The sequence below is a fragment of the Mustelus asterias genome, chromosome 4 (genome assembly GCF_964213995.1).
Source record: "Mustelus asterias chromosome 4, sMusAst1.hap1.1, whole genome shotgun sequence".
Lineage (NCBI taxonomy): Eukaryota > Metazoa > Chordata > Chondrichthyes > Carcharhiniformes > Triakidae > Mustelus > Mustelus asterias.
In genome coordinates this window covers 3,505,752-3,568,762 of record NC_135804.1, presented here as the reverse complement: position 1 = coordinate 3,568,762, position 63,011 = coordinate 3,505,752, and the positions used below count along the sequence as shown (strand labels likewise).

At 46.9% G+C, this 63,011-nt stretch overlaps 1 protein-coding gene across 2 annotated transcripts; it reads left to right on the top strand.

Moving 5' to 3' along the window:
• Positions 1-4,821: 4,821 nt before the first annotated feature.
• Positions 4,822-48,316, top strand: ca7 (carbonic anhydrase VII). 2 transcript variants are annotated; one of them, XM_078212086.1, is made up of 8 exons: positions 4,822-4,983; positions 6,242-6,439; positions 12,778-12,822; positions 17,582-17,700; positions 20,331-20,426; positions 24,950-25,012; positions 30,675-30,830; positions 48,191-48,316. In XM_078212086.1, the coding sequence occupies exons 1-8, from the start codon at positions 4,944-4,946 to the stop codon at positions 48,314-48,316; spliced, it is 843 nt and encodes a 280-aa protein (XP_078068212.1). In that variant the 5' UTR covers positions 4,822-4,943. The 2 variants fall into 2 exon arrangements, with proteins under 2 accessions (XP_078068212.1, XP_078068213.1); XM_078212087.1 differs by lacking the exon at positions 12,778-12,822.
• Positions 48,317-63,011: the final 14,695 nt, after the last annotated feature.

Here is a 63,011-nt window from a genome sequence, read left to right as displayed (position 1 = left end):
ATCCCTACCCCCCTCTCTCTCCCCCCATTCCCTTCTCTCTCCCCTTCACATTCAAGGATGGTTCATCTGACATCAGTCATTGGGAAAATACTAGAATCTATTATGAAGTTTTAGCAATAGGCTAAAGACAGTGATAAGACAGAGTCAAAATGGATTTACAAAACCAAAATCATGCCTGACTAAGTTACTAATTTTTTTTGAGGGTGTTAGTAGTGAAGGTAGGTGAAGGGGAGCCAGTAGTTTTAGTAAACTTTGATTTCCAAAAGGCATTCAACACGGTGTCTCATGAAAGTTTATTGTGCAAAATAAGGGTTCATTGATATGAGGGTAATATATCAGCATGCATCAGATTGGTTAATGAACAGGGAGCAGAGAGTAGAAATGAATGGGGTATTTTCAAGTTGAAGATTGCCACTAGTGGAGGATGTGCGGGTTAGGTTGATTAGCTATGCTAAATTGCCCCTTAGTGTCAGGGGGATTAGCTAGGGTAAATCGTGGCATTACGGTGAAAGGCCTGGGTGGGATTGTTGTCAGTGCAGGCTCGATGGGCTGAAGGGCCAGGCCTAAATTCTTGGAAGTGCAGGGTCGGATTAGGACAAGTCAGCATGGATTTAGTAAGGGGAGGTCGTGCCTGACAAACCTGTTAGAGTTCTTTGAAGAGATAACAAATAGGTTAGACCAAGGAGAGCCAATGGATGTTATCTATCTTGACTTCCAAAAGGCCTTTGACAAGGTGCCTCACGGGAGACTGCTGAGTAAAATAAGGGCCCATGGTATTCGAGGCAAGGTACTAACATGGATTGACGATTGGCTGTCAGACAGAAGGCAGAGAGTTGGGATAAAAGGTTCTTTCTCAGAATGGCAACCGGTGACAAGTGGTGTCCCGCAGGGTTCAGTGTTGGGGCCACAGCTGTTCTCTTTATATATTAACGATCTAGACGACGGGACTGGGGGCATTCTGGCGAAGTTTGCCGATGATACAAAGATAGGTGGAGGGGCAGGTAGTATTGAGGAGGTGGGGAGGCTGCAGAAAGATTTAGACAGTTTAGGAGAGTGGTCCAAGAAGTGGCTGATGAAATTCAACGTGGGCAAGTGCGAGGTCGTGCACTTTGGAAAAAAGAATAGAGGCATGGACTATTTTCTAAACGGTGACAAAATTCATAATGCTAAAGTGCAAAGGGACTTGGGAGTCCTAGTCCAGGATTCTCTAAAGGTAAACTTGCAGGTTGAGTCCGTAATTAAGAAAGCAAATGTAATGTTGTCATTTATCTCAAGAGGCTTGGAATACAAAAGCAGGGATGTACTTCTGAGGCTTTATAAAGCACTGGTTAGGCCCCATTTGGAGTACTGTGAGCAATTTTGGGCCCCACACCTCAGGAAGGACATACTGGCACTGGAGCGGGTCCAGCGGAGATTCACACGGATGATCCCAGGAATGGTAGGCCTGACATACGATGAACATCTGAGGATCGTGGGATTATATTCATTGGAGTTTAGGAGGTTGAGGGGAGATCTGATAGAGACTTACAAGATAATGAACGGCTTAGATAGGATGGACGTAGGGAAGTTGTTTCCATTAGCAGGGGAGACTAGGACGCGGGGGCACAGCCTTAGAATAAAAGGGAGTCACTTTAGAACAGAGATGAGGAGAAATTTCTTCAGCCAGAGAGTGGTAGGTCTGTGGAATTCATTGCCACAGAGGGCTGTGGAGGCCGAGACGTTGAGCGTCTTCAAGACAGAAATTGATAAATTCTTGATTTCTCGAGGAATTAAGGGCTATGGGGAGAGAGCGGGTAAATGGAGTTGAAATCAACCATGATTGAATGGTGGAGTGGACTCGATGGGCCGAATGGCCTTACTTCCGCTCCTATGTCTTATGGTCTTATGGTCTTATTTTGTATTGTAGGGATTCTATGATTAGTGCTGGGGCCTCAACATTTTACAGTCTACATTAATGATTTTGGCGGAGAGACTGAGACTAACGTAACCAATTTTGCTAATGCTACAAAACAAGTTTTGGGAGTGACACGGAGAGGTTGCAGGGGCAGTTGGAGAATAATGTCAGGAAGTGTGAGGCCATTCACTCTGGTTGTAAGAATAGAAAAGCAGAAAATTGTTTGAGGCATGACACAGGTAAATGTTGATGTTCGGAGGGGCCTGGGTGTACCCTTACAGAGATCACAAGTTAGCATTGAGGTCCAGAAAGCAATTAGGAAGGCAAACCTCGATAGCCTTTTATTGCAAAGGGATTGGAGTACAGGAATAAAGAAGTCTCGCTACAATCGTATAGGATTTTAGTGAGACCACACCGAAAGTTTATTTATTAGTCACAAGTAAGGCTTACACTAACACTGCAATGAAGTTACTGTGAAATTCCCCTAGTCGCCACAGTTCAGCGCCTGTTCAGGTCAATGCACCTAACAAGCACGTCTTTCAGAATGTGGGAGGAAACCAGAGCACCCGGAGGAAACCCATGCCGACACAGGGAGAACGTGCAAACTCCACACAGACAGTGACCCAAGCTGGGAATCGAACCCAGGTCCCTGGCACTGTGAAGCAGCAGTGCTAACCACTGTGCCACCGTGCCGTGTGTGCAGTTTTGGTCTTCATTTCTAAGGAAGGAGATACTTGCATTGGAGGCAGTATGGGGAAAGGTCACTAGATTGGTCCCTGGGTTGGGAGGGTTGTCTTGATTAATTGTGTTTACACTCTCTGGAATTTAGAATGAGAGGTGATTTCATTGAAACAACAAGAAGGGGTTTGACAGGGTAGAGCCTGAGAGGTACCCTAAGAATCTAAAATAGGAGGGCGCAGAGTCAGGATATGGGGACGGTCATTTAGGACTGAAATTTGGAGACTTCTTCAGTCAGAAGGTTGTGAATATTTAGAATTCTCTACCTCAGAGGGTTGTGGATGGTCAGTCATTGTTTACATTTAAGGCTGGGAAGTTTTGATCTCCAAGGGAAACGGGGATCGGGCAAGAGAATGGAGAGATGCCCAAGATCAGCCATGATAGAGCCAGAATGGCAAAGCTGTGGGGTGGGGGGCAGTGGGCATGTGGTCTACCCAGCTCCTATTTCTTACTCTCTGCTTGAAGTTTCATCTGTCACCTGCCGCCCATTCTACCTGTCCTGGAGGTCACAATACTTCCCAAGCTTTTTATTATCTGAAACATCTGGAAATTGTGCTCAGCTGTACATCCAAGGCTGGCTTATTAGTATGGATGAAGAAAAGCAGGGGCGCTAGCAGCCAGCTGTGGTGAAGCCCAGTGTAAAATATCCTGCAGTCTGTCAAACTCTCCTTCTGAAATAACTCCCCTTCTGAAATAACTCCTCAGAGACTGGTGCCCTTCACCAGATTCCCTTTATTTACAAACTTACTTCCACTCCTAAGAATTCTTCAGGTACACAGTCAGAATCTGGAGTGTCAGCAGCCCTGACACTCCTCAATATCCACACAGGTGAGACTCCCTGATTGGGCAGGCAATCGTTACCACTCTTTTAGACCAACTAAATAAACTAAATCAAATGAACGGAGGGAAAAATTAAAAGGGGCAGCGCCCAGAAGGAGAGGAACTGCCCGGAACACAAGACAAAGTGGAAAGGAAACTTAAAACATTGAATCAAAATGTGATTATAGGGGTCGATAATGCACCCCAGTCCCCGCGGTGCCCAGCGGGCATAGAAGGTGTCAACAGTGCCCTCGGACACCGCATGCTCCCTCTCCAGGGTCACCTGGCCGTGAATATAGCCGCAGTAAGGGGCAGACAGTCAGGTCCAACGACACCCTCGGTCGCCCGCTGCCTGGACTTGTAGATGGCAAGTTTTTCCAGGCCCAAGAGCAGGTTCATGAGGAGGTCCTCTGCCTCCCCACCCCGCCCTCACCCCATCCCCAGGGCAGACAATCATTACCTCAATCAAGGATCTCATACTCCAAGAGGCCAATCTCACAAGCCTCCTCGAGGTCCTTACACCTTCACCATGATGACTCTGCTGTCTCTCCGCCCATTCCGTATCCGAGCTGCCATTGTCCCCTTTTCTTCCCAACAAACCTTTCATTAAAAAACGGATAAACTTCCTTCAGAGTCGGAGGTGAAGGGGTTAAGGAGCGGAGCAATTCTCTCTTGCTCTCCAATAACTGCAGTTTCTGCGTGTTCTGCTTACTAAACATGAAACCAGAGGCTGTTCCCATTCAATACCCGCGCTTAAAAAATACATGTGGAATAAATTGTGTCTAATTTACACAAAAATGTGCCGAAATTTACAGACAGACAGCAAGCTGGTGACTGGGAGCAGGGGATGGACCCTGAGTTTCTATTTCTACACATATACACATTTCTGACTTTCTACACATATATATAAAGATTTTTAAAATTAAGTGATTTTTAGCATTTGTTTTCTCAGGAAAGTAGCTATTCAGATGGTGCGTGGAGAGGATGTTAAGCAGTCACACGTGATTGTGTTCAGAAATATTGAAACATATTTTTGCTAATTTTAGCCCTGGCTGTTGAGATGGAGCTGATTGCTAACGACACCTTGTAAGAGAATGGGTTTGGAGATTGTGTCCCTGTGTCTATTCCCCCCCCCCCCCCCCCCAGCCTGGCTAACGCTGCTTCATTCTCGGAGCAAGTTTCCCCAATTGCGGGCAGGACTGTCCTGGGGGAGGATGTGTCCCAATCCCGAGCCGGCAGCCCCCGTCGCTCCTCCCCGGGACACGGGCTGATTGACAGCGGCGGAGAGCGGGGCCAAACAGCATCGGGAAGAGGCGCTGATGAGCTGTGCAAGCTGCAGACTAGCTTCACCTTCACAGGGAAAGGGCTGCGCTCCTCACGCTCTGCCTGCCTCCTCCCCTCCCTCTCCTCTCAAATCAATGACCGGGCAGGTGAGAGGCACAGACACCTTGGACAGGACCCTCTCACCCAAACCCACCAACACCAGCTGACAATGAGTGGACAGAACTGCTGGGGTTACGGACATGAGGATGGTGAGCAGTTGTTTTTAAAAAAAATTATTTTCATTCGAATCTCTCAACTCTTGTGAAATAGCACCTTGCCGCAGTGGCTAAATGGAAGTGACACAGTTAATGTATCTGGATACATTCTGCATAGCAGATTGATCAAATCTCTTGCTACATTGTCCTTTACTTAAATACAGCAAACTGAACACCTGAAATTGAAGGACTGGGATTGTAGTATTGGAAGTTTGATTGTGTTTAATTGTATTTGGGTCTGATGAACGATCCCCTGTTTCTCAGGTACATTCGAACCTTGCTGTGTGTGGGCTTGGCTGCAGTTAGTCTGAAAGGTACCAGCTGGTTATAAAAATAAATAAGCAGAAAGGGTTTGTGCTGGCAGAATGGTCAGTAACCAGAAGGGGACACATTTTAAAATCATTAGCAAAGCCAGCCAGAGGGGAGATCAGATTTTTAATGCGAGCTGGAAGGTGCTGCTAACAAGGGCAGTGGAAGAAGCAGATTCAGCCGGAACTTTCAAAAGGCAATTGGAGAAATATTCGAAACGAACATTTCAAGGAAAGATGTAATGCACTGAGACTAATTGGACACGGCTAATCAGTGCTCAGAACTGGGTGCCACTGGACTGCGGCACAGGTTTCCCCCCTGCCATGGTCAAATTGGGATATAAAACAGAAAATGCTGGAAAATCTCAGCAGTGAGAGAATAGAGCCAACGTTTCGAGTATGGGTGACCCTTCGTCAGAGCTAAGGACAAAGAAAATAGGACAAGATTTTTACTGTCAGGGTGATGGGGGGGGGGCGGGGGGGGGATGTAATTAACCAAGATGTCATTGACAAAAAGGGAATGTAAATGGTGGTGATAAAGGCTGAGAATGGTGCTAATAGCATCCATTAAGAGTCACTTAGAGACCCTCCCCACCTGACCTGCAGTATTTTATTTTTATCTATGGTCAAATTGGGCTCTGAATGTAATTCACAGAAAAGGCCACGGGGGAAGGAAATAAACTTGGAAAAGAAAATATTTCAGGGCTTAAGGAGAAAGAGCAAGATCAATTGGATAAAAGCAAAATACTGTGGATGCTGGAATCCGGAAAAAAAACCCAGAAAATGCCGGAAAATCTCAGCCAGTCCGATTTGAGAGCACCTGCAGAGAAAGTCAGGATAGCTCCTTGTCAGTGCTAATTGGGCAGTGTGTTCCAAGAGCCAGCACAGGCATGGAGGGTTGAATGGCTCCCTTCCATCTCTCTGAATTCTGTTTTCTCTTCCAGGTCCCTTGAACTGGCACAAGCAATTCCCATTCGCAGAGGGAGATCGGCAATCACCAATCGACATTGTGCCTGCTCAGGCAGTCTACGATGCCAACCTTGTGCCAATCTCCATATCCTACAGTGCCTGTACCTCACTGTCCATCTGCAACAATGGCCATTCGGTCATGGTGGAGTTCGAGGACTGCGATGATAAGACAGGTGAGCAACGGTGTGAGGCCGAGGGCAGGGGGGGGGGGGGGGGCGAGGACAGGAGGGGGCTGAGGCGAGGGCATCAGAATGTTCCTACATTAAAGAAGAAGCTTGCAGCATCCATAACCTCGGGACATCCTAAAGACCTTTACAGCCAATTAAATGTTTTTCCAGCCTGGTCGCTGTCTTAATGTAGGAAAAGCAGCAGCCAATTTGCACACAGCAAGATCCCACAAGCAATGTGCTAATAACCAGAGAATCTGTTCTTTCACTGAAATATTGGCCTGCAGAAACTCTTCTGCTCTTTTTTAAAAACTGTGTCACTGTACCTTTTACACCAAGCAGATGAGATTAATCTTGCTGTATTTCTGCAGTGGGTATTGTGTGTAGACTGATAATAAGGTTGATGAAATACAGTAGGGAACTGGATGACCTATATTTAACTAGTTTGATTTCTGCTCCTGTTTCTCTTTGGTTGTGACGGCATCACAGACTAACATCCCTATTCCACGAATGTTTGTGGCTGTAACCTGTGTGTGTGCCAACAAACTTCCTGTAAATACTGACAAATGTGGAACTCCTGCAAAGGGGGGAGGGGTGTGGGCCACTTCCAGAGACCCCCAGACAAACATCTAGTTGATGCCATTGCCTAAAGACCGACCTAACTTGCGTCTCGACAGTAACTGTCATAACTTCAGGACACCCCAGCACAATATTTTAAAATTGTAATGCAAGGAAATGAGGCAGCCAAGTTCCCACGAACATGATGGTGACCAGATTACTTTATTTGGTGATGACGGTTGAGGCATTAATTTGGACCAGAACACTGGGGTAAAATCCCCCATCCTGCATGGGGTCTTTTAGAGAAGGTAGACAGGGCATTTGGTGTAATCATAGAAATAGAAACCCTACAGAACAGAAAGAGTCCATTCGGCACATCGAGTCTGCACCGACCACAATCCCACCCAGGCCCTACCCTCATATCCCACCCTACTAATCCCTCTAACCTACGCATCTCAGGACACTTAAGGGGCAATTTTAGCATGGCCAATCAACCTAACCCGCACATCTTTGGACTGTGGGAGGAAACCGGAGCACCCGGAGGAAACCCACGCAGACACGAGGAGAATGTGCAAACTCCACACAGACAGTGACCCAAGCCGGGAATCGAACCCAGGTCCCTGGAGCTGTGAAGCAGCAGTGCTCACCACTGTGCTACCGTGCGGATGGCTCCTCTGATAATCAGTGAGTACTTCACTGGGAATGTCAGCCTGGATTATGTTCTCAAACCTGATGGTAACGAATGGTGCAGTGGCAGCATTAACGTTTCATTGACTAATGGGTGAGTAAGCCAACAAACACCAAAGGTCCCTTGGACCTTCAGTTTGAAGTTGAAACAATTCAGATGGTTGTTCAGTATTTGGATCTGTTGGTGAGTCAGAGGTTTTAAATCCCAACCTAGAGACTTGAGCACAAAATCCAAGCTGATGCGCCCAATGCCAGTACTGAGAGAATGCTGCACTGTCTGAGGTGAATGTGTTGGCTTTGCATTGTTAAATCAAGCCTCTATGGTGGACATTAAATGCTTCACAGTGCCCCTGGAAGTGTCAGAGCCATTGTTTATCACTCAACCAAGTCACCTTGAAAAAAATATTAGTTCATCTCATTGCTGTAAGAAGGACGTAAGAAATAGGAGCAGGAGTTGACCCCTGAGCCTGCTCCGCCACTCAATACGATCATGGCTGCCCTAACTCCATTTCCTCGCTCGCTCCCCATATCCCTTAATTCCCCGAGAGATCAAAAATCTCTGTCTCGGCTTGAATTTATTCAACAATGGAGCATCTACAATGCTCTGGGGTAGAGAATTTCAAAGATTCACAACCCTTTGAGTGAAGAAATGTTCCCTCCTCTCAGTCCTAAATGGCCAGCTCCTAGTCCTGAGACTGTGTCCCTGTGTCCTAGATTCCCTGACCAAGGGAAACAATCTCTCCTACTCCACCCTATGTCTGGGATACAAGAATAATTAAGTCTTGTTACATTTTCACGAGCTTTAGTGAGATCACACCAGAAATACTGTGTGCAATTTTGGTCTCCATATTTAAGCCCCTATCAAGCCCCTTCAGAATCTTACATATTTCAACAAGATCCCCTCTCATTCTTATTAACTTCAGAGACCATGGGCCCAATTTCTTCAGCCTCTCATAATAGGCCTTCTCGTGAACCTTCATTATACTGCCTGCAATGTCTAAATATATTCTTAAATATGGAGACCAAAATTGCACACAGTATTTCTGGTGTGATCTCACGAAAGCTCGTGAAAATGTAACAAGACTTAATTATTCTTGTATCCCAGACATCTCGAATCAAAGGCGAATGTGACATTTGCCTTCCTAATTGTTTGCTGTACCTGCAAGCTCACTTTGCGTTCCTTGGACATGGTAGTTTGCTGTTAGTTTGTGGGAGCTTACTGTGCCCAAACTGGCTGCTGCATTACAACAGTGACAACACTTCAAAAAGTGCTCCTTAGATTGTGGAAAAAAAATACAAGATTGATCAGCAAGTGACTAGATGCTGTCAAAAAGCAACAACGCTTCTATCAAGCTAAACGCAAATTACTACGAGCGCTGGAAGTCTGAAATAAAAACAGAAAATGCTGGAAATATTCAGCTGGTCAGTGAAGTGAGGTAAACGGGATGATGAGAATCCTGTGCTTCGAGCATGGAAACAGGCCCTTTGGCCCAACTTGTCCATGCCACCCAGTTTTTACCACTTAGCTAGTCTCAATTGCCCGCATTTGGCCCATATCTCTCTATATCCATCTTATCCATGTAACTGTCTAAATGCTTTTTAAAAGACAAAATTGTACCCGTCTCTACTATTACCTTTGGCAACTTGTTCCAGACACTCACCACCCTCTGTGTGAAACAACTGCCCCTCTGGACACTTTTGTATCTCTCCCCTCTCACCTTAAACTTATGCCCTCTAGTTTTAGACTCCCCTACCTTTGGGAAAATATGTTGACTATCTAGCTGATCTATGCCCCTCATTATTTTATAGACCTCTATAAGATCACCACTAAGCCTCCTACGCTACTGGGAAAAAAAGTCACAATCTATCCAGCCTCTCCTTATAACTCAGACCATCAAACCCTGTAGCATCCTAGTAAATCTTTTCTGCACTCTTTCTAGTTTAATAATATCCTTTCTATAATAGGGTGACCAAAACTGTACACAATATTTCAAGTGTGGCCTTACCAATGTCTTGTGCAACTTCAACAAGACAATCCTGTATTCAATATTCTGACCAATGAAACCAAGCATGCTGAATGCCTTCTGTCCACCTGTGACTACACTTTCAAGGAGCTCTGAACATGTATCCCTGGATCTCTTTGTTCTATAACTCTACCCAACGCCCTACCATTAATTGAGTAAGTCCTGCCCAGATTCGATCGACCAAATTGCATCATCTCACATTTATCTAAATTAAACTGCACCTGCCATTCATTGGCCCACTGGCCCAATTGATCAAGATCCTGTTGCAATCCGAGATAACCTTCTTCACTGTCCATTATGCCACCAATCCTGGTGTCATCTGCAAACCTTTCCCACTTTGTTCCCGTACTTCCTGCAAAATGCAGAAGGCCAGACAAATGTGTAGAAATTCTGATTTTCTGCGTATTTTTAAAAAAATCATTCTTGGGAAGTGGGTGCTGATGACTAGAGCAGAGTTTGTTTCCCTCAGTGGTAAGCTTTGCTCCGTTCTATAGCAAATTTGTTGCTATCTTGCCTCGAGGGGCAGTTGAAATTTAGCCCCAGTATTGCGGGACAGGTCTGCAGATTAATGTTCCAGGTTGTACTGCAGTTCTGATTACAGCTGTCTCCTCTCTGTGCCTCTCTGCATGCCCTTGGCCAATGCAGTTTCCCTTTCCTGAATCCACCCACCCTGCCACTTTCCCTCTTTGACTGGAGGAGGCCATTCATCCCCTGGAGTCTGTTTGATCATTTAGTTAGATCATAGCTGAACTGTTTCCTAATTCCATCTATCCACCTTAGCTCCATAATCTCTTAATACCTTTGCCTGGCAAAGATATATTAATCTCTGTTTGAAAATTTTCCATTGACACCCCACCCCCAGCCTCAGCAGTCTGAAACTTCTTCATTTCCATTCACCTTTGTGTAAAGAAATGCTTCCTAACATCACCCACTCCTCCCCCCCCCCCCCACCCCCCCGAGTTTGAGACTCTATCCCTTTGTTACCAAACTAAATAACTTCTCTCCTTCTGTCTACCCTTTAATCATGTTAATTAGTTCATGCTTTAATCTTTTATACTCTCCCAAGCCTGGTCTATGAAACTTGTACTCATAATTTAACCCTCCTTAGCCCTGATATCATTATGTCTTTCCTCCTCACTCAACTGTTTTTTATCCGTTCATGGGATGGGAACATTGCTGGCTAGGGGAACATTGCTGGCTAGGTCAACATTTATTGCCCAACCTTAATTGCCCCTTGAGAAGGTGGTGGCGAGCTGTCTTCTTGAATCACTGCAATCGCTGAAGTGTAGGTACACCCACAGTGCTGTTCGGGAGGGAGTTCCAGAATTCTGACCCAGCGACAGTGAAGGAATGGCCAATATATTTCCAGGTGAGTGCTTTGGAGGGGAACTTTCAGATATTTTCATGTATCTGCCTCGCTTGTCCTTCCAGATCTAGATGGTAGTGATCGTGTGTTTGGAAAGTGCTGTCGAAGGAGCCTTGGTGAGTTGCTGCAGTGCAACTTATAGATGGCAAAAATGGCTGTCACTGAGTGTCAGTAGTGAAGGGATTGAATGTTTATAGATGAGGTGCCAATGAAGTGGGCTGCTTTGTCTTGGCTGGTGTCAGGCTTCTTGAGTGTTGTTGGAGCTGCACCCATCCAGGCAAATGGGGAGTATTCATTCACACTCCTGACTTGTGCCTTGTAGATGGTGGACAGGCTCTGGGGAGTTAGGAGGTGAGTTACTCACCGCAGTATTCCTAACTTCTAACCTGCTCTTGTAGCCACAGTATTTATATGGCTGAATCCAGTTCAGTTTCAGCTCCAGCTGCTTCACTGAGGTGTTTTTCTCCTTCTTGCCTGAGAAGATGTGTAGAAATTAAAGTTATTACCAAATGAGATCATTGCAGGCAGAAAATGTAAATCTAAAGCCAAATAAATTTTGTGTAAAATGTTCTCAAGTTTCCAGAGGGAGAAACGTGACAGATCCAGGGTGCAGAATGTGGTGTTGAAAGGGTTAAATCTTCTCCTGCAATCTTCTGCCAGTTAATTATTTATTTAGAAATGGGAGCACGATATATTACACAGTCAAGGCCACAACTGACACCGAGTGCCGTTCTCTTGATAAATGAACTCTAATCTTTCTGCAAATCTAAGATTTCAAAATTACAATCACATTGCAGGTGATGGTGTTCCCATGCCCCCTACCCCTGTCCTCCGAGGTGGTAAAGGTCAAGGGTTTGAAAGGTGCTGTCGAAGGAGTCTTGGCAAGTTTCTGCAGCACCCCTTGTAGTTGGTTCACATGGCTGCCACTGATGAAGGGAGTGGATCATGAAGCAGATCCAGGATATCTACGCAGAAACACACACACGCACAGTGGTTAGCACTGCTGCCTCATAGTGCCAGGGACCCGGGGGTTCAATTCTGGCCTCGGCTCACTATCTGTGCGGAGTTTCCCCGTGTTCGCGTGGGTATCCTCCGGGCGCTCTGGTTTACTTCTACAGTCCAAAGATGTGCGGGTTAGGTGGATTGGCCATGCCAAATTGACCCTAGTGTCAGGGGATTAGCAGGATAAATATGTTGGGTTATGGGAATAGGGCCTGGGTGGGATTGTGGTCAGTGCAGACTCGATGGGCCGAATGGCCCCCTGTACGGGATTCTGAAAGTTAAGTTTAGTTATTAATCACAAGTAAGGCTCACATTAACACTGCAATGAAGTTACTGTGAAATTCCCCTAGTCGCCGCACTCTGGTGCCTGTTCGGGTCGATGCACCCTAACCAGCATGTCTTTCAGACTGTGGGAGGAAACTGGAGCACCCGGAGGAAACCCACGCAGACGTGGGGAGAACATGGAAAGTCCGCACAGACAGTGACCCAAGTCGGGAATTGAATCCAGGTTCCTGGTGCTGTGAGGCAGCAGCGCTAACCACTGTGCCACCGTGCTGCCCTGTGGTTCTATGGTCACATACACTATTCAAGCAGCAGCCTTTGATTTGTGTTACCTCCCAGGCCTTAAAGATCACCATATGTGAGTCCAATTGTGCTAGTCTATAATGTGTGCCTTTGTCAATCTAAACATGACTTATTATTTTCAGTGACGAAGGGAGATGGTGGAAATAGCAGCAGACACGCAGTCCCAGGTAATCAGAAGCCACTTTAAGGATCAACTCTCATTAAGTGCGGTTGTTACATGTCTCGGAGTTTAATTAAAAGCTTCAGTTGATATAAACAGTGAAGTGGGAGGTCTGACATCGTTTCGATTTCTTGGCTTGGGTTTTAATCTGTCACTCACTAACTTGGTTTGAGCAAACCTCTTGAGCTAAATGTAGTGGCAAATTACAGGACTGAAGTTGTGGGTTATCATTGTGAGATGGAGCAACACAGCTGACCAGAGTACAGGGCACTGCAGTAAAGGACTCTGCATTGTTCTTTGTTGATGAATTTCTGAGCACAATAAACTGGTCAGAAAGCAGAGATTCTACTTCAATAGAAAATCAATTCAAACATACAGCAGCTGTAGCTCAGTGGGTAGTACATTTCCTCTGAGTCAGGAGGCTGTGGGTTCAAGTCCCACTCCAGACGCTGTGAGCACATCATCTGGCTGTTAATCCCAGAGGGAGCGTCACACTGTTTGGGGTGGGGTGGGCGGTACTGAGGAGGTGCTAGGCTGTAGGAGGGGGTGGCACTGAGGGCACGCTGTACTGCCAGAGGTGGGAGTACTGAGTGCCACCTCATCATTGGGAGCACAAGTGAGGAATGGGTCAGGATTGCGGGAGTGCTACTGTCTCAGTGGGAGAGGGGACTGCCTTGGATGAGCCACCAATGTCAGAGGAACAGTCAACTGTTGGCCTTTTCCAGATCAATTCATTCAGCCAAAGCTACAGGTGGAGCCTGAGATTTGGGTGTGGATCTGGAGTCCTGTATTAACCACATGAATAATTTCACAAATATTTTGTCACGTGCTGCCCCTCCCCCACACTGTTTCATTGGTTGCTGTACATGTCAATCCTTGGCTCCCTGCAGCCAATTAGAAAGCGAGCAGTTTCCTTGGCTGTTCCCCTCTCCAATATAGTTTCTTTTAAAGTTTATTTATTAGTGTCGCAAGTAGGCTTACATTAACACTGCAATGCAGTTACTGTGAAAATGCCCTAGTCGCCACACTCTGGCGCCTGTTCGGGTACACTGAGGGAGAATTTAGCACGGCCAATGCACCTTACCAGCACGGCTTTCAGACTGTGGGAGGAAACCGGAGCACCCGGAGGAAACCCACGCAGACATGGGGAGAACGTGCAGACTCCACACAGACAGTGACCCGAGGCCGGGAATTGAACCCGGGTCCCTGGCACTGTGAGGCAGCAGTGCTAACCCGCTGTGTCACCCACAACTGATCAAAGAAACAAAACAATGTTTTAAATTTTCTAATATCTTCCTCCTGCCCATAACCATGTTTGTTGGTTAATCTTTAATTGCTGGGAACTCCAGGCCAGTCCGGGAGAGTTGGGAATTCCGTTTAATGATGATGGATTTCCTCTCAGAGTCTCGTGAATGAGTATCCCTGGAAGCTCTGCACTACCATAACCTGGTGCACAATTCTTTGGATCGAGCCTGTCAAAACTTGCTATCTAGCTTTGCGCGAGCGTAAGTGGGGATTACAATAAGAGGCTTGTAAGTGTATGTGTGTTGGCATTTCCCATCTCCGTTGCTGACTAATTATTCTTCAAGCCCCTTGGTAAGGCTCAGTGACCCAGTTGGAATAAAACTGTTTAAATGTTGGAGGAAGAATTGAGTTGGTGGTGCTGCCCATTGCCAAATTGCTGATGTTTGCTGCAAAGGTCACACCTGTCCAGTGACAGAAATACGGGAGGGTCTTTCCAGCAGTGGGCTGTACCCTGGCGCTGAATTACTGGGAGAGGGGCAGGAGGATAGGGAATTGATTTTAATTTGACAACATTGTTAGGTAATTAGGTTCCCAAAGAATTACGAACATGCAGATTAGGGGCTGGAGGAGGCCCCTCAAGCCGGCTCTGTCATTCAATAAGATCATGGCTGATCTGGTTGTAATCTTAACCCCACATTCCCGCCTATCCCCGATAACCTTTTACCCCCATGTTAATCAAGAATCTATCTCACTCTCCCTTAAAAATATTCAGAGATTCTGCTTCCACTGCCTCTTGAGGAAGAGAGTTCCAGAGACTCACCACCCTCTGAGAGAGAAACATTCTCCTCGTCTCTGTCTGAAATGGGTCATCCCTTAGTTTTAAACAGAGACCCCTAGTTCTAGATTCTCCCCCAAGGGGAAACATCCTCTCCACATCCACCCTGTCAATATTCCTCAGGATCTTAAAGGTTTTGATCAAGTCGCCTCTTACTCTTCTGAACTCTAGCAGATACAAGCTGAACCTCTCCAACCTTTCCTCATAAGGCAACCCACCCATTCCTTGTATTAATCTAGTAAACCTTCTCTGAACTGCTTCTAATGTATTTACATCTTTCCTTAGATAAAGGGACTAATACTGTACACAATACTCCAGATGTGGTCTCCCCAGTGTCCTGTGTAACTGAAGCATAACCTCCCTACTCTTGTAATCAATTCCCCTCACAATAAGTGATAACATTCTATTAGCTTTTCTAATTGCTTGCTGGAACTGTAGACCAACGTTTTGTTCAGATGTTAAGGGTTAAGATGTAGTGAACCTTGTTCACTGGGTTTGAATTTCAAAGCAAACACAGAATGCTTGGGTTTTATCGGAGTTCTGTCAGTCAATGTGATGATGAATGAAGGGGTCTTATCTTCACAGGCTCCTATTTCAGGCACTTTGAGGATCTGCCCATCCTTCCCAGTTCATCCCTAAACTCTGTTGATCCAGAAGTTGGGAACAGCCATTCAGTGATGGGTGGGGGGGATTGGGTGGGGGTTGCAGGCTATTCTGCCCATCATATCCGTGCTGGCTGTTTAGGTACATTTCCATTGTTTTAATGTCTCCTTACTCATTTTCTCGAATTCCCTCTCTAAACCTTTCCACTTTGCTACCTCCCCTACTTCCTTTAAAACGGCAGGTTGGCACAGTGGTTAGCACTCCTGCCTCACAACGCCAACGACCCGGGTTCGATTCCAGGTCACTGTCTGTGTGGGGTTTGCACATTCTCCCTGTGTCTGTGTGGGTTGCTCCGGTTTTCTCCCACAATCCAAAGCTGTGCGGGTTAGGTTGATTGGCCATGCTAAATTAACCCTAGTGTCAGGGGGACTAGCAGGGTAAATATGAGGGGTTACAGGGATAGGGCTTGGGTGGGATTGTTGTTGGTGCAGACTCGATGGACCGGATGGCCTCCTTCTGCACTGTAGGGAATCTAAAACCTTCTTCTATGTCTAAGCTTTTCGTCACCTGCTCTAACAGGGCATTAAAGGCACTATATAAATACAAGTTGTTGAATCCAAAGTCTACATGATTGGCATGTTCATGGTACAATGGAAATATTTTTTAAATGCAGCGCTTTGTTTCTGAGAGCCCAGTAAAATTAACAATGAGATGGCGGGACTCTGGGTGAATCAAATTACTGAAATGAGACGTCTGCCAACTTGGCGTTTGCTGTGTATAAATTATTCAGCTGTAACTCTTGTACCAGTTTCAGTAAAGGGAGGGGAGCCCATGTTGGCTGGTTTCTGCAGCACAGGGCGGTAAAAGAGGAGGCCATTCAGCCCCTCAAATTCTAGCAGATCTGTATTCACTTAATTTACCCGTGGAGGCGCTGGTATGATTCTAGTGAATCTCAGCTGTGCCGACTCCAAAGTGCTTCTATCCTGCTCCATGCCACCGTCAGTCTTGTTCCGAAACTTGGACAGGACAGACAACAGCAGTGGGAGAGAATTCTTTCCCATTGTGCCTCACTCCTACCCTGACAGGCCAATTTGAATCAATGGGGAGCTTTATTTAAAAGCAACAGACTGGATATCTAGTGTGCAAGATTAAGGATTATAGAGCGATTAACAACACTGCTCGTTAATTTATTTCTCAGTATATGAATGGACCTGGTTCTGAGATAATCAGCAAGTGAGGTAGGGGATGGGAGGACAGGGTGGGTAAGTAAGGAACCACTGATATATAATAAACCAACAGGACTCTGGACAGAGTGGGCAAGATGGGTTGAATGGCCTTCACTCCCTGCAGATTTTCTTACTCTCTGCTGTGATCTGAATTCTCAACTTTCTGGGTATCCTGATTTGTGATTGTTCCACCACTGGTGGCTGTGTCTTTAGCTGCCAAGGTCCTAAGTTCTTGAATTCTTTCCACCTCAACGCAGGCAATTGGGACTAGCTTAGTGGTTAAAAACAAAGGGGCGGCATGGACAAGTTGGGCCAAAGGCCCTTTGCTCATGCTGTAAACTTCTATGACTCTATGACTCATTCTCTTGCTGCTAAGATGCTCCTTGACACACCCCCTCACTGAGCTAGCTTCTGGGCTTTGTCCAAAGGCAGCTCCTTGGCTCATTCTCCGCTGGTGTTTTTCACCCAGGGCTGTTTGCTTGACAGTTTTGTTTTGTCAGTGGTGTCCTTTTCACTCGGAGGCGGGGGGGGGGGGTGGCAGGAACCAGGTCCATCTCAGCTGGAGTAGGAATCGAACTCCTAGTGTTGGCGTTATTCTGAACCTCATGGTCGCCATCCGAGCTAATCAGACCCACAAATAAAGTCATAGAATGATGCAGAGCAGAAGTTCAAAAATGAATCATCTGTCCTAGCGCCATCTTGTGCCGCTCGGTGACTGTTCCTCTCTGTTAACATCTTGGGAAATCTGACTATGTTAAAGGTGCTATATAAAGACAAGTTGTTGTTGTATGATGCTGAATGATGCTCCTCTATCCTGTGATTCGATTCTAACATTGGAACCATTCCTGATCTTGCAGTGGTGAGCGGTGGCCCCTTGGAGAATCCCTATAAACTGAAGCAATTCCATTTTCACTGGGGTCAGAGAGGCAGGCAGGGATCGGAGCACACTGTCGATGGCAAGTCATACCCTGGCGAGGTAAGCAGACCTTTCTTCAATCAGATAATTGACTTTGATACAAAGAACGGTACAGCACAGAAACAGGGCCTTCGGCCCTTCAAGCCTGTGCCGATCATGATGCCCCAACTAAAAACAACCCTTCTGCCCTTACTCGGTCCGTATCCCTCTATTCCCTCCCTATTCATGGACCCATCCAGATGCCTCTTAAATGTTGCTAATGTTCCTGCTTCCACCACCTCCTCTGGCAGCGCGTTCCAGGCACTCGCCACTCTCTGCATGAAAAATGTTCCCCGCACATCCCCCCCCTTAAACATTCCCCCTCTCGCCTTGAACCTGTGCCCCCTTGTAATTCACACTTCCACCCTGGGAAAAAGTCTCTGACTATCCACCCTGTCTGTGCCTCTCATCATCTTGTAGCCCATTGTGATCATTGTGTTTTACCCTCTGCCCTGATGGTTTTTAGGGTTCAGTCTTGTTGTCACTGTCGCCTCCTCCAATTCCATTTCTTATTCATTTACGGGATGTGGGTGTCACTCGCAAAATGTTGCCCATCTCTAATTGCCCGTGAGAAGGTGGTGTTGAGCTGCCTTCTTGAATCGCTGCAGTCCGTGTGGTGCAGGTACACCCACGATGCTGTTAGAGAGGAAATTCCAGTATTTTTACCCAGTGACCGTGAAGGAACGGCGATATGTTTCCAAGTCAGGATGGTGAATGACTTGGTGGGGAACCTCCAGATGGTGGAGTTTCCATGTGTCTGCTGCCCTTGTCCTAATCTAGATGGTAGAGGTTGTGGGTTTGGAAGATGCTGAATAAAGGAGTCTTGGTGAATTTCTGCGATGCATCTTTAGATGATACACACAGCTGTTTCTGTGCGAGAGTGATGGAGGGAGCTTATATGGACTAGGGACCCATCTTCATTCATCAGTCGAGATAATGAGTAATGGCAGATATTGAACTTGCCCCCCTCCCCCAGCGACCCTCGCTTTTATCCAAAGTTCCCAAACAGCACAATCTGCAGTGGATAGTCTCCTTTAATTTCTGTTTCACTTGGGGGCGCTGAGGCTAATGGTAACTTCACTATCTGACCCAAATTGAGAGAGGATAACAATATCAAGTGGCTCTTTAACCATGTAACGTCTCCAACTCTCTGGGTTTCAAGGATGCTCCAAGCAACTGAATCATGGCCCCTTGTAACTGAGGGACAATGTGTGAAAGCCCATTGATTTGCACAATGTTGTGTAAGAAATTTGGAGCTCAGGCTACCAGTTTCAAATCCTTGTTGATTTTAAGATTATGAACATTGAGAAATGCCCTGGGAACTCTGTCACTCAGCCATGAATTTGCAAGTGCAACTTATACTTTGTGAGGTGTATATGCCTGTTTTATGGGCCTAGCTTCAACTGAATATACGGTATCTTTGGGTGCACTTGTGTATTTTTTGATGCTTTCCAAATAATTTCATTACGTTGGTGAAGACAGCACGCCTGGCTCACCCAGCCTGCCTTGTAGCATTGTGCATTACAATATACACCACGCCATCACACCTGGAACCACGTGCGGTTTCCTGGGAGAGGCAAGAAAAAGAGAGAAATCTCTGTCCCAATTTGGTGTGAAGAAAATTCAGAGGAATTCCTGTCTGACTCCCTCCAACCCCCCCCATCCCGTTTTGTAACTGGCTCCTTGTAAACTGGAATTGATCCAGCTCTGGCTTGTCAGATCTCAGTGAATTGACATTCACTAAATGAGCCAACAATCTGTTCCAGGGATTCACTATTCTCTGGGAAATGGAACCTCGATCTTGCCAAATGTAAGCTCACCTTGTAACCCGGCACGGTGGCACAGTGGTTAGCACTGCTGCCTCACAACGCCAGGAACCCGAGTTTTATTCCCAGCTTGGGTCACTGTCTGTGTGGAGTTTGCACATTCTCCCCGTGTCTGCGTGGGTTTCCTCCGAGTGCTCCGATTTCCTCCCACAGTCCAAAGATGTGCAGGTTAGGTGGATTGGCCATGCTAAAATTGTCCCTTAGTGTCAGGGGGGACTAGCTGGGTAAATGTATGAGGTTATGGGGATAGGGCCTAGGGTGGGATTGTGGTCGGTGCAGACTCGATGGACCAAATGGCGGCCTCCTGCACTGTAGGATTCTATGAACCCCTGGTGCTCACTAACCTGTTTAATTAGAATAAACTATTGACTCCAACACAAACCATTCTTCATCACATAAACCACTGTCAAATTTCCCCTGTCCTGAAGGATAGAATCCCAACTCTTTTAGCCTATCTTGGTATTTAAGATGCTTCTAATTAGGATTAATTTAGTCAGTGCATAGCCAACGAAACCACAAGTCCCAACCAGAGTCGAGATGATTGGTGAATTCCCCTGTCGGTCACATCTGGGGGGATCAAACAGGTGGAAGTAAGAGGGATGAATTTCACACACAATCCATGACAATCCTCTACTCACCGCATTTTGCCAGATAAATATCCTGCTTTTATCAGAAAACCTTGCTGTAGTTCTGGTCATGAGTTCTATTTGTTGGAGTTTGTAGAGACTCTGTTTGCCGGGAAGTTGGTTCTGCTCACTGATAGCGGTGAGGGCCTTGCCCTCTCCAAACTTGCATGATAATTCTTTCTTTATCCTCACGTTACAGCTCCACTTGGTTCACTGGAACTCAACAAAGTACAAAACCTTTGGAGAGGCAGCAGTGTCACAGGATGGACTGGCTGTGGTTGCTGTTTTCCTGGAGGTAAGCTTTCGACTTAATGTCGGAAAAGGAAATATTTATTGTGATCTGATCTGAATTTAGTCAGGAGGAAAGCAGAAAGGATTCTACCTGTAATAACCAGCGTGGCCTGTCACTGAATCCAGCCAAGGCTGACGAATAAAAGGTCAGATCTGTCACAACCATTGTTACAAAATACTTTATGAGCAAGGAATATTTTACATTTAGGCCCACTATGACCTCAGATTCCCTCAAAGCACTTACAGCCTGTACAGACATTGTTATAATGTAAGAAACACAGCAAGCTCCCACAAACAGCAGGAACCAAATCATCTGGTTTGGTGATGTTGGTTGAAGGATAAATATTGACCAGGGTTCTGGCAGAACTGCTCTGTCCTTTGAAATAATGCCAGGAAACCTTTTACATCCACACGAGGGAACGATAGTTCTTGATCAGATCCACACGCTGTTGGTGAAGTTAGAACTAAGACTGCTTTCTTTTCTGGAGCGAGTATTGACTTAGTTCACAGTCAACAATAGTCCAACCCTCCAGTGTCCCAGTTATCCCCAATGATAACTGTACAAATACCCCTCATTCACAGTCAATAATACCCCAACCCCAGTGTCCCAGCCATCCCTGTTTATAGGTGTACAAATATCCCTCATTCACTGTCAATAATACCCCAACCCCAGTGTCCCAGCCATCCCTGTTTATGGGTGTACTAATACCTGTCACCTGTTTAGCAATGTAACTGCCAATAAACCTGAACAATGTAATTAATTAGACATTGACAACAGAGATTCAGAGTGGTTTAGCATCTGAAAGGTAGCACCTCCAGTGCAGTGTTCTCTCAGTGCCGGCACTGGGAGTATCAGCCAGGATTACATGCTGGGAGCAATGCATTTATATTGTTCTACAGTATATATCAGTGTTTCCAAGCCACAGGTTTATTTGTTCTATCCTTGTAGATTAACTAGTAGATTAATATCGAAATGATATGGAGATACTGGAGATGAAAACAATGATTTACAAGATCATTGCGATTGAGCTGAAAAGAGGAAGCTGTTGCCAAGTTATTTTGCTCTCATCAAATGCAAGAATGCCAAATTTCACAGCGAGTTATACTGTAAGGAAAGGAAGGTCCTGATTTATTGCCAATGGACTCTGATCGACCAAGGTGGCGCCACGAAGAAAGAATCAGAGAACTTTGTGATTTATAATTACTGAGTAAAGTTTAACAAACTGGGGCTCTTTTCTCTAGAAAAGTTTGATATTTGATTTATTATTGTCACATGTATTAGGATACAGTAAAAGGTATTGGACGGAATTCTCCCAAAAATATTCGAAGTGTCGAATTTGTGGGAAAACTGGAGTAATTCACGATGTTTAGTTCAGTGGGAGTTCAGACTGGAATCTCCCACACTCTGTGCAATGTAGAGGCGTGATGTGGAGATGCCGGCGTTGGACTGGGGTAAACACAGTAAGAAGTTTAACAACACCAGGTTAAAGTCCAACAGGTTTATTTGGTAGCAAAAGCCACACAAGCTTTCGAGGCTCTGAGCCCCTTCTTCAGGTGAGTGGGAATTCTGTTCACAAACAGAACTTATAAGACACAGACTCAATTTACATGAATAATGGTTGGAATGCGAATACTTACAACTAATCCAGTCTTTAAGAAACAAAACAATGGGAGTGGAGAGAGCACCAAGACAGGCTAAAAAGATGTGTATTGTCTCCAGACAAGACAGCCAGTGAAACTCTGCAGGTCCACGCAACTGTGGGAGTTACAAATAGTGTGACATAAATTCTGATTCTAGGATCGCATGATAAAGACTCAGGAGGAAAAAAGCAGAAATATTTATGTGAAATAGTGTGACATAAACCCAATATCCCGGTTGAGGCCGTCCTTGTGTGTGCGGAACCTGGCTATCAGTTTCTGCTCCGCGAATATCATTAGATTTCAGGGGGCGGGGCCTATTCCAGCCCAGGAGGCTGAAACCAGCGGGTCTCTGCGCATGCGCAGTGGACCCGAACTGTCAGTCTCCCGTTTGCTGGCCAGCCTCAACCCCAACTCCCGTTCTGTCCTGGACCACCCTGATCTCCAGCCCTCCCTGCAGTGCCAATACCCCCCACCCCCCACTGTGCAGACACCCCCACAGGCAGACACCCCCCCCTCCCCAGCTCGACCCAATCGCTGGCCTCCCTCCTGCCCCCATTAATCCCTAAGGCAGAGTAGCAGTGGGACTCCCCACCTCCACCGATGGCCCCGCCCCCTTGGCACTGTCCCATGCCCAATGGACAGTGCCAAGGTGCCCCCTGGACATCGGCACATTACCCCTTGGCAGTGCCAGGGGGCACAGGCTGGCACTGCCAGGGTGCCCATGTCCAGGAGACACAAACACCACCCCCACTGCCCGATCCCTTGGGGAGCCCTGATTGACCCCCCCCCCCCCCTTCACTCCAGTGGGGTCGGGCTACTCGTTGCTGAAAGTGGGGAGCGAGTGTAATCCCTGCTGGAGTGAAACACTCTGGCGGGGCGGGAGAGGCGAGCAGGCCCGGAGAATTCAGTCCCAGGCCCGATAACCACATTTAAATTGGAGGAAAATGATTTCTGTGTCTCCCCACCGATTCCCAGTGCAGAGCAGAGCGAAAATCCAGTGCTGGGAGATGCAAGCGTGGCGCGAACATTGTCATTGGCTTCCGGAAGCGTAATGGAGAACATGCCTCTGTCAATGGGGGTGAGGTGGAAATGGTTGAGAGCTTCATGTCACCGTCTATGCGCAGTCTGCACGTTCTCCCCGTGTCTGCGTGGGTTTCCTCCGGGTGTTCCGGTTTCCTTCGACAGTCTAAAGATGATTAGGTCAATTGGCCATGCTAATTGTCCCTTAGTGTCAGGGGGACTAGCTAGGCTGGATGCATGGGGCTATGGAGATAGGCGAATCGGCCGATGGTGATGCTCCCAGTCCGCTGCACTAAAAAATTAGTACAACGGGAAGGGAGAATCGCGGCCATTGTTTCTTCGCGCTATACAGACAATGTATACCATTCATAGAGAAGGAAAGGAGAGAGTGCAGAATGTAGTGTTACAATCATAGCTAGGGTGTAGAGAAAGATCAACTTAATGCAAGGTAGGTCCATTAGAAAGTCTGACAGCAGCAGGGAAGAAGCTGTTCTTGAGTCGGTTGGTACGTGTCCTCAGACTTTTGTATCTTTTTCCCAATGGAAGATGGTGGAAGAGAGAATGTCCGGGGTGTGTGGGGTGGGGTGGGGGGTCCTTAATTATGCTGGCTGCTTTTCTGAGGCAGCAGGAAGTGTAGACGGAGTCAATGGATGGGAGGCTGGTCTGAGTGATGGACTGGGCTTCGTTCACGACCCTTTGTAGCTGTGATACAACCAAGCTGTGATACAACCAGAAAGAATGCTTTCTATGATGCATCTGTAAAGGTTGGTGAGAGTTGTAGCTGACATGCCGAATTTCCTTAACCTTCTGAGAAAGTAGAGGCGTTGGTGGGCTTTCTTAACTATAGTGTTGGCATGGGGGGAGCAGGACAGTTTGTTGGTGATCAGGACACTTAAAAACATGAAGCTCTCAACCATTTCCACCTCACCCCCATTGGCAGGGGCATGTTCTCCATTACGCTTCCGGAAGCCAATGACAATCTCCTTTGTTTTGTTGACATTGAGGGAGAGATTATTGTTGCTGCATCAGTTCACCAGATTCTCTATCTCATTCCTGTACTCTGCCTCGTCATTGTTTGAGATCTGACCCACTACGGTGGTGTCATCAGCAAACTTGAAAATAGAGTTAGCCGGGAGAAAGGTGAAGGCTACGGGGTGACCTGATGGAGATCTTTAAAATGCTGAAAAGGTTTGATAGCGCGGATAGAGGGATGTTTACAAAAACTAGGGGCCATAAATGTAAGATAATCACTAATAAATCCAACAGGGAATTCAGGAGAAACATCTTTACAGAGAGCATGACGAGAATGTGGAACTTTCTTCACACACAGTTGCAGAAGCAAATTACTTTGGGGGAAATCAGGTAAACTCACGAGTGAGAAGGAATAGGAGAATGTGCTGATAGAATCAATAAGATGGTGGAAGGAAGCTCACTTGCAGCATGAACACCAGCAAGGGCCAGTTGGGCTGAATGGCCTGCTTCTGTGCTGTAAATTCCATGAGATACACTTAACCAATCCAACCTAGTCATGGGGTGGCACAGTGGTTAGCACTGCTGCCCCTCAGCGCCAGGGACCCGGGTTCAATTCCCAGCTTGGGTCACTGTGTGGAGTTTGCACGTTCTCCCCGTGTCTGCGTGGGTTTCCTCCGGGTGCTCCGGTTTCCTCCCACACTCCAAAGATGTACGGGTTAGGTGGATTGGCCATGATCAATGTGCAGGGTTACGGGGTTAGGGTGGTGGACTGGGCATAGGTAGGGCACTCATTTGGAGGGTCGGTGCAGACCTGACGGGCTGAATGGCCTTTTCTGTATTCCATGTTGTGAAATTTCTATGATTCTATGTTTTGAAATTTCTTCTCTCTTACAGACTGGAGATAGACATGCCAACCTGCACAGATTAACAGATGCCTTGTACATGGTTAAGTTCAAGGTAAGATGGGAAGTTTGGAGAGTTGTGGATATTTGACGACAGCCAGTTGATTTCTCCGAATAGGGACAGCGTAGCTTCCAGTCTGTTTTGCAATGAGATATTGATGCTTTCTTTGACCAGTTGATTATTTGCCCATCTCTAATTGCCACCAAAAAGGTGCTGGGGCTCTGGTTGGTACCAATTAATTTTGAAAAGAGAGTGGCTTGTTAGGCCATTTCATTGAGTCAGCTACATAATCTGAAACTTAGCAGTCAGACTGACCATCTCGGCCCAGGTTTCCTGCCCCGAAGGACATCCTGAACTGGTTGAGTTTGGAGAACAATCTTACCAGATTTTATAGATGTTTATTGCACGCATCAATTAACAGGAAGGTCGTGTTGGAGCTCAAAGTGAAATACGTTTTGTGTTGAATGCCTTTGGGATGTTTTGGTTTCTCAATAACAACAGTTTGCATTTATATAGCCTCCTTAATGCAGTAAAATGCTCCAAGCTGCTTCACAAGTGTATTCTCTCACAAATTGGCACAGATCCAAGGTAGGAGGCACTGGTACTCTGGCATAGCTGACAAAACTTTAGCAACTTTAGTAAGTTTTAGGAAACATCTTTATCAGAGAGGAAGGGAGAGATTTACAGAGGGAATTTCAGAACCTGGGGCTCAGGCAGCTGAAGGCACAGCCACCAATGGTGACTGACACAATCAACAGGCCAGAACTGGAGGAATGCAAAGACCTTGGAGGGTTGTAGGAATGGAGGAGGAGGGTGGATGTGGAGAGGGTTGTAGGAATTGAAGAGGGGAGAAACCTTGTCGCGTTGTCTAAATGAGAATGAGAATATTTAATGAGGACGTTGAGATGAAGAGGATTAACTAGGCTGCAGGCAGCAGAGATTTTGATGAACTCCTGTTGACAGAGGGTGGAAGGAGAGGGGCCACCAGGAGAGCGTTGGAATGAATGAGTCAGTGGACGAGTACTGAAGGGGGAGCCACTGAGAGCTGCCCCCCCCCCCCCACCCCTGTCTTTGCCTATGCCCACCTTTCCTGAAACCCCCTTCCCATGATGCGGGGGCATGGGATTGAGGGTGATTTAGCGGTTTGGATCAGGAATTGGCTAGCTGTAAGAAGACGGAGGGTGGTGGTTGATGGGAAATGTTCATCCTGGAGTTCAGTTACTAGTGGTGTACCGCAAGGATCTGTTTTGGGGCCACTGCTGTTTGACATTTTTATAAATGACCTGGATGAGGGCGTAGAAGGATGGGTTAGTAAATTTGCGGATGACACTAAAGTCGGTGGAGTTGTGGACAGTGCGGAAGGTTGTTGCAGGTTACAGAAGGACATAGATAAGCTGCAGTGCTGGGCTGAGAGGTGGCAAATGGAGTTCAATGCGGAAAAGTGTGAGGTGATTCACTTTGGAAGGAGTAACAGGATTACAGAGTACTGGACTAATGGTAAGATACTTGGTAGTGTGGATGAGCAGAGAGATCTTGGTGTCCATGTGCATAGATCCCTAAAAGTTGGCACCCAGGTTGATAGGCTGGTTAAGAAGGCGTACGGAGTGTTAGCTTTTATTGGTAGAGGGATTGAGTTTCGGAGCCAGGAGGTCATGTTGCAGCTGTACAAAACTCTGGTGCGGCCGCACTTGGAGTATTGTGTACAGTTCTGGTCACCACATTATAGGAAGGATGTGGAAGCATTGGAAAGGGTGCAGAGGAGGTTTACTAGGATGTTGCCTGGTATGGTGGGAAGGTCTTATGAGGAAAGGCTGAGGGACTTGAGGTTGTGTTTGTTAGAGAGAAGAAGGTTAAGAGGTGACTCAATAGAGGCATACAAGCTGATCAGAGGATTAGATAGGGTGGATAGTGAGAGCCTTTTTCCTCAGATGGTGATAGCTAGCACAAGGGGACGTAGCTTTAAATTGAGGGGTGATAGATATAGGACAGATGTCAGAGGTAGGCTCTTCACTCAGAGAGTAGTAAGGGCATGGAATGCCCTGCCTGCAGCAGTGGTGGACTCGCCAACATTAAGGGCATTGAAATGGTCATTGGATAAACATATGGCTGATATTGGAACAGTGTAGGTTAGATGGGCTTGAGATTGGTTTCACTGGTCGGCGCAACATCGAGGGCCGAAGGGCCTGAACTGCACTGTAATGTTCTATGTTCTATAACCTCCCTTCCTGCCTCCCTCACCTCTGCCTGGGTCGCTCCTCAGTTAGAGGGCTTGGATAGGCTCGGATAGGCATAGTACTGGCAGCAACCAGCACTTACCCAGTGGCACTAGTGAGTACAGAAGAGTCGCCAGCCTGTGATTGGCCTTGGTGGCTGTTGGCCGGTGGGGCTTCCACCCCGGGGTCCTGTTCCTGGGCCAAGGCTTGCCGATGGCCCATTAACTGCCTGGTTGGCACTTGGTGCAGTAGGCTTTCTCGAAAAGGGGCTGCAGGGGGCTCTTGCTGGCTCTCCAGGTGGTGGTCATGACCTCCATCACCTCCTCAAGCTTCGACTGGATTTCTCAATATGGGTTTGTAAATAATTTGGGGCTGTAAAGTCCATCCCCTGGAGTACCGCAAGCAGCTCGGGTACCATGTCTTAAGAACGATATCTTGTCTTTGGAGGGCGGGCAGGGTAGAATTAGCAGAATGGTACTCCAAGGATCAAATTAGGAGGAGAGATTGCTTGAACTGGAATTTCGACGGTTAAGTGGGAATTTGATCAAAGTTTTAAGATATTATGGGAAACAAATAGGAGCAGATAGAGAGAAACCATTTCCACTGGCTGGGGACTAAGGAGGACATAGTCTACAAGTAGAGCTAAACCTTTGGGAGTAAAATTAGGAAACACTTATAGAATCATAGACTCCTACAGTGCAGAAGGAGGCCATTTGGCCCATCGAGTCTACACCGACCACAATCCCAACCAGATCCCCATAATCTCATGCATTTACCAAAGCAAGTCCCCCTGACACAAAGGGGCAATTTAGCATGGTCAATCCACCTAACCCACACATCTTTGAACTGTGGGAGGAAACTGGAGCACCCGGAGGAAACCCACGCAGACACGGGGGGAACGTGCAGACTCCACACAGACTGACCCAAGCCGGGAATCGAACCCGGGTCCCTGGCGCTGTGAGGCAGCAGCGCTAACCACTTCTGCACACGTTGTATAAGATTTGGTCTCTTCCAAATTGGCAGTTGATTCTAGTCCAATGGTTTAATGTAAAATCTAAAACTGATGTTTTTGTTTTGTTTTTTAAAGATGTTCAGGGATATGGGAGAAGGGGTGGGGGTGTAAATGGAGTTGAGTCACAGAGCAGCGGTGATCCCACTGAGTAGTGGAACAGGCTCAGGAGGCTGAATGGCCTCCTCTTGGCGATGGGTCATTCAGATTCGAAACGTTGGCTCTATTCTCTCTCCACAGATGCTGTCAGACCTGCTGAGATTTTCCAGCATTTTCTGTTTTTGGATCATCGAATCCCTACAGTGCAGAGGAGGCCATTCAGCCCATTGAGTCTGCACCAACAACAATCTCGCCCATTTTCCAGCATCTGTAGTATTTTGCTATTACCCATATTCTTGGGGAAGGTTTGTGAAAATGCTGGAAGCCGTAAAATTGACCACAGGCGATTGTTGTAAAATCCGCAACAGTGACCTTTTTAGGGAAGGAAAACTGCCATGCTAATCTAGTCTGGGCCTAGATGGTCCTCTAATCCCACATTAACAAGATTGACTCTTGACTGCCCTCTGAAGTGGTTGAACGAGACTGACGTAACAAAACCAGCAACACATTTGATGGCAAAGGAAGATCCGCTGTCAGGGCAACTATGGGATGGATCATAAATTCCAGAAATATATTTTTTATTCATTCATGGGATGTCAGCATTCCTGGCTGGGCCAGCATTTATTGCCCATCCCTAATTGCCCTTGAACTGAGTGGCTTGTTAGGCCATTTCAGAGGGCAGTTGAGAGTCAACCACATTGCTGTGGCTCTGGAGTCCCATGTAGACCAGGTAAGAATGGTAGATTTCCTTCCCTAAAGGGCATTAGTGAACCAGATGGGTTTTTCCGACAATCGGCAATGATATCATGGTCATCAGTAGATTCTTAATTCCAGATATTTTTTATTGAATTCAAATTCCGCCATCTGCTGTGGCAGGATTCGAACCCAGGTCCCCAGCACATTAGCTGATTTTTCTGGATTAATAAGTCCAGCGATAATACCATTCGGCCATCGCCTCCCCATAAAGAATCCTACAGCACTGAAGGAAGCCTTCGTTTCAGCAAGTCTCTTAGTGACCTTGCTAGCGATACTCTCATTCTGCAAACGAATATTCAAAAAAAGACAGTGTTCATTATTGCAGACAAAATTTACAGGGAAGTCCTACAAATATTGAGATAACTGACCAGTTAATCTGTTTCAGCAAGAAATCCTTCCTGCTATTCAAATGTCATGTTGACCACAAGGAGATCACTTCCTCAATTATATTGTGCTGAAGTGTTGGTCTAAATTGTGACTTTCAAACCCATGACTTCTAAGTCAGTGGTAAGAAGACTTGAGCAAGAACTGAACTAAAAAGAAGCAAGATTGAAACTCTCCATTTGTTTCACATTTTGATGCAAGTCCAGCAATCCTTTAGGGAGGTAAATGTTAGGTACCCCTTTATTGCAAGGTGCCTGGAGTACAAGTGGAAGGAAGTCGTGCTACCATTTATGTAGTGCTTTGGTTGGACCACACCCGGAATAAGGTGCACAGCTTGTTAATAGGATACAGGCTGATTGATGAAGCTCAAACCAAGACACAGAGCTTTTCTTTATTGAGAGAACTTATTGACTCGTTCAGTCTCACAGCCCTCTCCCTACTCAACCCAGTGTCCCAGCTATCCACTATTTATACTCTTTTACTTAAAACAATCAAAAATAAATGAGGGGGTGACAGCGTCTGTGGGGAGGGGAGGGGAACTGTAACAAAAAATCAAAACTGCAAAGGAAATTTACAAAATCAAATTGAAATGTCGTTCCTGGTGTTGGAGGGCAAAATTCCTGATTTCTTTGTGTTCAAAGTCAATTAATAACCAGCAACTGTTTCTCTTAACCATAGCAATGTAATTGACGTGACATTAACACAGCTTTGGTCTCCTTCTCTTCTACTAGAGGAGGTGGAGCAATGTTTCATCAGACTGATTCTGGGATGAGAAGGTTGCAGAGTGAGGAGAGTGAGCAAGTTGGGCCCTATATATTCTCTGAAGCTTCGAATAATGGGAGGGTGATATCACTGAAGTATTCTGGAGGGGCATTGTGGGGGCGAGGCTGAGATTGTTTCCTCTGGCTGGAGAATCTAGTAGACAGGAGCTCAGTCTCGGGTCCAGGAGTTAACCATTTAGGATCCAGTTGCAGAGAAATTTCTTCACTCAGAGAATTGTGAATCTTCACTCGATTGGTATATTTATGACTGTGATTGAAAGATTCTTGGATGCTTGAGGGAATCCGGAAAAAGTGGAATGATCATGCTGAATGGTTGACCAGGCTTGAGGGGCCGAATGGCCTCCTTTTATTCCTATCCGTTATGCACAGTTACTGTTAATCTGATAAATGCTGGGATGTATTAACGAGACTGAAACTCTCTGCTACCTGAGGTGACCATTCTTGATATGGAAACTGTGTTACTCTCTTACTAGGAAACAAAGGCCCAGTTTAAGGACTTTGACCCACAATGTCTGCTGCCAAAATGCAGGGATTACTGGACCTACCCAGGCTCTCTGACCACCCCTCCACTCTACGAGAGTGTGACCTGGATTGTCTTCAAGGAACCCATCCTAGTGTCTGAGAAGCAGGTGAGTGACCTCAGGGTTGCCAACCGTCCAGAATTGTCTTCAAGGCTCCAGGTAGTAAAGGTTCCTCGCTGGCCCTGCCCAGCCCTGCCAGCTCTCTGATTCGGACACTCCGTACTGCTTGAGTAGAAATTGCTCCAAATAAATCTTGGAAAGACTGAAAGCATTATCCCTCATTACAGAAAGGAGAGAGATGGTAGGATTGGTCTGTACTTTTTCTACCTCTCAACTGACTATGTTTTCTAAAGAAGTGTTTTAAGCCCTTGCATTCTGTTACTCTTGAGATCAGATGCAAGGCAGGTTTTCTCATAAGTTTAAATTAAAAGAATAAACATTTCTCTAAATACCTGAAATATAAACTGCAACAAACCCACTCCTCTTTCACACAGACACATGAGAAAAGGTAATGACGAAAGAAGAGTTACTATGCACCAATTGAAGAGTCTGAGTAATCACTATTACTTTAGTTATAGAATTCCTCCAGTGCAGAAGGAGGCCATTCAGCCCATCGAGTTTGCACCGACAACAATCCCACCCAGGCCCCTTCCCCGCAACCCCACATATTTACCCTGCTAATCCCCTAGACACTAAGCGGCAATTTAGCTTGGCCAATCAACCTAACCCACACATCTTTGGACTGTGGGAGGAAACCGGAGCACCCGGAGGAAACCCACGCAGACACGGGGAGAATGTGCAAACTCCACACAGACAGTGACCTGGGGCTGGGAATCGAACCTGGGTCCCTGGCGCTGTGAGGCAGCAGTGCTAACCACTGTGCTACCGTGCCGCCCCCTCGGCATAGTTCCTCAGGATGGTCATTGGAAACATTGCCAGCCTGGAAATTCTCTTCTGCTTCTCTGAGGGAAAGGAAGGTTGCTGGTGCTGAATTCGCAATCGTTTACTGCAAGCAATAGCAGGTTTCTGGCTTTTCCTGTTGAATTGTGGCCCAGTCCCTGTAGTTAAAAAGTGTAATTTCGCAGGTATGACAGATTAGCCCCACTTCATTGCCCCTGCTGGATTTTTAAAAGTGGGATTCTCCCTTTTCCTGAGCAAAATAATCCCCTCGGGTCAGACTGACTCACTGGGCTTCACTTGTGAATGAATAAAGTATTATCTCTCCCAAGCCAGTTTCTGTCTGGTGACCACAGTATGAGTGCTTCCATTGCCCAGACATTGGGGAATGAATCTAGGCCAGTTGCACCTCCTTATGATGGTGGTTTACTTTGTTGACACCAAGTCTGTAAACATGTAGACACAGTAACTGTTAACTCCACAAACAATCTGTTACATTCTGAAATCTCTTCAATGGAATATCTCCCGGAAGATCGCGTACATTTTTAACGATTTTCCCAGAGACAAGCCAAGGCGTGGGTTGGTTCCTACCTGTACAGAAAACATGAAAAAGGTCACCTGACTCGGGAGTCCAGCTTGCCAAAGTAACTTGTCCACATTCCATGCTGCCTTTTAAAAGTAAAATTTGATTTATTATTGTCACATGCATTGGTACACTATGAAAAGTATTGTTTCTTGCTATACAGACAAAGCATACCGTTCATAGAGAAGCCAAGGAGAGAGTGCAGAATGTAGTGTTACGATCATAGCTAGGGTGTAAAGGAAGATCAACTTAATGCGAGGTAGGTTCATTCAAAAGTCTGACGGCAGCAGGGAAGAAGCTGTTCTTGAGTCGGTTGGTACGTGTCCTCAGACTTTTGTATCTTTTTCCCAATGGAAGAAGGTGGAAGAGGGAATGTCCGGGGTGCGGGGGGTCCTTAATTATGCCGGCTGCTTTTCCGAGGCAGCGGGAAGTGTAGACAGAGTCAATGGATGGGAGGCTGGTTTGCGTGATGGACTGGGCTACATTCACGACCTTTTGTAGTATCTTGCAGCCATTTTCCTCACATGATTACGGGCAAATGACATGAGTGTAACATCCTGCCACTGACTCAGCCCCTTTGCTACTCTTTCCATTTCTTTAGGGAGCTGCCCCTACCTCACCTCAGCTTAGCTTTTTAAAACTCTGCAGAGTTTTTCTGGAGAGGATGGCAAAATATGATGGTCTCTGGATGGAAGCCAATAATGAGGGATAATGACTTTAAAAGTCTTTGAAAGAGGCTGGGAGAAATGTATTGCAGTGTGGAGGCTTGGCTATACAATAAGAACACAAAAACATAACTAGGAGCAGGAGTAGGCCATCTGGCCCCTCGAGCCCGCTCCGCCATTCAATAAGATCATGGCTGATCTTTTCGTGGACTCAGCTCCACTTACCCGCCCGCTCGCCATAACCCTTAATTCCTTTACTGTTCAAAAATTTATCTATCCTTGCCTTAAAAACATTCAATGAGGTAGCCTCAACTGCTTCACTGGGCAGGGAATTCCACAGATTCACAACCCTTTGGGTGAAGAAGTTCCTCCTCAACTCAGTCCTAAATCTGTTCCCCCTTATTTTGAGGCCATGCCCCCGAGTTCTAGTTTCACCCACCAGTGGAAACAACTTCCCTGCTTCTATCTTACCCATTCCCTTCATAATATTCTATGTTTCTATAAGATCTCCCCTCATTCTTCTGAATTCCAATGAGTATAGCCCCAGTCTACTCAGTCTCTCCCCATAAGCCAACCTTCTCAACTCCGGAATCAACCTAGTGAATCTCCTCTGCGCCCCTTCCAGTGCCAGTATATTCAATAATTGAGGCACGGACCATGGCATCAAAGGGAGATTTACATAAATGTTTGAAGCAGGGAAAGTTATAAGATAGGATTAGTTTCCAATTGCACCATCAAAGAGCTGGCACTGCATCAATGGGCCGAATGATCATCCCCTGCACAGTAAAACACAAACTCTATAATTAATGGAATTCAGCCTTTTCGGTAACCCCAGATCATTTCTATTTTCTTTTCGTGGGATGTGGCTAAAAGCTGTTGCCCATTCCTAATTGCCCTTTGCTTAATTTGCTTGACAAATCTGGAATTTCTTGAGGATGTGACCAGTAGAGTGGACAAGGGTGAACCAGTGGATGTTGTGTATCTGGACTTTCAAAAGGCTTTTGACAAGGTCCCATACAAGAGATTAGTGAGCAAAATGAAAGCTCATGGTATTGGGGGTAACGTATTGATGTGGATAGAGAACTGGTTGGCAGACAGGAAGCAGAGAGTGGGAATAAATGGGTCCTTTTCAGAGTGGCAGGCAGTGACTAGTGGGGTATCGCAGGGTACAGTGCTGGGACCCCAGCTATTCACAATATACATTAATGATTTGGACAAAGGAATTGAATGCAATATCTCCAAATTTGCAGCCGACACTGAGCTGGGTGGCAGTGTGTGCTGTGAGGAGGATGCTAAGAGGCTGCAGGGTGACTCGGACAGGCTGGTTGAGTGGGCAAATACTTGCCAAATGCATAGTGTGGATAAATGTGAGGGTATCCACTTTGGTGGCAGAAACAGGAAGGAAGATTATCTGAATGGTGGCAGTTTAGTAAAAGGGGAAGTGCAACGTGACCTGGGTGTCATGGTGGAACAGTCGCTGAAGGTTGGCAGGCAGGTGCAGCAGGTGGTGAGGAAAGCTAATGGCATGCTGGCCTTCATAGCAAGAGGATTTGAGTATCGGAGTAAGGATGTCTTGCTGCAGTTATACAGGGCCTTGGTGAGGCCACACCTTGAGTATTGTGTGCAGTTTTGGTCTCCTAGTCTGAGGAAGGACATTATTGCTACTGAGGGAGTCCAGCGAAGGTTCACCAGACTGATTCCCGGAATGGCAGGACTGACATATGAAGAGAGACTGGATCGACTGGGCTTGTACTCACTGGAATGCAGAAGAATGAGAAGGGATCTCATAGAAACATATAAAATCCTGACGGGACTGGACAGGCTGGATGTGGGAAGAATGTTCCCGATGTCGGGGGAGTGCAGAACTAGGGGTCACAGTCTAAGAATAAGGGATAAGCCATTCCGGACTGAGATGAGGAAGAACTTCTTCACTCAAGGAAAACCCCAAGGCTTTTTACTCTTATGTGAGGAATAAAAGAATGACCAGGGTGAGGTTAGGGCCGGTCAAGGACAGTAGTGGGAACTTGTGTATGGAGTCAGTAGAGATAGGCGAGGTGATGAATGAATACTTTTCTTCAGTGTTCACCAAGGAGAGGGGCCATGTTTTTGAGGAAGAGAAGGTGTTACAGGCTAATAGGCTGGAGGAAATAGATGTTCGGAGGGAGGATGTCTTGGCAGTTTTGAATAAACTGAAGGTCGATAAGTCCCCTGGGCCTGATGAAATGTATCCTAGGATTCTGTGGGAGGCAAGGGATGAGATTGCAGAGCCTTTGGCGTTGATCTTTGGGTCCTCGCTGTCCACGGGGATGGTGCCAGAGGACTGGAGAATGGCGAATGTTGTTCCTCTGTTTAAGAAAGGGAATAGAAATGACCCTGGTAATTATAGACCGGTTAGTCTTACTTCGGTGGTTGGTAAATTGATGGAAAGGGCCCTTAGGGATGGGATTTACGACCATTTAGAAAGATGCGGATTAATCCGAGATAGTCAGCACGGATTCGTGAAGGGCAAGTCGTGCCTCACAAATTTGATAGAATTTTTTGAGGAGGTAACTAAGTGCGTTGATGAAGGTAGGGCAGTTGATGTCATATACATGGATTTTAGTAAGGCGTTTGACAAGGTCCCCCATGGTCGGCTTATGATGAAAGTGAGGAGGTGTGGGATAGAGGGAAAGTTGGCCGATTGGATAGGTAACTGGCTGTCTGACCGAAGACAGAGGGTGGTGGTCGATGGAAAATTTTCGGATTGGAGGCAGGTTGCTAGCGGTGTGCCGCAGGGATCAGTGCTTGGTCCTCTGCTCTTTGTGATTTTTATTAATGACTTAGAGGAGGGGGCTGAAGGGTGGATCAGTAAATTTGCTGATGACACCAAGATTGGTGGAGTAGTGGATGAGGTGGAGGGCTGTTGTAGGCTGCAAAGAGACATAGATAGGATGCAAAGCTGTGCTGAAAAATGGCAAATGGAGTTTAACCCTGATAAATGTGAGGTGATTCATTTTGGTAGGACTAATTTAAATGTGGATTACAGGGTCAAAGGTAGGGTTCTGAAGACTGTGGAGGAACAGAGAGATCTTGGGGTCCATATCCACAGATCTCTAAAGGTTGCCAGTCAAGTGGATAGAGCTGTGAAGAAGGCCTATAGTGTGTTAGCTTTTATTAACAGGGGGTTGGAGTTTAAGAGCCGTGGGGTTATGCTGCAACTGTACAGGACCTTGGTGAGACCACATTTGGAATATTGTGTGCAGTTCTGGTCACCTCACTATAAGAAGGATGTGGAAGCGCTGGAAAGAGTGCAGAGGAGATTTACCAGGATGCTGCCTGGTTTGGAGGGTAGGTCATATGAGGAAAGGTTGAGGGAGCTAGGGCTGTTCTCTCTGGAGCGGAGGAGGCTGAGGGGAGACTTAATAGAGGTGTATAAAATGATGAAGGGGATAGATGGAGTGAACGTTCAAAGACTATTTCCTCGGGTGGATGGAGCTATTACAAGGGGGCATAACTATAGGGTTCGTGGTGGGAGATACAGGACGGATATCAGAGGTAGGTTCTTTACGCAGAGAGTGGTTGGGGTGTGGAATGGACTGCCTGCAGTGATAGTGGAGTCAGACACTTTAGAAACATTTAAGCGGTTATTGGATAGGCACATAGAGCACACCAGGATGATAGGGAGTGGGAGAGCTTGATCTTGGTTTCAGATAAAGCTCGGCACAACATCGTGGGCCGAAGGGCCTGTTCTGTGCTGTACTGTTCTATGTTCTATGTTCAGAGAGTTGTGAACCTGTGGAATTCTCTCCCACAGAAAGCTGTTGGGGTCAGTTTGTTAGATATGTTCAAGAGGGAGCTGGACGTGGTCCTTGTGGCTAAAGAGATCGAGGTATGGAGAGAAAGTGAGAGTGGGATACTGAGAGTGCATGATCAGCTATGATCATATTGAATGATGGTGCAGGCTCGAAGGGCTGAATGGCCTCCTCCTGCACCTATTTTCTATGTTTCTAAGTCTAAGTTTGAACTGAGCAGGTTGCTGGAGGCCATTTCAGAGAACAGTAAGTGTCAACCACATCGCTGTGGCCCTGGAGTCACATGTAGGCCAGACTGGGTAACGATGGCAGATTTCCTTCCCTAAAGGACGTTAGTGAACCAGATAGGTTTTTACATCAATTGTTGATAGATTCATGGGAAAGAATTCTCCAGTCATCCGGCTGGATCTTCCAGTCCCACCAAAGGTAACCTCTCACAGTGTTGGGTAGCAAGCCATGCAAAGCCCACTGACTTGAGCTGGATTGGAAGATCCAACCGGTGACCAATAGCCCGCCACGGAAACTCCCACCATGCGGGGGGAGCTGGGGGCTAATCACTGAGAACATATTTCAATTCCAGATTTATTAATTGAATTTAAATTCCACCAGCTGCCGTGGTGGGATTTGAACCCGTGTCCCCAGAGCATTAGCCTGGGCCTCAGGATTACTAGTCTAGTGACATTATCACTGCACCACCACATTCCCCCAATATCTCACTCGTGGCTTTTCCTGTGAGATTGATCAGGGACTGTTTCGAATGGACCTTTGTGATATTGGCTGTTTATTGAGTGTGTTAAAAATCAATTAGTCTAATCATTAGGTAAAGATTAATTGCTTCAAGAATTATAATGATATGGTTAATGCCAGAGAAACTGAAGGCCACAAAGTCTAAATATAAAATAAAGTCAAAGTTTATTTATTAGTATCACAAGTAGGCTTACATTAACACTGCAATGAAGTTACTGTGAAATTCCCCTAGTTGCCACACTCTGGTGCCTGTTTGGGTACATTGAGGGAGAATTTAGCACGGCCAATGCACCCTAACCAGCAAGTCTTTCAAATTGTGGGAGGAAACTGGAGCTCCCGGAGGAAACCCATGCGGACACGGGGAGAACGTGCAGACTCCACACAGACAGTGACCCAAGCTGGGAATTGAACCTGGGTCCCTGGCGCTGTGAGGCAGCAGTGCTCGCCACTGTGCCACCGTGCCACCCCAAATACCATTATACCATTAATTAAACTCTGCCATTAAAGCTCAAGAAAGTTGGACAGTTTTCTCCTTCCGGTGTCTTTCCTTTCCCACTATCTAACTTCCCTCTTGCTCACTCTTCCTCTCTTACTCGTTCCCCACATTCTCTCTCTCTCTGTCACACACGTGTGTGTGTGTCTGTGTGTGTGTGTGTGTCTGTGTGTGTGTGTGTGTCTGTGTGTGTGTGTGTGTCTGTGTGTGTGTGTGTGTCTGTGTGTGTGTGTCTGTGTGTGTGTGTCTGTGTGTGTGTGTCTGTGTGTGTGTGTCTGTGTGTGTGTGTCTGTCTGTGTGTCTGTCTGTGTGTCTGTCTGTGTGTCTGTCTGTGTGTCTGTCTGTGTGTCTGTGTGTGTGTCTGTCTGTGTGTGTCTGTCTGTGTGTGTGTCTGTCTGTGTGTGTGTCTGTCTGTGTGTGTGTCTGTCTGTGTGTGTGTCTGTCTGTGTGTGTGTCTGTCTGTGTGTGTGTCTGTCTGTGTGTGTGTCTGTCTGTGTGTGTGTCTGTCTGTGTGTGTGTCTGTCTGTGTGTGTGTCTGTCTGTGTGTGTGTCTGTCTGTGTGTCTGTCTGTCTGTGTGTCTGTGTCTGTGTGTGTGTCTGTGTGTGTGTGTGTCTGTCTGTCTGTCTGTCTGTCTGTCTGTCTCACTGTCTGTCTCACTGTCTGTCTCACTGTCTGTCTCACTGTCTGTCTCACTGTCTGTCTCACTGTCTGTCTCACTGTCTGTCTCACTGTCTCCCGCTCCCCTCTGTCCAGCACTAACGTGCTGAGTTGAGAATGGCTGGAAGCATTACCACTGACAAAGGGTTAAACTGATTGAGGTGCTGGTGATGAGTATTGCCTCAGTGTGTAGGAGATGAGCTGTTTCCCTTTCACCTCCTCTCGGTTGCAGAGTAGAGCAGCTGTTCATGAGAAAGCTCAGGCCTGCAGCAGCGTCATTGTGTCTGCCCTGGTTCTGTGTCACTCTGGTGACTCAGAGCTCTGTACGATGGCAGTCTGGCACCACTCTGACACGCTGCTCTGCTGTGTCTTTCCATCCCTGTTAACCTGCTCCTGCAGATTGCCATCCACTCAACACAAAATAGACTTTACACGCGCACACGTTCCTTGGCCTGATTAGTTTGTTGCTTGTGTTTATATTCCACATGAACCTCCTCCCACTCTAACCCCATCTCTCTCAGACTCTCAGAATTGTTACAGCACAGAAGGAGGCTACTCTGCCCATTGTGTCTGTGCTGGCTCTCCAAAGGGGCAATGCCACTCCCCCGCCTTCTCCCAGTAACTCTGCACATTCTTCCTTTTCAGAAAATAATCCAATTCCCTTTTGAAAGCCTCAATTGGACTTGTCTCCACCACACTCTCAGACAGTGCATTCCAGATCCTAACCACTCGCTGTGTGAATCTGTCTCCACCACACTCTCAGACAGTGCATTCCAGATCCTAACCACTCGCTGTGTGAATCTGTCTCCACCACACTCTCAGACAGTGCATTCCAGATCCTAACCACTCGCTGTGTGAATCTGTCTCCACCACACTCTCAGACAGTGCATTCCAGATCCTAACCACTCGCTGTGTGAATCTGTCTCCACCACACACTCAGACAGTGCATTCCAGATCCTAACTGCTCGCTGTGTGAATCTGTCTCCACCACACTCTCAGACAGTGCATTCCAGATCCTAACTGCTCGCTGTGTGAATCTGTCTCCACCACACACTCAGACAGTGCATTCCAGATCCTAACCACTCGCTGTGTGAATCTGTCTCCACCACACTCTCAGGCAGTGCATTCCAGATCCTAACCACTCACTGTGTGAATCTGTCTCCACCGCGCACTCAGGCAGTACATTCCAGATCCTAACCACTCGTGGTGTGAAAAAAAGTTTCCTTTTAAATCTCTGCCCTCTCATTGTGCTCTCTCTATTCTGTTCTTTCCCACACAAACATCAAACCTTCTGTTACACCCATCAGTTCCCTCATTACAACAGTGACTACACTTGCTAAAAAATGCAAAAGGAAATTCAGGAGAAACTTTACACAGAGATTGTGGAGATCACTGTTACAAGGAATGGTTGAGGGTAAATTCGAGGGGGAAAGCAGTGGCGTAGTGATATTGTCGCTTGAATAGTAATTCAAAGAGCCAGGGCAAGATCTAGGGATCTGGGTTTGAATCCCCCCAGGGCAGGGTGGTGAAATTTAATAAAAATCTGGAATTAAGAATCGACTGATGACCATGAAACCATTGTCGATTGTTGGAAAAACACATCTGGTTATTAATGTCTCTCTAGGGAAGGAAATCTGCCGTCCTTACCTGGTCTGACCTACATGTGACTCCAGAGCCAAAGCAATGTGGTTGATTCTCAAATGCCCTCTGAAATGGAGGTTAATTGGAAATAGGCAATAAATGCTGGCCTTACTAGTGACGCCTCCTCCTCGTAAATGAAATTAAAAAGCTCTGTAAACACTGAGGGAGAAAGGAACAGAAGGATATGTTGATGGGGTGAGATGAGTGTGAGGAACTGGACCAAGTGGCCGGTGCTGTGAACACAAAGGGAGATAGCAGCGACTGATGAAGCTCACGCCCCCACCAAATAACTGCTTGAATGTCAATTAGAGCCTAGACCTTTATGAAAAGGAGAGGGGGACAAACTTTTATTCAAGAAGTGAATGTTGGGGGGCTGCCCTTTTCTTGGGCAATCTTTGACTTTGCATTGCCTGCTGTGACTTATTCCTAGGGTTGCCGACTCTGGTTGTGCATATTCCTGAAAGTTTTATCCCGTGACCTTCCATCTCCAACATTCCCACCCCACATTCCCATCATTGGTTTCCTGGCATGTCAATCTTCCTGACCACCTGCCTTCCTGGAACTGATCCATCTTCACCGATTGACAGTCAAAGATCATCCAATCAAACGGTGGCTTTCCCCCATCTCCAATAGCTGTTTTAACGAATACACAAATTGTTGACGGGAAATTTAAAACAAAAACACTTTCCATGTCCCCGTGACTTTCCTCTTCGATTTTGCTGTGGCAGAGCCGGTGGGAATTTCCAGAACAATCCTGGAGGTGTTGCCGACAATGTCCGTCTAATGTGTTTGTATTGTTCATGGTCTGTTTAGTTAATTTTGTTCCTTTATTGCTTAGAATCATAGAATCCTACAGTGCAGAAGGAGGCCATTCGGCCCATCGAGTCTGCACTGACCTCAATCCCACCCAGGCCCTATCCCCATAACCCCTGACACTAAGGGGCAATTTAGCACGGCCAATTCACCTAACGCGCACATCTTTGGACTGTGGGGGGAAACCGGAGCACCCGGAGGAAACCCACGCAGACACGGGGAGAACGTGCAGACTCCACACAGACAGTGACCCAAGCCGGGAATCGAACCCGGGTCCCTGGCGCTGTGAGGCAGCAGTGCTAACCACTGTGCCACCTGTTTGGTGGGCTGTGGCTGCTGCTGTCAAAGCCAGCAATTGCCCATCCCTAATTACCCTTGAACTCGGCTAAGGACAGTTAAAAATCAACCATGTTGATCAGATTAACCATGATCAAGTTGGAGGGGGCCAAATGGCCTACTCCTAATTTGTATGTTTTTTGCTGTGGGTCTGGAGTCACATATAGGCCAGGCCAGGTAACCATGGCAGATTTCCTTACCGTTAGTGAACCCGATATGTTTTACAACACAAAGAGAGCTTATATTCCAGATTTTATTCATCAAATTTGAATCCCACCAGCTGCCTTTTTTTTTCATACATGGGCATCATTGGCTGTCCAGCATTTATTGCCCATCCCTAGTTGCCTGAGGGCAGTTGAGAGTCAACCACATTGCTGTGGCTCTGGAGTCACATGTAGGCCAGACCTGGTAAGGACGGCAGATTTCCTTCCCTAAAGGACATTAGTGAACCAGATGGGTTTTTCCGACAATCGACAATGGTTTCATGGTCATCAGTAGATTCTTAATTCCAGACATTTTTTATTGAATTCAAATTCCACCATCTGCCGTGGCGGGATTGGAATCCAGTCCCCAGAACATTAGTTGAGTTTCTGGATTAATAGTTTAGCGGTAATACCACTAGGCTATTGCCTCCCCTGTCTTGATGGGATTTGAACCCATGTCCCCAGAGTATTAGCCTGGGCCTCTGGAAGTCTACCCCAGTGACATTGCCATCACATCCCCCGATATGGTACAGTTGTTTCGCAATCTGCACATCTTAAACAGGGAAGCTTGTGAGTGGACAATGCAATGTATTCTGGGTGACTGCGCATCCATATAGATGCCCGTCTGAGTGGGAGCACTGGCTAACACCGGCCTCCTGGTAATTGATGCTACAGGAAAGTAGGAATTGCACCATTCCATACAGGACCGGGCTGTGCCAGAAGCTCGGATCTGTAACTCTGATTTCTGGAAGCTGGTGATGGGCTGAAGGATCTGTCCAGATTTTTGAGTGGAGAATGGTCGTGATGGAGAGGTTAATACAGACAGTCCCTGGATTTAACTTTTCAGCGAGTTTAGAATATAAACAATAAAAAAAAACCCACCAGTCCATCAGGCTGATTTTGTACACCTCCGTGCTGGAGTGTGGGAGTGTTAGGAGTGGGGAGTGGGCCAAAGTGAGTCATCACTTGAATCCACAGCGAGTGGCATAAGTGATGAATGCGGTGGTGTAGATGGGACTAATCATCCAACGACTGTCAATTTAAAACCCACCAGGGCAGTTTGAGAATTTAAATCTGGAATTTAAAACTCAGGTATGGTATCAGTGAGAGTAACTGAGATTGGGAGCTTTGAATTGGTGAGCATGGTGGGGACTTATGCCACGTGGGTAGATAAATGGGGTGTGATGCAGGAGAACAGGTGGGTGTGTGTGTGCAGGTGGCGATGAGAGAGATGCCGGTGTGTCTGAGATGTGTGTTTCTTCCTGCTGCTCAGTGCTGTACATCAGGCTTGTAAATTAGTTCCACTTCAAGTTGACCCTGGCATTTGGCCAGCGCAGTGCTTGTAAACTTCACTCTGAATTAAGTTATCCAAGTGTCAGACGTGGAGATGGAGAAATAACACAGCACCTGAGCTTGCTTCTTCGGACTTCAATCAGCAAATTAGTATTTTACCTCCTCCTGCCCACCACAGCCCCTCACTGGAGATTATGCCTGGCTAATTAAAGGATTACTTTAATTGGTCTTGTCAACTGTGGCTCTATAGGTAGCAACGCTCACTTGAGTTGAGAGCTCATGGTTGAAGTCTCAATTCCAGAGGTTTAGTGAAAGTTGAAAAGATCTGATCGGAGTGATGGTGTCTCCAACAATGTAGCACAACCTCAGTACTGTACTGATACTGTTGGTCCGGATTCTGTGCAAGAGTCTCTGGAGTGAAGGAGGTGCTAAAAGTCTTCAAACACATCCAGGTAGATAAATCCCCAGGGCTTGATGAAGTTTATCCCAGGAGGTTGTGGGAGGCTAGGGTGGAAATTGCGGGTCCCCTAGCAGATATTTGAATCATCGACAGCCAGAGGTGAGGTGCCTGAAGACTGAAGGATGGCAAATGATGTGCCTTTGTTTAAGAAGGGGTGCAGGGAAAAGCCTGGGAACTACAGGCCGGTGAGCTTAACATCTGTAGTGGGTAAGTTGTGAGAAGGTATTCTGAGAGACAGGATCTCCAGGCATTTGGAGACGCAAGGACTGATTAGGGATAGTTAGCATGTCTCACAAATTTGATTGAGTCTTTTGAAGGGGTAACCAAGAAGGTAGATGAGGGCAGTGCAGTCGATGTTGTCTACAGGACTTTAGCAAGGCCTTTGACAAGGTACCGCATGGTAGGTTGTTACATAAGGTTAAATCTCACAGGATTCAGGGTGAGGTAGCCAAATGGATACAAAATTGGCTTGAAGATGGAGGGTGGTTGTAGAGGGTTGTTTTTCAAACTGGAGGCCTGTGACCAGCGGTGTGTCTCAGGGATCAGTGCTGGGACCACTGTTACTTGTCATTTATATTAATGATTTGGATGAGAATTTAGGAGCCATGGTTAGTAAGTTTGCAGATGACACTAAGATTGGCAGCGTAGTGGACAATGAAGAAGGTTATCTCGGATTGCAACGGGATCTTGATATATTGGGCCAGTGGGCTGACGAATGGCGGATGGAGTTCAATTTAAATAAATGTGAGGTGATGCATTTTGGTAGACCGAACCAGGGCAGGACTTACTCAGTTAATGGTAGGGTGTTGGGAAGAGTTATATGGCAAAGAGATCTAGGGGTACATGTTCATAGCTCCTTGAAAGTGGAGTCCTGTGTGGACAGGGTGGTGAAAAAGGCATTCGGCATGCTTAGTTTCGGTGGTCAGAACGTTGAATACAGGAGTTGGGATGTCTTGTTGAAGTTGTACAAGACGTTGGTAAGACCACACTTGGAATACTGTGTACAGTTCTGGTCACTGTTGTGCCTGCCACACAGTCTGTTTAAACCCTTATACAGTGGACGAAGAATTGAGAGTAGACTTCTTGTTAGTACACTAATATTAATTACCCACACAATTATTAATTACCCACACAATCATTAATTGCCACACAATCAATACTAAGTTATCTTACAGAATACTAAAGTTCAAGTCCAATACTAGACATTGACTTAACTTTTGCGTGCCTGGCAACTACCCAGGCAGCTATTGGTCCTGTGCTTGGTCCTCTGCTCTTTGTGATTTTTATTAATGACTTAGAGGAGGGGGCTGAAGGGCGGATCAGTAAATTTGCTGATGACACCAAGATTGGTGGAGTAGTGGATGAGGTGGAGGGCTGTTGTAGGCTGCAAAGAGACATAGATAGGATGCAAAGCTGAGCTGAAAAATGGCAAATGGAGTTTAACCCTGATAAATGTGAGGTGATTCATTTTGGTAGGACTAATTTAAATGTGGATTACAGGGTCAAAGGTAGGGTTCTAAAGACTGTGGAGGAACAGAGAGATCTTGGGGTCCATATCCACAGATCTCTAAAGGTTGCCACTCAAGTGGATAGAGCTGTGAAGAAGGCCTATAGTGTGTTAGCTTTTATTAACAGGGGGTTGGAGTTTAAGAGCCATGGGGTTATGCTGCAACTGTACAGGACCTTGGTGAGACCACATTTGGAATATTGTGTGCAGTTCTGGTCACCTCACTATAAGAAGGATGTGGAAGCGCTGGAAAGAGTGCAGAGGAGATTTACCAGGATGCTGCCTGGTTTGGAGGGTAGGTCTTATGAGGAAAGGTTGAGGGAGCTAGGGCTGTTCTCTCTGGAGCGGAGGAGGCTGAGGGGAGACTTAATAGAGGTTTATAAAATGATGAAGGGGATAGATCGAGTGAACGTTCAAAGACTATTTCCTCGGGTGGATGGAGCTATTACAAGGGGGCATATCTATAGGGTTCGTGGTGGGAGATATAGGAAGGATATCAGAGGTAGGTTCTTTACGCAGAGAGTGGTTGGGGTGTGGAATGGACTGCCTGCAGTGATAGTGGAGTCAGACACTTTAGGAACATTTAAGCGGTTATTGGATAGGCACATGGAGCACACCAGGATGATAGGGAGTGGGATAGCTTGATCTTGGTTTCAGATAAAGCTCGGCACAACATCGTGGGCCGAAGGGCCTGTTCTGTGCTGTACTGTTCTATGTTCTATCTGTGTGTTGTTCTCCGTAATCCTCTGCGTAGTCTGGTCCTTTGGTCTGGTCTGACACTCTGGCTCTGGTCTTCCTTCCTTCTTTGGTGTGGTGGCTCTCCTTGTGCTGGTCGTTGCTGGCGATGGCCACCGTTGTTGTCGTTCGTTCGTTGGGAGAGAGAGAGATTCTTCTGTTGCGCAGCACCCTTTATACCTCGTTTGTTCCGTGCTCTTTTTGGCTATTACCAATCAACCGATTGATCACCCTGATCGATAAAGTCCAATCAGGTGCTGCCACCCCGATCTCTGGGTGTGTCCCCAATGGCCATGTCTGTAGGTGCTGAAGGCGTGTAGGTCACACACCTCCCTCCCAAATAAGGGGTTAAGGCGCCCCTGTGTCTGGTAAACATACCGGTTTGACCAGAAAGTGCCCTTTGTCCTGGAGATGGACCACATCCTGTATATTCCAACGTCACAGCTGCAGCCTGTTTGTTTCAGTGCTTGTCCAATTATCCCAGCATGCTCTTGCAAACCACCATCTTAACTGGCCTGTTTGGCCACTCCACCCTATTATAGAAAGGATATTATTAAACTAGAAAGAGTGCAGAAAAGATTTACTAAGGGAAAAACAAGAACAAAGAAAATTACAGCACAGGAACAGGCCCTTCGGCCCTCCAAGCCTGCACCGACCATGCTGCCTGACTGAACTAAAACCCCCTGCCCTTCCGGAGACCATATCCCTCTATTCCCATCCTATTCATGTATTTGTCCAGACACCCCTTAAAAGTCACTACCGTATCCGTTTCCACTACCTCCCCCGGCAACGGGTTCCAGGCACCCACTACTCTCTCTGTAAAGAATCTGCCTCGTACATCTCCTTTAAACCTTGCCCCTCGTAACTTAAACTATGCCCTCTAGTAATTGACTCTTCCACTCTGTCCATGCCTCTCATAATCTTGTAAACTTCTATCAGGTCGCCCCTCAACCTCCGTTGTTCCAGTGAGAACAAACCAAGTTTCTCCAACCTCTCCTCATAGCTAATGCCCTCGATACTAGGCAACATCCTCCTAAATCTTTTCTGTACCCTCTCCAAAGCCTCCACGTCCTTCTGGTAGTGTGGCGACCAGAATTGAACACTATATTCCAAGTGCGATGAAGGCAAGCATGCCGTATGCCTTCTTGACTACCTTCTCCATCTGCATTGCCACTTTCAGTGACCTGTGTACCTGTACATCCAGATCCTGTTGCCTATCAATACTCTTGAGGGTTCTGCCATTTACTGTATATTTCCTATCCGTATTAGACCTTCTAAAATGCATTACCTCACATTTGTCCGGATTAAACTCCATCTGCCATCTCTCCGCCCAAGTCTCCAACTGACCTATATCCTCTGATGGTCCTCATCGCTATCCGCAAATCCACCAACCTTTGTGTCATCTGCGAACTTACTAATCAAACCAGTTACATTTTCCTCCAAATAATATATATATATATATTACAAACAGCAAAGGTCCCAGATCCCTGAGGAACACCACTTGCCACAGCCCTCCATTCAGAAACGCACCCTTCCACTGCTACCCTCTGTCTTCTTTGACCGAGCCAGTTTTGTATCCACCTTGCCAGCTCACCTCTGATCCCATGCAACTTCACCTTCTGCACCAGTCTGCCATGAGGGACCTTGTCAAAAGCCTTACTGAAGTCCAGGTAGACAACATCCACTGCCCTACCCTTATGAATCATCCTCGTTACTTCCTCTCAAAACTCGATCAAATTCGTGAGACACGACCTCCCCTTCACAAAACCATGTTGCCTCTCACTAATATGTCCACTTATTTCCAAGTGGGAATAAATCCTGTCTCGAAAAACCCTCTCCAATAATTTCCCTACCACTGATGTAAGGCTCACCGGCCTGTAATTACCTGGATTATTCTTGCTACCCTTCTTAAACAAAGGAACAACATTGGCTATTCACCAATGATACTACTGGAACTTGATGGTTTGAGTTATAAGGAGGCTGGATAGACTGGGACTTTTTTTTCTGGGGCTAAGGGGTGGTCTGATAGAAGTCTATAAAATAATGAGGGACATAGATCAGCTAGATAGTCAATATCTTCTCCCAAAGGTAGGGGAGTCTAAAACTAGAGGGCATAGGTTTAAGGGGAGAGATTCGAAAGAGTCCAGAAGGGCAATTTTTTCACAGAGGGTGGTGAGTGTCTGGAATAAGCTGCCAGAGGTGGTAGTAGAGGTGGGTACAATTTTGTCTTTTAAAAAGCACTTAGACAGTTACATGGATAAGATGGGTATAGAGGGATATGGGCCATATGCAGGCAATTGGGATTAGCTTAGTGGTCTTTAAAAAAAAAAGGGTGGCATGGACAAGTTGGGCCGAAGGGCCTGTTTCCATGCTGTAAACCTCTATGACTTTGAGTGAGACGTAAACCCCTTTGTTGTAATAGTAACAGGAGGAGATCATTTGGCCCTTCAAACCTGTTCTGCCATTTAGTGAGTTCATGGCTGCCCTGTATCTGAAATCTATCCACTGGCCTTGGCTCCATATCCCTCCCTGTCTAGTAAAAGTCTATCACAGCTTTAAAATGATAATTAAACTAACATGTATTGCCCTCTGTGGAAGAGAGTCCATTTACCACTCTGAGTGAAAATATAAACTTCTTCTCTGCAGATGGATAAGTTCCGAATGCTCCTGTTCTCGGGAGAGGAAGACTCGGAGAAGCAGCCAATGGTGGATAATTTCCGGCCTCCTCAGCCCCTCAAAGGAAGAACAGTCTTCGCTTCCTTCCAATTGTAGCTCTCACCAACCCTGCACCAACTCCTTATCCAAACTGAAGGTAACATACCTGCAGGGGATAGAACACAGCAAACTGGGAACAAGATGGACCGAATGGGACACTGGCCAGTTGACTTGTCATTCCTACATAACCAAATCCCTCCTCATCTTCCCTCGGGTATAAGATCTTGACGGTCTCTGTTAGGCGTGGCATCAGATGGTGATTCTATTCTGTACCATCTTCCCCACTGCCCTTAAGTTAATTTCTCGATATTCTGCACTAATTAATTCACATGTGCGAAGGCTTCTGTTCTTTGGTGTGAATTGTCACTTCGAGCTGTTTTGGGATTAACATTAAAATCTGGGCTTGGTTTAAAATCTCACACACACTTACACACACCCACACACACACACTTACCCACCCACCTCCACACCCACAATCACCCACCCACACCCACACTCACCCACCCACCCCCACACCCACACTCACCCACCCACCCCCACACCCACACTCACCCACCCACCCCCACACCCACACTCACCCACCCACCTCCACACCCACACTCACCCACCCACCTCCACACCCACACTCACCCACCCACCTCCACACCCACACTCACCCACCCACCTCCACACCCACACTCACCCACCCACCTCCACACCCACACTCACCCACCCACCTCCACACCCACACTCACCCACCCACCTCCACACCCACACTCACCCACCCACCCCCACACCCACACTCACCCACCCACCCCCACACCCACACTCACCCACCCACCCCCACACCCACACTCACCCACCCACCCCCACACCCACACTCACCCACCCACCCCCACACTCACCCACCCACCCCCACCCCCACCCCCACACTCACCCACCCACCCCCACACCCACACTCACCCACCCACCCCCACACCCACACTCACCCACCCACCCCCACACCCACACTCACCCACCCACCCCCACACCCACACTCACCCACCCACCCCCACACCCACACTCACCCACCCACCCCCACACCCACACTCACCCACCCACCCCCACACCCACCCACCCACCCACCCCCACACCCACCCACCCACCCCCACACCCACACTCACCCACCCACCTCCACACCCACACTCACCCACCCACCTCCACACCCACACTCACCCACCCACCTCCACACCCACACTCACCCACCCACCTCCACACCCACACTCACCCACCCACCTCCACACCCACACTCACCCACCCACCTCCACACCCACACTCACCCACCCACCTCCACACCCACACTCACCCACCCACCTCCACACCCACACTCACCCACCCACCTCCACACCCACACTCACCCACCCACCTCCACACCCACACTCACCCACCCACCTCCACACCCACACTCACCCACCCACCTCCACACCCACACTCACCCACCCACCTCCACACCCACACTCACCCACCCACCTCCACACCCACACTCACCCACCCACCTCCACACCCACACTCACCCACCCACCTCCACACCCACACTCACCCACCCACCCCCACACCCACACCCACCCACCCACCCCCACACCCACACCCACACTCACCCACCCACCCCCACACTCACCCACCCACCCCCACACCCACCCCCACACTCACCCACCCACCCCCACACCCACCCCCACACTCACCCACCCCCACACTCACCCACCCACCTCCACATTCACCCACCCACCTCCACACCCACACACCCACCTCCACACCCACACTCATCCACCCACCTCCACACCCACACTCATCTGCGCGCGCGCACACACCTGCCCATCCACACACTCGAACAGTGATTATCTCCTAATTGTATGTCCAATTTTCCATTTTCCCCTTTCTGTGCAGGGTAATCAAGCCCAGGTGAGATTTGAAACGTGGTGATTCTCTAGTTAAAGTCTTGCGATCAGCAGATCATTGTCAATCCAGTCAGCTCCCCTGTGTCAATGGATTATTGACACCATGAAGACAAGGGTGGTTGTTTAATCTTGGGATGATGGTTGTTGCTGTTATCAATTGAAAGGACATTATCCAATCAAGGGTAGGGACACCTGGAGGTCAAGGGTCTTAGTGTATCAAAGTTGCAGGTTGAATCCAGCCTTGTCTTCAGAGTGTTGGAACCTAGATTGGGGTTATTTGCATTACATATCAATTCCAATTTCTATCCACTCTTAAAATACTTCCTGCAGAAAAGTGAAAGGCAAGGGAAAAGGGCACGCAATAGAATCTATACTGTTCCCACAGTGTGTTAACCCAGTAGAATCTATACTGTTCCCACACTGTGTTAACCCAGTAGAATCTATACTGTTACCACACTGTGTTAACCCAGTAGAATCTATACTGTTCCCACACTGTGTTAACCCAGTAGAATCTATACTGTTCCCACACTGTGTTAACCCAATAGAATCTATACTGTTCCCACAGTGTGTTAACCCAGTAGAATCTATACTGTTCCCACACTGTGTTAACCCAGTAGAATCTATACTGTTCCCACACTGTGTTAACTCCATTATTGTAATTACACAGCTCATCCATGAGGTTTTTCCACAAATGCTTTCCCAAAAAAGAAATATTCTGATTCACAGCTTCAATCTCAGTGGGGAGGTTTCAGGCCAATCCACATCCAACAGAGCTTTGACAAAGGGTCATCTGGACTCGAAACGTCAGCTCTTTTCTCTCCTCACAGATGCTGCCAGACCTGCTGAGATTTTCCAGCATTTTCTCTTTTTTGGTTCCACATCCAACAGCCTGATCTGAAAACTCTGCTCACATTTTGACACCTGTGACAAATTTCACCCCAGCAACTGAAACAATCAGCAACATTCTTAAATACAAAACAGCCCATTACATTCTTTAAAAAAAGGTCAATTCGCCGTATCTCCCAATGTTAAAACAGTCCAGAATCCAGATCCGGGTCCAGATCTTCACCAGAAACTAATCAGTTCTTCTTTGGGCCATTCCATATATATGTGTACTGAGTTTTGTTGAATTCCATGCATTGTTTTCTGAGATATATTCTTTACAGATTAACAAACAGGTGGGGGGGGGGGGGGGGGGAAACGAGACATTACCTCGACCCACCATCATAGTCCAGAGAATGAGAGTACAAATTCTACCATGGGAAGTTTCAGGGTTTAAATCAGATGAAAAGATTTGTGCAATCTAAAATCTGCTTTCCATTACAGTAACTGGTTCAATAATGTCCTTTAAGAGAAGGCAACCTGTTGTCCTTATGCAACCTGGGCCTATTATATGTGACTCTAGACCCACACCAGTGTCACTGATTCTTAACCTGTCTCTGAAATGTTTTTGTAAAACACTCTTTTCTTTCGAGTGGAGAAGGCTGAGGGGGGATATGATTGAGGTGTGTAAGAATATGAGGGGTATGGACAGGGTGAGTAGGGAGCAGTTGTTCCTCTTGGTTCAGGGGTCAATCACAAGGGGGCACAGTTTTAGAGCGAGGGGCAGGAGATTCGGAAGGGATTTTGAGAAAATAAATTCACTGAGGTTGGTGGGAATCTGGAATGCACGGCCTGGGAAGGTAGTGGACGCCGGAAACCTTACAGCCTTTAAAAAGTATTTGGGTGAGCACTTGAAACATCATAGCATTCAAGGGACAAGTGCTGGAAAATGAGATTAACGTGAATTTAGTGGTAGCCTGTCGGTGCAGACTTGATGGGCCGAAGGGCCTATTCTGTGCTGGATGACTATGACTCTGACTCATGTTCTCTCAAACCTGTTAGAAACGTGACAGCAATGGTTCAAGGTGAAGGTTCTGCAAACAGGGCTGGGACTACAAGCCAGTGATGAGTGAATGGGGATGATATAAACTACAGATAGCAATCTCCAGCTCACTCTGCACTGCCAGGTCCCCACTAGGTCCGCAGAGCTCTGAGCAGACGGGTCAAACTCTAGCTCCTCCACTTCCTTCCAAGCGTCATCGTGACATCTCCCCTTTCCTCCACCCACAAATAAACAGTAGTATTTGATAAATTTCAGTTCACACTGAATTAGTTATAGCACAAGCTATGTGGAACTATCCTGTGGGACTGCCCATGTACCGCTTGACCTAACACTAGTCTGCAGCTGTATCACTGGTTAGGTATCATTGACTGTCCAAAATCACTGCACATCAAGCTCAGAGCATTGTGTACTTGCCTGAATGAGTGCCGCACTCCCTCAGGTTTGACTGCATGTGGATCAAAGCAGCCTGGCTGATCACCCCTGATCACCTTAAACATTCACTCCCACCACCACCCATGCACAGTAGCTGCTGTGTGGACCATCTACACGACGCTCTGCGGCAACTCGAGTCTCCGTCCACAGCACCTTCCAAACCCACACCTACTACTGCTTAAAAGGACAAAGACAGCACATACCTGGGAACACGACTGGGAATGTGCAAATCCCCCTCCAAGTCGCACACCATCCTGACTTGAAAATATATCACCATTCCTCCATTGTCGCTGGGTCTAAATCCTGGAACTCCCTCCCGAACAGCACAGTGGGTGTACCTACACCACATGGACTGCAGCAGTTCAAGAAGGCAGCTCACCACCACCTTCTCAAGGGCAACTATGGTTGGGCAATAAATGCTGACCATCCAGCAAAGCACACATACCATAACTGAATAAAAAACTGATCTGACACGGACTAGAGTATACAGTGGTAAGAATAAATGAGTTTAATGTCTATTCTGTATCCTGAAGATTGTCCTGGGAATTGGGATCTGTTCTCAGTTTTGAGTCGTTTAGAAATGACTGATTGTGGTGATTCTGTTTTTAATCCGTTTCCATATCTGTAATTTATTAGATTAAACAGCTGTTCAATAATATATTCAGCTGAATAAGAATTGTATTATGTCTTTTGTTAAAACAATGCAAGAACAAAATAAACACAGCGATTAGAAATAAATAGTGATTATTTTCATTCTCTCCTCCTTCACCTTCCATTTACACAATTGCTTGTGGATATTACGCTGCTCTGTGTTCTTTGATGGGTTTATAATTTTAGTATTTTTCCGTATACCAGCTCAGCACTGCCTGATGATCCTTTTGTAATCCAGGAATTCCCAAACGAACTCACCTCAGCACGTTGTAACATGATCAGTACAGTCCGAGTCTCGCCTCGGAGTCAGGCGGTTCTGCATTCCAACCCCACTCCAGAGACGTGAGCACTAAATCCAGGCTGACTCTCCAGTGCAGTACTGAGGGAGTGCCGCACTGTCAGAGGGTCAATACTGAGGGAGTGCTGCACTATCAGAGGGTCAGTCCTGAGGGAGTGCCGCACTGTCAGAGGGTCAGCACTGAGGGAGTGCCGCGCTGTCAGAGGGTCAGCACTGAGGGAGTGCCGCACTGTCAGAGGGTCAGCACTGAGGGAGTGCCGCACTGTCAGAGGGTCAGTACTGAGGGAGTGCTGCACTATCAGAGGGTCAGCGCTGAGGGAGTGCCGCGCTGTCAGAGGGTCAGCACTGAGGGAGTGCCGCGCTGTCAGAGGGTCAGCACTGAGGGAGTGCCGCACTGTCAGAGGGTCAGTACTGAGGGAGTGCTGCACTGTCAGAGGGTCAGTACTGAGGGAGTGCTGCACTGTCAGGAGGTTATCTCTGTTGGGACAGTGAATAATCTGTGCAAAAGAAGTTATTTGAAGGAGAGCGGAAGAGCTCTCTCCTATATTCTGGCTCAGTGTTGATCCCTCCACCAACATCACTGAACCAGATTTTCTGGTCGTTTCTTGCTTTTTTTGTGGGATCCTACTGTGCGCAAGTTGTCTTTTGAAGTGTATTGGGGAGCAATGTGCCCAATTTCCTGCAGAAGTGCAGTGATTATGCATCAGAAGGGCTTTGGGTTATCCTGTGATCATGCAAACGGGTATACTGGTGTGAGCCAAAAACCAGCAATATCCAGAACTCCTGGAATGTCCGGTGGTGAGGCAACTGAGTCGGATTTCCATTCTGCCTGGAAATCCAGCTGCTGCGAACTCGCCTGACCTTCCCACCCGGAGCCATGTGATACAGGCCGCACAACTGAGGGCAGCTCAGCTGAAGATAGGTTAACCACACCCTGTTTTTCACATCACTAAGTTCAAAGATCAAGTCACTTTAGGGAGAAGGTAAGTGGGGAGGATTTGTGGGGAGAGGGAGTTTAATGGCAGGGGAGTCGAGTCAGGTCGGGCCTGTGGGTGAGGAAGGTGGGGAGGCGGGTCGGGGAGGGGTGTGGGATTGGATGGGGTTGTGTCTGGGTCAGGGAGTGGAGGGGGAGGTGCATGGCGGGGGGGGGGGGGGTGTTGGTGATGTGATAACGTTGTGTTGGGCTCAATTGGGCCAGCCCTGGAGGGCGGGGGTGGGGAGGGAAATGGTATATGGTCAGTTTGGTGGGGAGGGCAGTGGGGTTGCTGCGGGGAATCCCATGGGGGATGGGGGTGTAATAGGGGGTTAGTGGGGCCTGTGGAGAGAGCCCCGTGGGCTGGGCTGGGGAGGGTCAGCGCTATTGTTACCCAGGAGTTAGAAGTGATTTTAATTCTTTGAACATTTTCTGGGTAATTATTGACGTGTGACAGTCAGAACTATCTAGATTTGTGATGTAAGTTGCATCATTGTGTGGTCCCCAGTGCAGTTCAATTGCCCAGAGGAATTTGAACACTCCATGGCAGTGCTTACTGGGAACATCTTGCGGCAGCGGTGGGGAGTGGGGAGGCGGGGAGGGGAGGGGGGGGGGGGGGGAGGGGGGGTGGTGGTTGGTGAGGAAGGTGGGGATTTCCGAGCACATCTTTGGAGCCCCCCCCCTGCTGCAGACACTGGAGTTCGGAACTCATAGAATCTACAACATGGAGACAGGCCCTTCGGCCCAAACTGGTCCATGCCGATCAAAATGCCCATCTAAGCTAACGCCCTTTGCCTGCATTTGGCCCATATCGCTCGAAACCTTTCCTATCCATGAATCTGTCCAAATGCCTTGTAAATGTTGTCAATGTCCCTGCCTCAACCACTTCCCCCGGCAGCTCATTCCACACACGCACCACCCTCTGTGTAAAAAAGTTGCTCCTCAGGTTCTCATTAATTCTTTTCCCTCTTAACTTAAACCTCGATTCCCCAACCCTGGGAAAAAGACTGAGTGCATTCACCCTATCCATGCCTCTCATGATCTTATACACCTCTATAAGATCATCCCTCAGTCTCCCACGCTCCAAAGAAAAAAGTCCTAGCCTGTCCAATCTCTCCCTATAACTCAGTCCCTTGAGTCCTGGCAACATCCTTGTAAATCTCTTCTGCACTCTGTCCAGTTTAATAACATCTTTCCAATAGCAAGGCGACCAAAACTGAACTCAATACTCCAGGTGCCACACCCAACGTCCTGTCCAACAGCAACATAACTCCCCAGCTTCTATGCTCAATGCCCTGACTGATGAAGGCCAGCATGCCTAAAGCCGCCTTCACTGCCCTATCTACCTGCGACTCCACCTTTAGAGAACCCGTGCACCTAAACTCCGAGGTCCCTCTGTTTCACGATACTCTCTAAGGTTCTATCATTCACCGTGAAAGTCCTACCTTGACTTGACTTTCCAAAATGCAACACCTCACACCTATCCGTATTGAACTCCATTTGCCATTTCTCAGCCCACTTCCCCAGCTGATCAGGATTGACTCTGTGACCCTGTGGTCCCCCTAACTTCCTCTTAAATCACTTCAGAAGGAAGTGATTCTTTCATGAAAACTCTGGAGTGTTTAGAACTACACACAGACTTCCTGTGTTTGTGTCAATTGCTTCAGAAAATAGCTGATTCACACTGGATGTGGAAGCTCAACGGTCAATTTTGTTACGGATTTAGATCAAATTTCCCTTATTTTCACAGTTTACACTCTGATGATGTAATCGCAACAGGGATGGAGTATAAGAAAGCTATTCCTGTGGTCAGTGTCTGGATGTGGGTTTGAGCTCTGCTGGTGGCTCAGTGGTCAAAGTGATTCGCTGGTGTAGAATTAACCTCTGTGCTCAGCAAGATCCCATTACTCAGTTACTGACTCAGGCAAAGAATAGCCAGTGACTGAGCCACTTCCATGACAAAGTACTCTGCACAATCAGCTCCCTAATCTGGGATAAATAACTGACCTTACCTGGGAAAGATTGGAGAGACTAGGGAGAACCTAAACACTAGAGGGGGAGATTTTCTTGTCCCATCCTGTCTGCCACGAGAATCATAGCAGGCGGGGAGGGAGGGGGCGGACCATGCAAAGGCCCATTAACCTCAGGCCGGAACATCCCGCCCGAGGAGTTACAGGAAACCGTTTGGCCCCTCAGACCTGCTGTGCCACTCAATAAGATAATGCTGATCTTCTACCGCTAATGCACCTTCCCACAATATCCTGCAATTCCCTTAGTTCCCACAATCAACCTTTGTCCTGAATATACTAAACAGTTGAGCATCTACAACTAACCTAGAAAACTCCAAATATTCGCAACACCCTGACTGAAGGAATCTCTCCTCATGTCAGTCTTAAATCATCGACCCCTGTATCCTAAGACAGTCACCCCCGTGTTCTACATTGCCCAGTTGAGGGAAACAACCTCGCAGTGTCTGACCCTGTCTTTCTTTTTGGTTAAAACAATTAAACTAAATTAAGGGATAATGTCAGGAGAGCGGCTCCTTAAAAGGGGGGAACTGACTGAAACAAAAATCAAAGCGTAAAGGAAACTTAAAACATCAAACCAAAATGTGGTGAAAGGGGTTGATAATACACCCCAGTCGCTGCGATGCCCAACGAGCATGAAACTTCTCGACAGTGCCCGCGCACACCGCGTTTGGCCAAGCCCAGGAGCAGATTCACGAGGAGGTCCTCCTCCTTCCCCGCCCCCTTCTGCACTGGTTGCCCATAAATCAGGAGCGTGGTCTGACCCCGTCAGACCCAGAAATAATTTTACACATTTTACTGCGATCACATCTCATTCTTTGAAACTCCAGAGGATAGAGGCCCAGTCCGTTCAAATTCTCCCCTGGAGAATAATCAGACCTTCCAACCGGGGAGTTGGGTAAAGAATGGGGACAGGATTGGACACGGATATGAGGATCTGATGATCTCCCACAACTAGCTGGCTTACACTCTCTGAAGGAATCTGCAATTCCAAAACCTCCCCTTCAATTCTCAACAGCTATTTTGCATATTTTAAAATTCACACACAAGTCATTTCATGCTGATTAATTTTCAAATGTCAGAACTGATGCACTATTAATCGAGCAAAGACTAGTTTGTATGCTAGAACAAATAGGCTTTTATTAGCAAAAGACTTGGAGCACACCCATGCCGATGAACTGGTCCAGAGACTGAGGCAGAGGGTAGGGAGCAGTCACCTTTATACCTGGACCTGGGGGGAGGAGTCCCAGGTCAGGCCGGCAGGGGCATGTCCAGGCATGTCACACACACACAGGCAATAAGCTAACAGTAGTGTACCACAAGAACTTGGCATCAATATTCCGGCCCATGGAATTTCAGAATTTAATGGGTGGCATTTTCCACCCGACCCGTGTTCCGTGGCGGGGAGGGGGGAATCTTCTGGTCCCGTTATTGTCAACGGGGTTTGCTGTTAACTGCACCCCTCGTCGCGATGGGGTGTACCTATGGAAGATCCTGCCAGAGTGAACAGCCAGAAAGTTCCAGCCTTATATCCATTTTTATCAGCTACTAAACTCTCGGCTCCTTCACCAGGCAGCATCTCCTGGTGTTTTCGAAGACAAGAGTCAGCCCTCCTCACAACTCAGAATTCTTCATAAAACAAACATATGCTTTTGTAGCATGTTTCACAATTTCAGGACATCCCAGAGCTTTTTACAGTCAATGCAGTGTTTTTGAACTATAGTCACAGTTATAATGTAGAAAATACAACAGCCAAAAACACAGCAAGATCCCACAAACAGCAATGAGATTATGACCAGGTAAACTGCTTTTGTGATCTTTGATTGAGGGATCGACATTGGCCAGGACACCAGGGAGAACTCAAATATATAAATTAGGAGCAAGAGTAGGCCATTCGGCCCCTTAACCCTGCTCCACCATTCAATAAGATCATGACCAATCTGATTGTGACCTCAGCCCCACATTCCTGCCCACCTCTGATAACCTTTCACCCCCTTTCTTATCACAAATCTATCCAACTCTGCCTTAAAAATATTCAAAGACTCTGCTTCCACTGCCTTTTGAGGAAGAGAGTTCCAGAGGCTCACCGCCCTCTGAGAGAAAGAAATTCTCCTCATTTCTGTCTTCAATGGGCAACTCCTAATTTTAAACAGTGACCCATTGTTCTAGATTCCCCCACAAGAGGAAACAACCGTTCCACACCCACCCTGTCAAGACTAAATGTGTTGGGTTCCCAAATCACAGACAACAGCTGGAGACCTGGGTTCGAATCCCACCGTGGCAGATGGTGGAATTTGAATTCAATAAAAAAAATCTGGAATTAAGAATCTACTGATGACCATGAAACCATTGTCGATTGTCGGAAAAACCCATCTGGTTCATTAATGTCCTTTAGGGAAGGAAATCCGCCGCCTTACCCGGTCTGGCCTACATGTGACTCCAGAGCCACAGCAATGTGGCTGACTTTTAACTGCCCTCTGAACAAGCACAACTAGGGATGGGCAATAAATGCTGGCCAGCCAGCGATGCCCCATGTCCCACAAATGAATGGGGCGGCATGGTAGCACAGTGGTTAGCACTGCTGCTTCACAGTGCCAGGGACCTGGGTTCGATTCCCGGCTTGGGTCACTGTCTGTGTGGAGTTTGCATGTTCTCCCCGTGTCTGCATGGGTTTTCTCCGGGTGCTCCAGTTTCCTCCCACATTCTGAAAGACATGCTGGTCAGGTGCATTGACCCGAACAGGTGCCAGATGTGGCGACTAGGGGAATTTCACAGTAACTTCATTGCAGTGTTAGTGTAAGCCTTGCTTTTGACTAATAACTAAACTTCTAAAAAAAAGCTTGACAGTTATATACAACACTTAAAGAAGCCCAGTTAGGATTGAAAAAGAGAAATTGATCATTGTTTAGAGAATGAATGTGTGTGAGACAGAGTTGCTGTTGTTTTAGTTTTGTTGTTTTCCTTTCTATAAAGAAAGAAGAATGAATTGTGTTTCATTCTGGTGAAGGCGGGAAGTGTATTAATAATGAAGGAAAAACACCAAATTACATCCCGAAATATTGAACTTTAACTGAGACCGGTGAGGTTTTTATCAAATGGACACGTGAACCAAAAAGATGGCCGAGGGTGTAAAGTCAGTCATTGGCTGAATTGTTGGTGAGTGATACCCTGAGAGAGAGAATGGAACCATCCTGTTTCCAGACAAGGTTTTCTGAAGCATACAGAAACTAATTGCCATCTCTGATGGGGACAATGGGAAGTGAGCATCACCCCATTATCAAGAGATATCCTGTGAGTAACATCCTGATGTACGTGTGTGTGTGTGTGCACGTGCGTGTGCGCGCACGCACGCGTGTGTGTATGTGTATGTTTGTCTGTGTGTGTGTGCATGTGTTTGTGTATGCCTGCGTTTGTATGTGTGTGTGTATGCGTGCGTGCATGCGTGCGTGTGTGTGTGTGTATGCGTGCGTTTGTGTGTGTGTCTGTGTGTGTGTGTGTGTGTGTGTGTGTCTGTGTGTGTCTGTGCGAGTGTGTGTGTGTACCAGTGCTGGCGTGTAAGAACAGTGTAACACAGAATGAAGAAGCCAGCCAGCAGCAGCAGAATTCCTGTGAGGCCATTTGCAGGTATTTCTCTCTCTCTCTGGTTGTTGAATTCAGCCATTTGCAGAAAGAGGGTTTTGAATAACGAAGGGAGTGAAATCATCCCTCTCCACCCAGGCAGAGCAATTTAGGCATATCCCAGCCCGATGCTAACAAATTGAGGGGTCTCACCTGGGGACTGGCTGTAACAATATCATCCCCATTCACACATCTGTCTCACCTACCTTTCTGGATACAGTGTCCTATTACAGTATACAATTACAGCATACTCTTACCTTTCTACATTCTCAGGATGTGGGCAGAGGTACAAGATACAAGGAAAAATCCCTCTTTCTCACCTTCCCCTTTCCCCATTTTCCATTTGCATAACCCTACATCCTGACATTTTTTCTTTCTCAGGATGTGGGCATCGCTGGCAAGGTCAACATTTTTGCCCAACCCTAATTGACCCTTGGGAAGGTGGTGATGAGCTGCCTTCTTGTATCGCTGCAGTCCATGTGGTGTAGGTACATCCACAATGCTGTTAGGGAGGGAGTTCCAGGATTTGGACCCAGCGACAGTGAAGGAACGGCGATATGTTCCCAAGTCAGGGTGGTTTGTGGCTGAGAGGAGAACTTGCGGTTGGTGGTCCTCCCATGTATCTGCTGCCTTTGTCCTTCTAGTTGGTACAGGTCACAGGTTCAGAAGGTGCAGTTGAAGCAGCCTTGGTGAGTTGTTGCAGTGCATCTTGTAAATGGTACACACAGCGTGGAGGGAGAGAATGTTTACACTTGAATCCAAAACTAACTCCGCTATTGTCTGACTGGAATTGGATCACTGATCATTGACAAGGCATTGAACCTGAAATTTCCTGCGGAGTTCTTAAAAAATCTTATCTGCAAAGCTGTTAACAAATGTTTTATAACCATCAGCACTTTGTGGTTACATAGTTATAGCTGATTTGGAAGCTATAAACCAGTCAGCATATTACAATGATGCAATATAACTGAGGTGAATATCTTATGTAATTCATAATCCAGTAAGGTCAAAATATTAGTGAAGTATTTTTGGAGTTAAGAACACACCTTCACCTGCTGCCTTATTAAAAGTAAATCATTGGCTGCCAGTTAAACTCTGAGACTCTGAGTCAAATCTTGGATATCAGTGAAAAAGAGAAATTGATTATTGTTTAAAGAATGAATGTGTGTGAGACAGAGTTGCTGCTGATAAATGTGAATTACTTTGGGGGAACGGGAATTGTTTAAAGTCCCATGTGAGTGTGTGATGTAATATAATGTTTCTTTATTAGTCCCAAGTAAGGCTAAGGCTTACATTAACACTGCAATTAAGTTACTGTGTGTGTTTGTGTATGTGTGAGTGTGTGTGTGTGTGTGTGTGTATGTGAGTGTGTGTGTGTATGTGAGTGTATGTGTGAGTGTGTGTTTGTGTATGTGTGTGTGTGTGTGTGTGAGTTTGTGTGTGAGTGTGTATGTATGTGTGTGTGAGTGTGTATGTATGCGTGTGTGGGTGTGTATGTGAGTGTATGTGTGAGTGTGTGTTTGTGTATGTGTGTGTGAGTGTGTGTGTGTGTGTGAGTTTGTGTGTGAGTGTGTATGTATGCGTGTGTGGGTGTGTATGTGAGTGTATGTGTGAGTGTGTGTTTGTGTATGTGTGTGTGAGTGTGTGTGTGTGTGAGTTTGTGTGTGAGTGTGTATGTATGCGTGTGTGGGTGTGTGTGTGAGTGTGTGTATGTGTGTGTGAGTGTGTGTGTGTGTGAGTTTGTGTGTGAGTGTGTATGTATGCGTGTGTGGGTGTGTATGTGAGTGTATGTGTGAGTGTGTGTATGTGTGTGTGAGTGTGTGTGTGTGTGAGTTTGTGTGTGAGTGTGTATGTATGCGTGTGTGGGTGAGTGTGTATATGTGAACAAAGAACAAAGAAAATTGCAGCACAGGAACAGGCCCTTCGGCCCTCTAAGCCTGCACCGACCATGCTGCCCAACTTAACTAAAACCCCCTGCCCTTCCAGGGATCATATCCCTCTATTCCCATCCTATTCATGTACTTGTCAAGACGCCCCTTAAAAGTCACTATCGTATCGGCTTCCACTACCTCCCCCGGCAATGAGTTCCAGGCACCCACTACTCTCTGTAAAAAATCTGCCTCGTACATCTCCTTTAAACCTTGCCCCTCACACCTTAAACCTGTGCCCCCTGGTAATTGACTCTTCCACCCTGGGAAAAAGCTTCTGACTATCCACTCTGTCCATGCCTCTCATAATCTTGTAGACTTCTATCAGGTCGCCCCTCAACCTCCGTCGTTCCAGTGAGAACAAACCAAGTTTCTCCAACCTCTCCTCATAGCTAATGCCCTCCATACCAGGCAACATCCTGGTAAATCTTTTCTGTACCCTCTCCAAAGCCTCCACGTCCTTCTGGTAGTGTGGCGGCAGAATTGAACACTATATTCCAAGTAAGGTTCTATAAAGCTGCAACATGACTTGCCAATTTTTAAACTCAATACCCCGGCCGATGAAGGCAAGCATGCCGTATGCCTTCTTGACTACCTTCTCCACCTGCGTTGCCACTTTCACTGACCTGTGTACCTGTACACCCAGATCCCTCTGCCTATCAATACTCTTAAGGCTTCTGCCATTTACTGTATATTTCCTATCTGTATTAGACCTTCCAAAATGCATTACCTCACATTTGTCCAGATTAAACTTTCTGCCATCTCTCCGTCCAAGTCTCCAACTGATCTATATCCTGCTGTATCCTCTGATGGTCCTCATCGTTGTCCGCAAATCCACCAACCTTTGTGTCGTCCGCAAACTTACTAATCAAACCAGTTACATTTTCCTCCAAATCATTTATATATATTACAAACAGCAAAGGTCCCAGCACTGATCCCTGAGGAACACCACTTGTCACAGCCCTCCATTCAGAAACGCACCCTTCCACTGCTACCCTCTGTCTTCTTTGACCGAGCCAGTTTTATA

Excerpts from the sequence above, each read along its gene's own strand:
- ca7 (XM_078212086.1), top strand. The coding sequence starts at position 4,944 with ATGAGTGGACAGAACTGCTGGGGTTACGGACATGAGGATG. Across the intron at positions 17,701-20,330 it reads GCAAGTCATACCCTGGCGAG|CTCCACTTGGTTCACTGGAA; the intron begins GTAAGCAGACCT and ends CTCACGTTACAG. Across the intron at positions 25,013-30,674 it reads TGTACATGGTTAAGTTCAAG|GAAACAAAGGCCCAGTTTAA; the intron begins GTAAGATGGGAA and ends CTCTCTTACTAG.